Below are 71,504 nucleotides of genomic sequence, written 5' to 3' on the forward strand. Positions count from 1 at the left end.
ATTAAGTTGTAAAATTTAGATACAAATTTGTCATTATATTAAATTGCTTGTTTGATTAATTTTTTGCACATTTTTTACATTCAATGACTATTTTTTTTTATTATTATATAAAGATTAATTTATCGGCGTCTCACGCTTTTAAGGATAAATTTAGGAAGATTTTGTTTCATACTCTTTTTGCAGGGTTGGTATTTTGTTCTAACTTTTGCTTCAGTTTTCTTTTCTTATGATGAATGATGAATTGATGATTGTAATGTTGTAATTTCGTAATTTGTTGTTCAAGTGATTTAATTAAATTGTAAGAGTAATTAAATTTATATTTGAGTGTCTATAATTAATTTATGATTTATGTGATGGTGCTTTACTTATATTTGCATGTGTTTAGTGAGATTTTGGTGAGTTTGGGCTCGGAGAAAGATGAACTTATGATGGTTAGTGAAAGGGGTGTGAGTTTAGCATATACTTGGGTGTAGAAAGGAAAAATCTTTTCAGTGCTATATCTCCTTAAAACCTTCATTTGTGTTAACCTCTCTCTCTCTCAACACATTTCTCTTCACAATTCTCTCTTCTCTAAGAACCACCATTAGAGAACTTTGAACCTTGGTGTTATGCAAAAATATAGCTTATTTCTCTTCTCTATAGTGTTTGTTGACTGACCCTAGGTACGATAGTCTCTCATTCTTCCTCTCTTTGAGTTCATTTTCGTTTTCCCTAGAGCAATCATGAAATTTCATGGAAAAGCTATGTTTTAAGGGGTTTTGATTATGTTTTTTGGTTGGCTTTGGGGTTAAGTTAATGCTGGTATGGTGTGGTTGTTGTAGGATTGAAGGAAAGTTCCTCACTAGGACCCAAAGCTCACTCCTTTTTTCTTTCTTCTTCAAAGAGTCATCATGTTGGGTTTATATAGGTAACGAAAGCTTTATCATTTTCTATGCTTAGGTTGCTATGAATTGGTTTCAAGGTTGCTAGAAAATGAATCATGTTGTTAAAAATGAAAGTTTTAAAATTTGGGTTGTTGTTTGTTTGATGAATATTGACTAAAAGTTCATATTTGTGAAGTGTTTTAATGTTGTTTATGTATTTGGAATTGATGGGAGAGAGTTTGAGTTTATTTTGAGATGACTTGGAAGCCATGAGAGGCAATTCTGCAGAAAATTTGAAATTCTGCAGAATTCGTGTTCAATGTCGCTTCCAATGACCATTTTTGTGTTTAGCGTCTAGTGACCATTTTCACGTTCAACATCTAGGTACCATTTTGAGTCCAATGATAAGTTTTGAGTTTAGTGACCATTATGAGTTCGATGATCAATTTTGAATCCAATGATTAATTTTGAGTCCAGTGACCATTTTAAGTGTGATGATCAGTTTTGAGTCTAGTGACCATTTTGTGTCTGGTGAACCATTTTGAGTTCTATGATTTGTTTTGAGTCTAGTGCTCAATTTTTGGTCCAATGACTAGTTTTGATGTGGATGTGATAAATGATTGTTTTCCTTACATAAATGAAATATTTGAGATCTTAATAAATTTATGATGATATGAGATGTGGTTACGATGATATTATTTTATTATTTAGAGTTGACTTTATGTTGAGATCGTGAGATTCACGTTCATATGAGTTTTTAGTGAATTGTTTACAATAATTCAAGGTGTTGCAATGTATTGCTATGCTTATTGAATTATAGGTGGGTTCATGTGATGAACATATGAATGGTGAGTCTATGATGTTACAACCTCTTATGATGTTGGGATTGGTGAATGAATTTGTGATAACATATGATATTGATTTGAATGATCATAACATACATGTATTGATGAATAACATGAAATGTGAGTAGGTACGAAAGTTGGGGGTGCTAAGAAGACCCTCAACCTAGTGTTGGAAGTTATCATAGTAACTGACGTCAAATGGACATATAGAATGGATGCATAGGTAAATCCCTAGATAGGTTAAGGTCTTTACTAGTCTTATCCAGGTAAGCCACTACTCATGCTCATCCATTTTTTATAAAATCACACTTCTTCCACAAGGTTAATTCAAGTATTCCCGAATGGTTAGATCATAGAGTGCGACTCTTGGATTAATCGCTCAAAAGGTGAAATCTTCTGAGTAAATAGTCAACATGATATAACATGACAGTTAAACATGTGCATTGATAATTGTGACTTGAGAATGATGTGTTACTTGAGGAATTGTATTGGTACACGACAATTGGAAAATGGGGGATTTCTATATCTCTTTTAACATATTGATCTTATATTTTTTTTTATATGTTGTTTTCTTTTAAAATGAGCTTACCGTTGCATTTTTTGTTGAACTGTGATGATGGTGTCATTTAATACGAGAGTAGATTATGATGTAACTTTTGAAGAGTATGTCACTTGTGATTGATGTGGATTTGGTGGTGAACTTAGGGACAATATTCGACTCTTTGTCATTTATTTATGTTGTCTTGGTGGGAATCAACTTAAGATTTGTATATCTTCATCGATTTATGTTGTATTTATTTCCTGAATTGAACCCTTGAGTTTTATTTGGAGATTTGCTCATGATGTTTGATGATATAGTGTCTTGGAAAATATATACCTTTATGTTTTAAGACTCGAGAACCTTTTATGGATAAAATTTATAGGACACATTTGTATTTATGAAATAAAAAGTTACATGTATTTTCATTAATTAAATTGATTTAAGAGTTTTAAAGGGACTAAAAATGAATCTTTCTACATTAGAGACTTAGTGTTTCATACAATGACATTTGAGGTTGTTACAATGATCATTCATATTTTCTTAAGGGAAAGCTAAATAAAATACTAGTATTTGGTTTGAAGAAAAAAAAATTATAACCAAGCAAAGAAAGGATAAAAATATTTTTCTAAAAAATGGTTTTGCTAAGCTTAATCATTTTAAATAATTAAAAATTGAGAGTTCTTTTTAAATAATACGTATCTCTAGAGTTGATGTTTAAATAATATGGTTTGTAGTAAAAAGCATTGAAAGAAAACCGGGATACAAATGGAATTGCAGGGCGTTTGAATGAATGAAATGAACCCACTATAAACGGTTATCACATGATATGTTGGTTCCTTAATGACAATGTTTGCAACAAATAAATATTGTTTGACAAATAATAGTAAAGGTGCAAATACTTTCAAAGTGAACTTTATTTCACAAAGATTTTTGTTTTGACAAAGATAGTAAGTAATAGTTGCTTTATTGTATTAACTTGTAAAGTTTATTAACATGATATTTTATTTTATTGAGTCTCGCATAAAACGTGAATCTTTATTTTATTTCGTAGTCTTGTTAATTAGTGCTTTGATGACATAGGTTAAAGAGTATTTAATAGATTTTACTAAATATTTTAATAATTTTAGAAATATAATAAATATTCATATTTTTAATATAATAAAATTTATATTTTATTTTATTTTCCTTAATTTTTAATATTGAATTGTCTTTATTTTTAATATAATATCCTTAAACAATTTATTTTTACTTTTTATTTTTCCTTAATTAAATAATAAAATATTTAACTTTTGCTTTGATTTTGGTATCATTTCTCTAACCCACGCATCAAAGAAATAAAAAAAAAACATTTATCATGTAAAAACCAAAAAAAAAAGTCATATAATATTTAGTTCTTAAGTAATTAAAAACATTTATAAGATATACTTAAAGTCTTTGATTTTACTATCAGTATAATAAAAATATATATAAAAAAACTAATAAAAGTGTGTTAATGATTTCACAACTTAGAACATGTTTAATTTTCCGAGGAAGGGGATCAAACGTACGGTAGGAACTCCAAACTCAGTTTGGGTAAATGTTTGGTAACTAAAAAATGTAATTTTTTTTACCCATAAACACACGTTTATTTCAAAAGCAATAGAGGACATGCTTTTCAAAGTTTCATTTCCGTTGATCTTGTATTATGATAATATCTGTAATTTTTACCCTCACTTGTCCCCCTTTGCACGCACAACATCAACACACATTTCTTTTTTTTACTTGTAAAATTTAATTTGAAGGTACAATTTTGAGTGGGAATTATGAAGAATATTAATATTAATCACCATTCTTTACATTTAAATCCACCTACTTACAAGTCTTCAATCTATTTGTGGTACTCTCTCATCTTTCCAAATCCTGGTCCTCTTTCATATCTTAGATTGTAGTTCTCTTGTTGTCATTTCACATTCATTCATATTCTGTTTCAAATTTGTTTTTCCTTGGGATCTTTTTGATTTTTTGGTATGAAAAAATATTAATACTCTAATTTTTACAATTTTTTACTGATTTTGATTTATTGAAAAAAGATATTATCAATTATTTTATTTTACACTTTTATTTGTTAATTTGGTTTTGGCTTATTTGCTTTCCATGAGTAAAGTTGTCATGAACTTTAATGTCTTGGATTGTTGACATTATCATTGATGGACACGTATTCTTCCAATGTCATATCTTATGAAATGTTTTGTCCAGAAGTTATATTTGTATCACTATAATTTTGTGATGTAAAAATTGTATTTTATAATGCTTATTGAAATGTTATCTTATTTAAGTTGAAGAGAATGTTAACTGGTGCTATTTATATTGTCATCATCACCATTAAGAAATAATGACCAACAACAAAACAACATGAAATTCAAGCACAACTGAGTTGTTTATCAAAGCATGCTTGAAGGAGTTCTGCACAATGGTTATACATAACTTTATTAGAAGGAATTCTGCAATTGACCATTTAAGACATAATTATTTTAATTTGAATATTAATGTTGTTTGAATTATATTATTTATTCATAAAATTATTTAATATTGTACTTTTCTAATTTTTTCTGATTTATTTAATGTTTTTAACAATATATTACTACTTCATATTTAATAATAAGACATTAATGAATTTCATACCCTTTTCAGTAATTATACATCTAAAAGTACTTTTCATTATTATTACCAAACAAGTTTCATTTCACAAAACATACTTTTGAACGTAAAAGTATCCAAACACAAATCTGGTTGTATAAACTCTTTTTTTTTTTTTTTATCAAAACTTAAGTTTCAAACATACTTTTAATTTAAACTTAAGTTCACAAACTTTAAACCAAAGATACACTTACTCTTTCTATGGATAAGTCAGTTGATGCACTCCTGTTGTGCTTGAACGATATATCTACCTTGCATGTAGACTTGTATTCACGTTATGTTCGCATTTTTGGTCAATTTGTTTGGGTTGATTATGAACCTGGGCTCACCTCAATTCTGCTAATGGGGAATTGCAATTGCCACCGATGTTTTGCTATTCATGTGTTTTAAACTTTTTCCCCAAAATGCATTTTCAATGAAAATATATTTCTGTTATATAAAATATACATTCCACTGTAGTATATGGTGTGCGAAAAAAAAAAAGAAATAGGTTTTTGTTGTTTCAAAGATGTATTACTGTTTTGATTTGCTTTTCACCTCATATATTATAATGAAAATACATTTTTGTTGTATATTTTATACAACAAAAACATATTTATGTATATGGGGTTTTATTTTTGTCAGTGTCTACAAATCAGATGGTGATTCCCTTCTGTCTCCAATACAATAGAATTATGATTCTGTTGAAATGGAAAGCCAAATGTGAGGGAGGAGAGAAAGGGAACGGAGGAGGGATAATTTTATCCTTTTACTATTTTTTGTAAAACCTTGGGGTGAGAATAGCAACTCCCTTGCTAATGACTCTTGTATTTGGATTTTAATTGAATTGGGTTGAAAAGGAGTCCAATGAATCACATGACAAAAATTTGGTGTTGGTATCCATCACTCCCACTATTGTATCAGGCAAAATGGACTTTTTGTAATGTAATGGGAGGTGCAGAATATAATAACAGAAGTGCAGGATACAATAGCCCAAAAATTTGCATAATTTTTTTACTACTCTTTTTTTACTAGTCTTGAGAATTTATTTCACAATTATCCTTGAATATTGAATCATCATAAATTCTGATTGAATTCTATCAAGTATAGGACAAATCCTCTTTCTATGAAGGGTGTCAACGGTCAATCATAGGAGAAAACATTAAACACTGAACATAAAAAGAAGTGTTAGAAACAAGAGCTTTATTCCACTTAGATGGAACCTTGTGACAACTTTATACATTTTTAAACACAAAAGATAATCAACCAAATAGCAGGACGTGGATTCATAAACTTAGTACTTTGTATTGTTTGGGCATTTTCAGTTTGAAATTTACTAACTATACATGTAAAGTTAGTCCTTCAAATATAAACTTGTATATCCAAGATTTTAACTCAATTCCAAAAAATTAAGCTATTCATATAAATAATATAATATATTATTATTTTGCATACACACAATTATGTATAATACAGATAGGTGGATGTATGTTATGATTTGAGGGAAACAAAGCAGGTCGCAGATCTACTGGGTAAAGCTTAATTGTAGAAACTCTCAAATTCAGGATCTTTTAGTTGCACAAATTTATTGAGAAACGAAGTCATTAGGGTTAAACCGACTTTTCCAATATCACTCATTCATAAACTAGTTTCTAGTATAAATAACATAAAGAAATGTAACTAACATTAATTGGAAAAAGCAACCACAAAGATTTGGGACCAAAAGGATTAGCAGTAACCATTGAATAAATTTCTTCAGCTTGAGTTGGATTAAAAGCACGAAATATATTTGTGCCATCACCATCTTCAAATAAAATATTTTCTACAATCGTAGTGAGCACCCAATACACCAGCAACTCCCATAATATGAAATAGGTTTTAATGTCCAATTATGAAACCTTTGGAAAAAGATAATGAATCTAAATATAGCTGCTACACCAAAACTAGGAGCAAGGAACCATCAGAATGGCCCAATGGATAAATAAAGAATACAATTAGATAAGGAATTTTTATTTTCCTCCTGATTTCTTTTGGTTGAACTTGTTGGCTGATGCTGTTTGTACTTATTTTCCTAGGAGCTTCTAGTTTTTTTTTTCCTTTGGGCTTAGGCCCTTTACTCACAAAAAACATTTTTTTTTATCTCTTTTAGTTTATTGTTTTTATATTTTCTAAATTGATTTTTAATATTTTTTTAAAAGTTCAATAATAAAAAACAATCTTATATCACAGTAAAAAAGTTTATCATAAATCCAAAATATAATTTATATACTAAAAATATTTATTTATTATGAATTTTAGTTATAATATAATTTATATATTAAAAAAATTCATTAATTATAAATTTTAGTTACTAAAATAAACATTTATCTTACACATTATAAAGCTAAAATATGATTCACCTTAAAAATAAACATTTATCTTATAGTATCTATCATGATTTTGGTTAACAGTGTAAATTATTTTACAATGATATAGAAATTAAACTCGTTATAACATTAATACAGTTGATTTGTTTTTCTTATCAATACTGAAAGGCAACGAATTTTATCTACTGGAAGAATAAATGGAAAGAATCAGGTCCACATCAATTTAACTAAACAATTTTGTTGCATATATATATATATATATATATATATATATATATATATATATATATATATATATATATATATATATATATATATATATATATATATATATATATATATATATATATATATATATATATATATATATATATATATATATATATATATATATATATATATATATATATAAAATAGAGAGCGCACAGACACATACTCCCTCACCACACCACAGTGAGTCGCAAGAGAGACAGGCAACCCTACTTTTCCCGCCACGACGCCGCCAAGCGCCGGCGCCCCTTGCCGGAGACCACGGAGGAGGAGAGGCCCACGACGAGGCCGGCGCCGCCGTGCGCGGTGGTCGTGATGGGCCTACCCCAGGACTGCTCCGTCCTCGATCTCAAGTCCCGATTCGAGATCTACGGGGCTATCTCCCGCATCCGCATCGACCGCGACGCCGTCGGCTACATCACCTACCGGACGAAGGACTCCGCCGACGCTTCTATCGCCGCCGACCTCGACCCCTCCTTCGGAATCACCGTTAACTCCAAAAAGGTGCTTCTTTTTCCCCCTTTCTCTCACTTAGGGTTTCGGAACTTTCTTTTTTATAATGAACATTGAACGTTTAGAATTTTTACTAATGTTTTGAATACTACAACGGTGAGGTTTGAAGCTGAACGCAATTGACAGATTTTCAGCTTAGTTGTTTGGAACTAGATAAAATTTGGAACCTTTGAATTTGAAGTAACAATGATAAGTCCTGAAATTTAACAAATTTGACAAATTTTCTACCCAATTGTTTAGAATTTTGGTAAAATTTTAACCTTTGTGTTTGGATGAACGTATTTACTTAAAATTGATTTGGTGGTGGAGTTACCTTTTTAAGCTATTTGAAACTGTTTTGATTCAAAATCAATTTTGAACCAAAAATTAATTTCAGTGTTTCTCAACAATGTAGGTTATTTTTGGATAAAAAGTTTAAATCGTGTTTTTGGGAATTTCATTGTATATTCCCAAATTCTAGAAACATGATGTAAAAGGAAGAATCTGTTGCTTTAGGAGTTAAATAATTTTTTAAGTCCTCCAACTGATGTTCAAACATGCACATGAATTGTTACATGAGTTCCTGATGCGCGGGAATCAGGAGTAATGAGGAACTAACGTGTTCAATCAAGATGATTATTGTTTTAATATATAGTAAATGGATAAATAGATTTGGTAGTGAAGTGAGTTACCTTTACACTTAAGGCAAAAGCTATTTGGAACCAAAATTTTGAACCAAAATTATTTTCATAGTTTCTCAACAATATAAGTTATCTTTGGACAAAAGTTGAAAACATGTTTTTGAGAATTCCAACGTACATTCCCAGATTCCAAAGCACAAAAATGAAGAAAAAGAAGTATTTCTTGCTTTAGAAGTAAATGAATTTTTGAGGTCCTCCAACTGATATCCAAATATGTACATAATTGTTACATGAGTTCCTTCCGGGGTGAGGAGAAATGCGTGAGAAACAGGAGTAACGAGGAACTAACATGTGTTAAAAACACACATAATGGTTACATGAATTCCTACTGGGGTGAGGAGAAATGCGCGGGAAACAAGAGCCACGAGGAACATTTTCGGATCATTGTTTCAATATATAGTAAATAGATTTATAAGGGAAATTTGAAAGAGATTGTTTGTTGTGTTTAACAGGTTCGGGTGTTGTGGGCAACGGACCCTCTAGCCATGTGGAGGGAAGGAGTTGGTAATAGCAGGGACAAAAGCTCTATGTCAAAACTTGTGCGTGCTGAGGTACCCTTGAGCAAGCATGGAAGAGGTAATAGACTCTCTTCAGCCATAGGGAACACCAAACGTAGTGAGGATAGCTCAGGTAGCTCGGTTTTAGAAGTGCCTTTCAAGGGGAGAGAAATTGTTGCTTACGATGATATCCTCTAACTATGAAAATCTGGTATTGTTAGAGGGCAATCTTATTATGTACAATGATTTGAATTTGGCATTTAGATCTTTGTAGTTCTTTTTTTTCCTTTTGTTAAGTATGTGCTCAATGAGATACTAGGAAGTAACTTACGGAATTGGTTGTGATGTTTAATGCCTAGATCGTAAATGTAATGTAAATAGTTGTTGGTTTTACATTGTATTGTCTCGTCAATTCTTTGGGTTTGAAAGTGTAAGATGTTCTCCTATGATTGAAAGTTTAAGATGTTCTCCCATGATTGTTCACTTCAGAAAGCCTTTTTATTTTGAGTATACTCATAAATTAGTTGTTAAGAGTGTGTATGTCGAATATTTTGGTTGCTCAGATAGTCAGATCTTTAAAACTCATTGTTAGTCTCCGATTTTATAAAACGGCATTCATTTTATTCTTTTGATATAAACTTGATGTAAAATGGCTGTAAAAAGAAGAGCAAAATTTAAAGTTAGCAAATGATAGAGGGTTCTTAAAATATCAAAAACTGAAATGCTCCATTTATATAGTTTTGAAGACTGTTTTATAGGTTTGGTTTTTATTTTTCCTCGATTCATTTGACTCCTTGGTTTTGCTTGCCTCATTGCAATTTTGAAGTCATTGGTTCGTGACCAACTCAGACATTGATTACGAGTTTGAAGGTCCGTGCTTTGAACTAAGAATTCAATCTTTTATTATATACGTGGTTTAATATTTATGATTGAAATCAATTAAAATATACTATTTTTTTTATTACAACTATAAAACAAATGAACATGATCAACGACACTGAATGTGTATGGATTAGACTTTTTCCTGTTTTAAACTCTACTAAACTTTCCAGTGGTGTTATGATTTGCCAACAATTTAATTGAACGGTTTGGTTGCTGCGTCCATTGCAAAACTTCAACACATTTTTCTTCATTTCTATATTTGTATAATTTTTTATATTATAAATTGAGAAGCAGAAATTTTTTTGTTCAGAGTGTGCCTAAATTTTATGAAGTGTTTTTTTATTTTATTTGAAGGAATCAAATACAAATATCAAAGGATTTACAATAATTTCCATATCATGCTCAACAAACTGAATTAGATTTATTCGATTTGTGAAATAATTTTTTTATATATTACAATTTAAAATTAACACATTTATTAAATTATCTAAGTTTACGTATTAAATTTTTAATTTGATTAAGATTTGAACATAGGTTGTTTGAACTTACTGATAATGCTATTTTAACTCATTATTTGAATTTAGGATAAATTAGCCTGCAGGTTCCTGGATTTTTAATTAGATTCCTGTACTAGTTTCTTTTAATTGGATATTTGCACCTATAATTGTAGAAAATTATGAAATTTTAACAAAACAATAATTTTGATATTTAAACGTAATTTCTATCATATCTTATAATAATTTGGTTTGTTAGCCCGTGTGCATCAAACATCAGATATGCTTTAAGAGTTTGTTAAAATTTGAAGATTTAATATTATTTTATTTTTGAACTTATTCATTTTTTTTTTCTGAATATTGAACTTATTCGAATACACCTTTCTATTAGAAGGCTTGTATTTTTTTAAAAAGCCAGAAAAAGTTAATTATTTTTAAATTATTAACAATATAAAAAAATTATACTATTATTAATTGTCATAATTGTGATTGATGAAAAGTATAAAAAATTAATTATTAAACTCTCCTCTCTCCAAAAAGTAATCGTTCACTATTAAACAACCACACAACTTATCATATTATAACTGGAAAAGGCAAAAACAAGAGTCTGTTTCGTGGGATAACAGTTAACATTGTCGACACTCGACAGACATATAAAGTAACTGAAGCTCAAAACGGTGATGGAAGAACCGAACAAGACAGAGAACGAAGATGACAGGGACGAATCAGAACAACGAGTGTGGAGTTGGGGTGCTGGAACCGAGGGACAGTTAGGAACAAAGATTCTTCAGGATGAGCACTTCCCTCAACTCCTTCACCAATTCTCTCTCTCCTCCATCTCTTCCCTTGCCTGTGGCGGTGCTCATGTCATAGCCTTAACCTCTGGTATCAACTCCATCTTTCTTTCTCACTCCAAAATTCACTAATACACAACATCTTTTTTTTTCTCCTCTTTTTGTCTTGATTTGCAATTTATTCTGGTCCTAGTATTATTTTAGAGCTTAATGGTAAGACAATCTCACTTTTACATTCTCAACCAATAAACCAATAAGAAATCATCCTTGGTCCGACGTCTTTTAACGTATAGCATGTTTGGATATCTTGGAAAATCACGGTGACTACCTCAAAAATCAAAACCACGGTGTCACCATGATTTTTCAAAAGCAACGTGTTGCTTCATATTCCCTGTGAAATTAAAATTGATTTTGGCTCGCCTCTCTGCCACCCCAAACATGTTAATAGTTATTGAAAAATTTAACAAACTTTCATTACATGGTGGTTTGTGATTGGATGATAATATAAATTTATGCTGTCACTGCAAAGATTATTTTATCTTGTTTTAACATAATGATAAATTGTAGCTGGAAAGGCACTATCATGGGGTAGGGGCAATTCTGGCCAACTGGGCCATGGGGAGGTTGTGAGTAACACTTTGTATCCAAAGGCTGTAACATCATTGGATGGCTATTTCATAACCCATGTCTCTGCTGGGTGGAGCCACTCTGGTTTTGTTTCAGGTTTGCACTCTTCTATCTCTGTCTCCCCTGTTTTTATGAAGTGTATGAACATGTTTGGGAATCCGTTGCAAAATTATGTTTGAGGCAAAACTAATTTTGCTAACGGATCATGACCCTTGCTTTTGCGTTCATTTTGTTTTTAACTGTTGGATTTATCTTGAAACGTGCATCGCAGCGTTTTCAACTGCAAATCAAACATTCATTGTAATGTAGTTGAGGTTTGTTCTAAGTTGAAAGTAATTAGTTTTGTCTTTTGATTAGTTCTTTGGTTGGTTTTCAGATACTGGGTTTGTGTTCACTTGTGGGGATGGCTCCTTTGGTCAACTGGGGCATGGGGATAATGCCTCACACTGCTCTCCTGTCAAAGTGTCATGCTTTGTTGATCTGCATGTGGCACAGGTGGCATGTGGAATGCGCCATTCCCTTGTCTTGTTAAAAGGTATTGGATTGGTTCTGATTGTTTCATAGAATATGTGTGTATCTCTCACTTTTTTAGTACTTTAATTTTGCTCCTTTAATTGACAAAGGTCGTTCATTGTGATGCAGATTGCTCAGGAAATCAAGTTTATGGATTTGGCTCTGGGAAGCGTGGTCAACTGGGTGTCAGCAACGATAGGGTCAAATCTGTTAATGTTCCTAAAGTTGTTAGTGGCTTTGAAGGTGTTGAAATCGTTGGAACTGCTGCCAATGGTGACCATAGTGCTGCAGTATCTGGTAAATCCACCACTTTCCCCTTACAAGATATGTGTGGTTTCTGTTTTTCAGTAAAAATAGTTAGCCTGAAAGTGCCATCATATTCTTCTCTAACTAGTTCTATTATCTTTAGTTGATGGACATGTTTACACATGGGGAAGAGGCTTCAAGGGCTTTGAAGATGCTCATGTTCCTCAGTGCTTAAACTCTTCATTGAATTTTACCAAAGTTGCTCTGGGATGGAACCATGCTTTAGCTATGAGTGGTATTTATTGACACTACATACCCAACAAGTTTTATGATTTCCTTACTTCTGCCATCTCCCTATTTAACAAGCTCATTTTTTGGATAGGTGAAGGGGAGGTTTATATGCTAGGTGGAAACCACCTTGGAGTGCTTAGTGATCTTCAGAATATAGGCCCTGCTAAGCATTTTCCTGGTAATGCATTTGAATAACTTTGAACCATAAAGACATCATAATTTATGTACTGTTCTTCAAAGTACATGAATTTAAACTAGATTTAAACTATCCATTCGTTGAGAATGCCCTTATTGCCATTGAGTTCAGTATTACTAGATTTAAACTGTCCATTCGTTGTCATCATCATACATAACCTTCGCCAATAGTTAAATGCAAATAAAGTCTTGTAAACTGAGTGTATCTTTTGGAAAGTTCTCAATGGATTCGGAGACCAAAAGAGGCATCCAATGTGTAGAACTATTGTAGGTTGCGCACCTCTGTGAAAAATTAGTATTATGACCACTGCATAAATTCATAGGTAATTTAATGGGTTTAGAAAAATGCGTTTTTTTGTATCATGGAAAATGTTTAAATAGCATTACTCACATTTATATTATACCTTGTTAATATATAGTAGATTTAAGAGAATTCAATTTGGAGAAAGTCCCTGGCCTTGATGGGACGAAGATTACTGATATTGCTGCCGGAGCTGAGCATTCTGTCATTGTCACAGGCAAGTTGTAGTCTTCCTTTTGTTCTTAAGCAAGTTTAGAATCACATAAAAGTGCTGACTTATTTCCTTCCTATTTTCAGAGCATGGAGAAATAAAGACATGGGGTTGGGGTGAGCATGGTCAACTTGGTTTAGGGGATACTCGCGACCAAACCAGTCCTGTTACAGTAAGTCTCGATTATGATCTGAATGAAGCTGCATCAATTAGAGTTTTCTGTGGAAGTGGGTTCACGTTTGCTGTAACCATGCCCTAGAGTCTACTCAAACTTGATTAAATGCTAATTTGATATGCATGTCAAAAGAAGTTGCCATCAGCTTGGTTCTGGTTCTGAACTTCCAGTGGCAGTATATAGACTGATACATGCCAAGAAAGTCTTCTGCTTCTCAAATATTATTTTGGAGGCTGCATTGTGCTGGAAAGCCACAGGCTCCATAGGCCTCTCACAAATTTGAGAACTATGAAAGGAGGTGAATATGTATGATCCTCTTCCCAACCATACAAAAAAAAAAAAAAAAAATAGATAGCTATTCATCTCTTTCCAATTTATGGACTATGCTAGAACATGGCAATGACATTCCCAGTATAAGTGGGTAACTGTTCGTCATATATTATTTTCCTTGCAACTATAAGATTCAAATTTTTAGTCCATTTTTTTCCTTGTAACTATAAGAGTCAAATTTTTAGTCCATTTAATACTGTTATTCTCCCAACAGAAAGTGAAAGGAATTATTTCGGTTTCTTATTATATTCGAATTGACTGGAAATTTGGAATGTCAAATACGGTTTCTTCCACCTTCGCGGCTTATCAATTGAAAAAGCATAAAGAAAAGAAAAATATCAAGCTAGATCTCAAAAGCATTAATTTCTAGAACTGTAAAAATATGCTAAACTGAACCATTTCTCACCTTATACAGTAGATCAGAAAGTATGCCAAGAACAACAATCAAAACAGTGAATACGTGGTTATGCAACCTTATTACCAACATTTACTCATCATTTGATACGGTGAGGCACCACTTACACAATTACATGATCATGCTAAAAATGATTGAATGGGATTCGTTCGACATTAATCAAGATATCTACATCTAGAAGTGGTACAAGGACCAAGTAAAAGAATCAATGAACTGCTCACTGAAAATTTTGTACACCGGTGAAAAAATGGAAAAAAAAATGGCTGACTAACCTAGAGCATGTCATCCTCTTCTGTGTTCTACAGACATTATCTCATGCTTACTCTCTTTTACATCAATCATAAATGATGAGAAGATTATTCTCATAGCCATTGCTGGTAACAACAGGGCGCAATGGATCAATTTTCCATTCTCCATCTACAATGAACTTCATCTGCAACAGAAAAACAAATAATTAAAATGCCTGCTATGTGTATCTTATTGAGCACAATGTCAACAGGTTTAAGAAATCATTAGTTGATTAAATTCAACTAACCTCATATCTTCCAGGATACAGCTGCAAGTTCAAAGAAAATATACCACTACTTAACCTCTCCATTTTTCTCTGCAATATACTTACAATCAGTTAATATTTATGTATTTACGTCTAATGTGCTCAAAAGAAGTAATCTGAAAAGCATTAGGGGAATCTATACAAAAAAAAAAGTTATGCTATGTACAGTATGCATTCGATCATATTCCAAATCAGAATTGATTTTGCAAAATACAATGGCAAAATGGAAAGCAGTTTAATTTTATCATTCAACTGCCTAAAATTGACCCATGAATCCTAGACAGATAACACAGGCACACTATCAGGTAAAAAATAGTGGTTATGAATCTTTAACCCATATTATATGCACAAATCCTAAGTGGTGTATCCTTGAACACGACCCATGCAACGCAAGGTGAGAACCGTGAAAAGTTTTAGTACATCTATTTACACAAATGATATTCATTATGAATTGTTTTAGTACATCTACTTACACAAATGACACATCGGAATGCATTATGGTTGAGTTTGGAAAAGCATTTTAAAAATGCACTTTCATGATGTAATTTTTTAATACCTTTTTTTATATCAGAATCTACTCTTTCTAGCTTAAGAGAAAAGCACTAAAACTGTTTTTTTTGTTATATTCATTAAACAGGTTTTATGATTAAAAAAATCTCTTTACTTATAAAAAAATGTACAAACATAAAGGTTCTAATATCTATTATAACAATAAAAAAGTTATCAGAAAGATAATATACCTTGGTGGACCAACCATCAAATGATCCTGTTAAAAGTACTTCTGAAGCACTATTAGGCCAAACTACACAAGTAGTCTTCAGAATTTGCAAAGCTTTTTGCGCATTATTAATCTTCTTCTGCTTTTCTTCAACTACCTTATGTGCATCCCTGGGAAAAAAGGATGTGATATGGTCAAGATTTAGGATATCTATCTATCTATCTATCTATCTATCTATATATATATATATATATATATATACTCCCTCCATCCCTCTAATTATAAGGTCCTTTCAACTAATTTACGTCCCTTAAAAAAAGTAGTTAGTTTACTTAATCACATCAAATATGTCAATTGTTTGTCCTATCATTTTAAAATTATCATTTTCTTATCTCTTTATTCACTTAATTGTTTCTTATTAATGTTTGGACAGAGAATAATTAAGTAAGGGTATGTAGGGAAAAAATAGTTAATGCATCTAGAAACTAGAAAAGGATCATACAAAAGAAGACAAACAAATTTCTGAAAAGAGTCTTATAATTAGGGACAGAAAGAATATATATATATATATATATATATATATATATATATATATATATGACACATTAATTGAATGGTGCCTGGGGGATACATTATTGCCAATGCCATCTTTCCTTCTAACACTGACAACTTAGCCCGTATAGAACGCAATCTGTCCTGAGCATTCATGATCTCATTTTCCTGGAATTCCCAAGCATCGGAAAGCTTTGCTAGATCATCAGAAGAGCTCTTCTGGACCTGTTGAAGAATATACAGGAAGCAAATCAGGACTAGTTTAGGTTCCCAAGGAGAGGCCTTTATATTAACGTTTATAGTAAATGAAAAACTATTCTATTGAAAGAGAATCATTCTTCTAGTTTCTTCGCAGTGTAGAAAACTAAATGTGTAGTAGCTAGTAACTGCTCCTACACCAATTAAATCACACAAAAACTGTTCAGTGTCTTAAATATGCTGAATTGTTCTCAATTTATCAACCCACAGCCTGTGAAACTCCTTGCTAGCACCAGTCAATGCACACAGTCACACACAGCATATCTAAATCCATACTAAGACATGAGAAATAAAGAGATGCCCCAACAAATGAAAGGTTTTGGATAGAAGAGAAGTAACAACTAAGTTTCTTTTATGAACAACATTGGATAGACTTAATGCAGTGTTTTAGTAACATTTAAATTTCTTGGGAGTATATAATTCAATATATGGTATTATAAAGACAAAATTGATAAACATATCATGTTTGTTTCCTTTGTTGGCTCCCTTGGCTTGTATGATTCCCGCAGCCCAAAACAAGTTGCATACAAAAATCCCCATCTGCCCTCCAAAATAAGTGGCAGCAAATTACCTTATTTATCCTCATACAAATTAGTCAGGTCCAAACTTATCGCAAAGAATAAAAAAATGCTATGAATGTGCTATGCAGACTTCACTAGGGCTTAAAAAACATAGAGAACTGCAGCAAAGATCAATTATTGGGTATACTTTACTGTTTTTCATTTCCAATAATTTGTAAATGAAATCCCCCCACCGCCCTCTCTTTCTTTGGAAGAGTGAAGATCATAGGATCATGGGCAAGTGCAACTCTCAGGCGGCAAACAGGTAAATCTTGTGTTGTTTTTTTCTATTCATTGGGGTAATTCACAGACAAGTCTAATTATTATTAGCTTATTAAATAATTGCACTCACCATCTGCATTGTAATTTTATCCGAGCTAGACCTCAACAAGTGAAGTATAGAAGATAGCTCCGATTCCAGATTCTGGATACGGGATTTAATGTCACTGTGATTTGCATTTCCATCAAGAGAATATAGTCCTGTTTCTCTGTTTATATGTTCAGAAGATAACTCCCTTCTGTTGAGGATATCAGGTTGTCTTGAAGCGTCACTCATGCCTCCTTTCTCAGTTTCATTGGGAACAATTTCAGCATCTGTTATGTCATAATTATGAAGATATCAGTTGATCCTGACTACAATAATAAGAAAACCTTAAAATGTAAACTAGATTACCTTCAAAATCTGTATCCAGAAAACCAGTTCTCTGAATAATCCAACTCCTCCACGTCTCTGGCTTAAGCGAGTTTCTTAAATTTTCAGTACCTAATTGAGATCCGTGCGGATCATGTTTGATCTGAGAACCACTGAGATGACTGCTAGTAGAGCTTGATGAGGATGCTCTGCTACCATTTTCTAGGCCAGCGGCCATCTTTAGAACACAGGAGATACCAAAAGAAATATTTTAAAACTTCAACAGAGTAGTGCGGGGCATCAAAAGTAATATTTCAAAAATTGATTCTCTTTCAGCTTCAGGGTGCAACAGCTCATTGCCATGTGCATTGAATAGTAAAACTATAGCTTAATTAGCTTTAACTGATAGGTAGAAATATATAATAGAAGTAACATCGGAAATGTGAATGTTAAATATAAGTTTTCAATATTCAAATGCTCAAGAACTTCAACATAGGTAATATATTTCTTTTCATTTTTTATACTTTTGGCATATGATGTAAATAGTAATGGAAACTAAAGAACAACCCAGAGCATTTGAAGGGGATAATATTTACTTACTGTATCCGTTGTGGTTCTAGGATCCCATTCATCTTTATCTTCATTATTTTCAAAAGAAACATTATCTAAGTCAAGTCCAAAAGATCTATTTCTTTGTTTCTCCAACCGACTCAATATACCCTCAATGCCTGATTTTCCAGCTTCAATTCCCCTGCATACCAGAAAGTAACACCCAGGATACTGCTTGTCACTTGAAGTTACATCTAATTCATCCATTTGATTACAGGACCAATACAACGGCATGAAAAAAAATTGAGGGTACTTATAAATTAGCTCATCTTGCTAGATTAAGCAACAAAAACAAGCCTTCTCCCACTGGGAGGGGCAGTCACATTGATTAATCGACACTATCAGATTCTATCATAACTCATATCTACAGAGAAACTGCTGGCCTCTAAATCTCACATAATGGTTTGACTATAACTTTATTTGGTGTCCCTCTACCACTAGCAATCGGGCTACCCTTTGTCTGATTTGCTTTCCTCACTAGGCACTGGGGATTCCACATGCATTCTCCACACATGCTTAAACTACCTAAGGCAAGCTTCTACCGTCTTTCTTGTAATAGGTTCTAGTGCCACCAGACCTTTCTCTCAAATGCATCCTTATCCTATCTTATCTATGTCAACTCATTTAATGCAACATTCTTATGTATACTATATTTAGTTTATTCTGTTGTTGGTTTTGTATCACCTAACATTCAATTCCATCAACCATTGAAAGTCTTACAACTATAGTACTATCCAGTAAAGTCTCCCCTATATCTTTCTGTCGCAAACAACACTCAAGTCACTCCTCCATTTAACCTACCCTGTAAGAATCTTGCAGCAAGATTAAAGCTACACACAAAATGGGCCCATGTGTGGCCCTCAAACCTTCCTTACACTCAAAATGGGCCCATGTGTGGCCCTCAAACCTTCCCCACACACTTCATGCCACCAAAAAGAGAAAAATTCCAAACATGCACAAGCACGGAAAAGCGGGAAACAGAGTATTAAAAAGCAAAAGTCAAGAAGAGGTGCGTCAATATAACAAGATTCTCACACTGAATTATCTGATTGAGAAGGAGAAGAAGAAGAAACCCCAGAAGCCTGAGCCCCATTACCCTCAATTCCACCGCCACTATTATCTTCAAAACCGAGAATTTCGCTGGACCCACCATTCAAATCCCACCCAAAAGCGAGCCACCCTCCTTCGTTGACAATAGCGTTGACCAAATCCACCCTCCCTGCAGCAACCAACTCTTCCTTGGTCGGAAACACTTCGGGCTTATCGGTATTCTGCATGAAATCCAAAATCTGCGACTCAAGAGAGGAAAACTCTCCGTCCCAATCCTTGCACCGCCGCAAGAACCCGGTGCAGGACAACCACAAACCCTTGTAGCGGTTCACCTTCCAGAGAGAAGAACGGAGAACCGAACCGGTTTCAACCGCAAACCGGCGCACCCGCCCGGTCGAGGCGGGGAAGTGGAGTGGGGGGGCGAGGGAAGGGGTCAAATGGGGCGAGAGCAGCGAAAGGTAGGAGGGTGCGGTGAGGAAGTGCATGGTTGGGGCATTTCGTCGAACAGTTACTCGGCGAGAGAGAAACAGAGAAAGAGTGATGAGCGCGAGCAAGAAAGAATGGAAATGGAAAAAACAAAAAAAAGGGGAAAAGGGTGTGTAGTACGAAGAGTGAGACTGCGAAGGAAGCAACGAACAATGCTTGGAGTAGAAACTAGAAAGAAAAGGGTGTTACTGTTTGTTAGTGTATTGTTTGTTATTATGATCACAATTATGTTATCCACACTTTGTAATTACGCACATTGTTAATTGCTCACTGTGAAGAGGGGGACAAGGAGACACGGGGAGAAAGAGATAGCGTGTTCCTGGCTTTTGTTTTATTTCTCACCATGGACACTTGACACTACGCCAAGAAAGCGAGGGCTCATAATCCTCATATGAATGAATGCACTCACGTTTGATGCGACTATAAAAAATAATGTACAATTTTTACTAGGGATATTCATCCAAATCAAATTGAGTGTTTGGTTTCACTTCCAACATCCAAAGACAATTGTATTTGATGTGGAAAAGAGAAACAACTATTACAAGCTTATGCGTTAAAACTCGGAAATTAATAGATTTGTATCAACATGATACGCACTCTAGCATGCACTAAATTGGTTTGGATTTTTTTATTATTTAGGTTGGACTAAAGCCAAACTAGTTGATTGGGTTTAGGTATTGAATTCACCATTTTCAAATTCGAATCAAATTAACTCATAAACACTCCTAATTTTTAGGATTTTTTTAACTTTATCTTGGTTTTCTTTAGACAAAGAAAAAAATGCTAACACATAACAACACTATGTAACATTTTATTTCAATTTTTTTTAATGATTGGCTGAAATTTGTTTAAAATTACTCATTTTAATGTGTCTTAATTTTTATTTAATGATCAAAATGGATAAACTTTTTAAAAAACTTTATCCAACCATAACATAGAGGTGTAAAAGTGACCTCAAATCCAAACAATTACTCATTTTAATGTGTCTTAATTTTTATTTAATGATCAAAATGGATAATTTTTTTAATAAACTTTATCCAACCATAACATAGAGGTGTAAAAGTGACCTCAAATCCAATGAGTCAATTAATTTGACTTCTACAAATTTCGACTAGATTGGATTAGAAAAATAAAAAAAGTTCATAATATATTGTCGCAACATTAATTACTTTACCCGTAGACTAAACAAGTTAGAGTCAAGTTGGTTCATATAACCTATCTAATTTTCTTTTTTAAAAAATGTTGTACAATGTTTATGTATTTGACATGATATTTTGCATGTCATTTAATTTGAATGGTGTCATTAGACCATTTGTCCACATGAGTTGAACAGCAATATTAAATGCTTAAATAATATCATTTAAAATGCCTTATTTGAATGACTTCTAGGGTAGGTGGTTCATCATGAATCATTTTTTTTAAAAGAAAAAAAATGTTATTGATTATTTTTTTAAAAAAATAATTGTTGAATCAACCCACTTAACCCATCAATCCATGATGGGCCCCACCAAATTGGAGTTTCTATGGCTCGCCAAAAGTATACATATAGTGAATAAAGAAGAGCACTAAATTTGTAGCCTACAAAGACAAGTAGACTGACGTTCTCTAACTTTTAATGTTTCTTAACCTATATTTTTTTAAGGTTTAACTAATTCTTTAATTCATAGGTATTAATTAAAAAATACATTGAATCTCTTATTTATAAATTTCTTAATTATTCCTTTCAAAAAAATTCTTAATCATTTAAATTTAATAAATATTTGATACATGGTTGAAATTATAAATGTGACTTTTATTTAATATTTTTAGTCAATCTTTTTATTTTAATTTCAAGTCAATACTGTTAAGGTATTTCTTCACCAATTCCATATTTTGAACTTAGTCATTTTTTATAAAAAGAGAGCCCAACTCATGTCCCTCCACACCCTTCTAAATGTATTAATGAGGTATTATAATGGATTTAATGAACGTAACTGAGTTAACAACATATGTTAAGTTTGCATGAAAAATTTTGAATTTAATTTCTGATAATACAAATTTAAAAAGGGGAAAAAAACTTTTAAGTGTGTTGAAGTCAGGACTAGTCCAAAATTAAGATTATTACTGCCCAAGCTTAAGGCATTCACCAACAACAAAATACTTAGCATTAATTTTTAACTTTTTATAAAACAAAAATGTAACATTAACAAAAAAAGTCTAACATACAGTTTTCCCCTCTCTCTTTGGTAGAGATAAAAAAAAGCAAGCAATTTTGCCTCAAATATAAAAAAAAATATATATGTTTTTTCTTGGTCTCAAATATAAAAAAATTTAAATTAATTTTATCTTATTTAATTTAATGTTATTATCTCTAAAATATCATTCATTTAATTGAGATGTAATTTCAATAACTCTTTTTTTATCTTTGATATCAAGTTGCAATAAAAGATAAATTGAAAAAAATTATATTTTAATTTAAAATGATATAATCAACTTTCTTAGTTAATTAATGTGTATTTTTTTCATCGTATACTTGAGGCAGACGATAATAATAACTTTACAATAATTCTTACAACTATTCAACTAACTAAGGAAGGCTAAACAATATAATATTTTCTTGTTTACTAATTAGTGGCCAACCTTCCGCCTATTTGTTGAGCTTTATTAAAAAGATTTTAATAGCCTCGAGAAGCATTGAATCCAAGTAATCAGGTAAAATTTTTATCAATCAGGTAAAGCATTGCCCCAACGACTACATAAGCATGACAAATGCATGTAACCGTAGCTAATTAAAAGAGATTAGGCATGTCTACGTACTGCATGCAAACTTGTATTTTCACGTTCAAGTTTACACTTGCAAGAAACATCCTTTATCTTCTTTTTTTTCTTTCTTATCGCTGATTTTCATGCATGCCTTTCCCTAATAGTACTCTTTTGTGCCCACACCGTAACTGCTGTTGGGCATTTTTTTCTTCAGTTTTTTGGTAACCCTTAATTATAAGAAACAATATATCTTTTTTTATTAATTTAACGTCTCTTTGAAAGCTGAGAAAGAAATAATTATTTAATCAAATTATAAGTCTATTTCCAACAAGTACTTATTCGTTTGTTAGGAGGCAAGTCTTATAAGACATACAAAAGATACTTTGGTTAAAACCAGTACTAATGGAGGTGGATAACCAAAGAAAGGACACAAAATCTTTCTGGTCCAGCTGCTGCAGGAGATGGAATTCAAAAAAACCACCACATAATGATTTGGGTTCCTCAAATGCATGAGCAATGGAGAAAAAACCTGGATGGAAGGCCATTCCTTACATCTTAGGTCTCTATCTAAACGTAAAATGTACATGCAAGTATACAATATATTTAATGATGTTCCATTTGTTATCACAAGTTGATCTAATAATTAACTAAGCGATTTGCAGGAAATGAGACAATTGAGAGGACAGCATTCGGCATGACAGCAATTTCATGGTGTATTTGGTGAAATTCTTCAACTTGGGTCAGGTTGGTGCCTCAAATATTATTGGGATATGGAGTGGAGTGAGCAATTGCATACCACTTATTGGTGCAGCTGTTGCTGATTCCTATTTGGGAAAATTCAGAACCATTGCCATATCATCTTTTCGAACACTTGCGGTATGCTTTCATCCATTATTGTCAAAACACATGTAACATATACCAAACCTTACATGCATGTTAATTTAATTTGAAATCTTAGTTGTTAGGATTAAATTTGGTATAAGTCCTGATTTCAGGCAACATCACTTTACACTGATTTCATTCCCTCACCTTACAAATTCATAAAATTAACAAAAGTTACCATTTTGTTCGCATTACTCGTTCAGTCCCTAAAATTGTAGTTGTCACTTAAAGTAGCCACTGAAATTAGTAAATAACAAAATATATAGTCTCTAAAATTATAAATTATTAATTAATTTAGTTCCTAAAATTAAAATATTAATAAAATTGTCACTGAAATAATATATAATCAATCAATTTAATCATTTTATTATCAGTTGATATCATTTAATATCGTTAAAATAATTAAATTAACACATTAAGTGCTTAAGTGATAGCCAAAACTGTACCCACATATGATTGTCAGATCGTAAAAATTAAAATGTCATGAAAATAACTTTTAAAATCAAATTATGTGAAATATGCACAATTAAATAAAAGAACTCAGCTTGTCTTTTTTGTGGATGAGCATGACTTAATCTTTTGCTCTGTTGGCGATTAATTAGGGAATGCTGATACTAACACTAACAGCCTGGGTGCCACAATTTCATCCCCCAAGATGCACATCTGACCCTTCTGGCCAGCAAGTGCGTCTTACCCCAACGACTACTCAGATTGCCATCTTAATTTTAGGGCTGAGTTGGATGGCCGTAGGCACAGGTGGAATCAAACCATGCTCTATTACATTTGCCATTGACCAATTTGACACAACTTCTTCTGAAGGAAAGAAAGGAGTAAGCAACTTCTTTAGCTGGTACTACACTGCACAAACGTTGGTCCAATTGACCAGTTTGACTATAATAGTTTACATCCAAAACAAAAACTGGGTATTGGGGTTTGGCACACTAGGTTTGCTCATGGTATGTGCAGTTATCTTATTTTTCGCAGGAACAAGAGTTTATGCCTACGTTCCACAGAGTGAAGCATATTTTCTAGTATCGCACAAGTGTTAATTTGCTGCAGCTTGTAAGAAGTATCGCCTCCAAAATCCATCGAATGAAGAGAATGCTTACTATGATCCCCCACTAAAAGATGACGAAGACCTGAAGATTCCTTTAACCAAACAACTTAGGTAATGTTGCCAATCTTTCTCTGTTATTGAATATCGTGATATGACTATGCTATATATAAAAAAATAGCTTTCTCTTCTAATTACGATTTACATTACGTAAATATTTAGTTCTCTTCTAATTACAATAATATTTCTTAGGTTATTTTCGATAAAATTAGTGAGAAGCTGAAAAGTTACTTAGTAACTTAAAAGTTAAAAAATTAATTTATTAAATTAAAAATATTTAATAAATAATTACTAAAGTAACTTAAAAAATATAAAATAACTAATAAATATATTTATATTCTATTATTTTATGTTATATTTTTTCATGTGAAGTATTATACTATTAATCTTATATTATTTCTTAAAATATGTTCAGTCAAGTTTAAAATAATATAAAAATATATATATTTAGTAGACATTATACTTTTATTATGTTAATTAGTATAGTAGTTAAAATAAATAATCTAATATAGAATTAAAAAATAGATAAAATATAGTGTTTAAATAATAATTAAATATTATAAGTGGTACAATAGTTAAAATAAATAGTATAACAAAAAAATTATAGTAAGAAAAAAAAACTTATCATCTATCATTATCAATGTCTTGGTTTCTAATGCTATAGCAATAAAATAAATAGTATAATTCTTAAATTAAGAATGTAATATAAAAATATAAAAAACATAATATAAAAAATAAAATAAATTAGAATAAACCTATGATCTATTATTTCATATTAAGTAATAGGAAAATTCTAATTTATTTAAAAAGGATTGTTAACTGATTGGCAAGTACACCAAATGTCCAAGTAATAAAGACTTGGAAGTTCATTGAGGGACTTTGTTTTATATTTATGTCGGATGATTTCCAATTTATAAGATAAAAAGATAAGATGAGATATAAAAGATAAATTTAAAAGAGTAGAGTATAAAATAATAACTATTAATAGAAAACAGAAGAAATAATAGGAAATTCAATGGGATGAGAATTTTAGGACCTAGTATGTCCTATTTGCCTAAGATGTATTATTTGAGATTTTTCTCTATCAATTAGGTGAATTTTTTCTATTCACATCTATTAAAATACTTGTCCCTGATGTCTCATGATAACAAGTCTATCTTACCTATCTATCTCCCAAATGTCTTTGCAAATAATCAACAGATAAGATGCATGAAGTTCTAATTCTAGATGCTTGCTTTGAAGCATGGACATAATGCAATCACTCTATGTCTAGCAATGATTTTATTAAGATACATCTTCCTTTTAGTTCTATAAGAAATTATCCTCTATCGAGCGACTACTTCTTAAAACAGATGCATGCAAAAAATTTCTTGTATTTCTATTAAGGATTATCTTCTGTCGAACACCCAAGCCCCAAAAATTATGCAAAGATGAATGATGCATGAAATTAAAAGCAAGAAAGGATAATAAAAAAGAAAACACAAGTTTGCATTGATAGATATGAAGTATACAATACATCTTTTGGCTTTTTAGGCCTGCCAAATCTTAATTAAGGATTTTGATGGAGGAGAAGAGATGGAAAAAGGGAATAGAAAATGATGAAAGAAAAGAAAGAATTTCCTAAGTGAGAGTTCTCAGGCTTTAAGCGTGTATTAAAGTGTTCTTAGACTCGCTGTGTCTTTCCTCCTTGGCTTGATCCCTATTATAGTTGCTAGAGTGGACTTGAGCTTAATGCAAAAAAATCTTCCTTATTTATATTTTTGATATTTTTCTGGATCTTTTTTATTTTAATCATTATTTTTCATATTTACAAGTCATAAATAAGAAAAATATCAATTCTTATTATTAAAGTAAAAAATAACTATTAAATAAATGTTTTTAAAGATATTTTCAATATATTTTTATTATAAAAAATAAATCATATTTAGTAATTATAAAAAATAAACAAAAAATTTAATAAATATATTAAGGATAAAAATAAAAAAATAAAAAAAATTAGATGTTAGTGTTTTAAAAAACGCTACCTCAAGTAAAGTTTAAAAAATACTAAAAATTATTGAAAAATTATAAAATAAATTTATTTATGAAACAAACAATTGAAAAATTATAAAATAAATTTATTTATGAAACAAACAAATGAATTTTTTAGTTAATAAAAAAAATTAAAAACTAAGTGAAATGTCTTCCCAAATATAATATTACAGAATTACAAAATTAAAAAAAAAATAACTTTTTTGTTTCTTTTCACGAGTAAATAGTTTGTATAAAGGAACGTTGCAGTTTAATAAAAAAAATTATACCATCATCAAACTGTCAAATACAATAAATGTGTTGAGTTTTATTATAAATATCTTTAAAATCATACTTATTATAATTTTTAATTAGTTGTCAATATAAAAAAATTTATTTATGATTACTGTACATAAAATTTAAACTCTTTAGCATATGGGAGTATGGCAAAAAAACTGGGGAAAATGTCATTATTTGTCTAATTAATTAAGGGCAAACTCCTTGCTAATTGTGTAGTCAAGATTTTGATTTTTTGCACAGGTGTTTAAACAAACTGCTCTAATACAAGACAATGAACTTGATTCACAAGGTCAAGTCACAAACTCAAGGAGGCTTTGCATCATTCAGCAAGTTGAAGTCAAATGTTTGATTAAAATTCTTCCAATTTGGGCTTCTGGTATCCTCTGTTTCATACCCAATGCACAACAAAGCACCTTTCCAGTATCCCAAGCCATGAAAATGGACCTTCACATAGGACCCCACTTTGAAATCCCTTCTGCATCATTCAGTGTAGTGTCCTTAATCACCATTGGCATATGGATCCCATGCTATGAACTCTTCATGCAACCATCTCTCGCAAAAATCACCAAAAAGAAGAAGGGCTCACAAGCCTTCAAAAGATCATAATTGGTAACATCTTCTCAGTTCTCACAATGTTGAGTGCAGGGTTTGTGGAAGGGCGAAGAAGGGGTGCACCAATTCGTGTTACTAGGGTTTTGTGAAGTGTTCACCATTGTTGGACACATTGAGTTCTACAACAGCGAATCGCCAGAGAAGATGAAAAGTGTAGGTAACTCATTGCAATATCTTTTGGTTGCATTCTCAAACTATGCTGGCACCTTGGTGAACATTGTGCAGAAAGTGACTCGAAGGCTAGGGAAAACAGATTGGATGAACGATGACATCAACAATGGAAGGTTGGATTACTATTACTTTTACTTCCTTATAGCAGGATTGTAAAGACTAAATTCAGAAATATGGTCACATGCATTCCAATGTAAATCCAACGGATAATAATAAAACAAACGCAAAAGGAAGGATCCTGATTCTTTAGTAAAATTATTTTTGCCTCAATTGTGATTTTACAACAAATTCTCAAACATGCCTATTAGATCAATAAAATGTTAAATACTTGGGGGAAAAAAGCATGTGTCATGAACAGTGCTAGTGTATAAATAATATACGATCACTGCATATATATAATCTACAAAAACTTGTTTATAATGGTCAAGCGTGATTTTGAAACAAGGCATATATGATATGGTTAGTCCGTGCTGATCAGTATATATATATATGGTTACAGAACCAGTGTTAAAGAAAAAGATTATACACATCATGAATAATTTCTCAGCATAATCATGGAATCCACAACAGGTTAGGCAAGTTCCCCGTCCTTGAAAATGTTTTTTACCTTACCTTTTTCTTTTCTTCCTGGAACATATAGTTCAATTTGAACATTGTGGGTTAGAGCTAGCTGATTACTTGTGTGTTTGTTTTAACATCTAGGATCCACATTTATAAGAAAATTCATGTAAAAAAAAATATGAAGCGTGTATTTTAGATAGCATTAGGGATCTATGTCTCACTATATTTAACTATTTTTCTATAGAAGTATATTAATAATATGTACTAATTTATTGTTATTAACTTATACATATTAATATTAATTTATTAATACATATTAATTATGACAATATTATTTAATAAATATATATTAATATTAATAAGTATATACTAGTTTATCATTATTAAATTAAATATATTGATATTAATTCATTAATACATATTAATTATGATAATATTAATTTATATTTCTATAGCTCATTTTAAAATGCAGGCACTCAAATCGCATATGACAAACTTGAGGCCCAAAAATATAAAAATCTTGCTAAAACAACGATAAAAGTTTAAGTATTATTCTCTCTAGATCAATATTCTTGATATTTTAGCTTCTTGTTTTTGTTTCAAAACTTTTGATGTTTTACATATTTGAAGTTTTAACAATTATTTTCTTTCACATATACTTTTATTTAACAATTATGACTTATTTCACAACTACTTTTTTCGTTATAAATATTAAACGAGGGCCTTTTAAATTAAATATGTAGCTAGTGAGTCACATCAAATGGATAAAAGTACAAGGTGCTTTAATGCTCTTTTCTCTAAAATAATTAATTGAATGATTGATTTAATTTAATGTAATAATTTATAAAATATGTGTTATGAAAAAATATAGGTTTAATTATTCCGTGGGTCACCAAACTTTTACCTAATTTTAATTAGATCTTTGAATTTTTTTATTTTAATTTGGGTCCTTGATTTTAAGCACAATTGTATTAATTGTGAGATATTTTTGTAGGATTTTAACTTTTACAAGTCGATTCAAACCAAGTATTTTTTTCATAAGTTTCTTATAATTGTTTGGCTTTATAATTTTCTTTTATAATTGACTCAATTTTACTAACAAACACATTCCAAAAGTATCATTCTACTATTGCACCTCTTATTAGGTATTTTTAGGTATTTGTGGTTAATTTTTATTATGACAACTAGACAAGAGAACCTAATTGAAAAAATATAAAGTTTAAGAATCCAATTAAAAGAAAAAAAAGTTGAGAGACTTAATTAAATTATTTGTAGAAATATAAAGACCAAAAAGAAATAAATATAATTGAAAGAGAGAAAGCTTACCTATAAAAAGATACTTTATTTTTAAGAATATATTTATGATCATACGTGAATTCAAATATTAAGGGGATTTTTACCTTTTATTGTTAAAAAATATTTTCTCTTGCATATTAATTAGTGGTCAACCTTTCCCATTTTTTTAAGAAGAACCTTCCCCATTTGTTGTGCCAAAGAAGCATGATCTGCATGTATCCATAACTAATTAAAGGAGATTAGGCATGCACTCCTTCCGTTTCATGACAATTAGTGTTGTCATAATTTTTTATATATATACCAACAAAAATTAATAAGTTAAAATGATATTTATTTTAATTTTTTTACACGCCACTTATTATAAAATGAAGAGCATGTATTGCATGCAAACTTGTATTTTCAAGTTCAAGTTTAGAATCGCAAGAAATTAACATCCTTTATCTTTTAATTTATTGCTGATTTTAATGCATGCTTTTCCTTAATAGCACTCGTTCGAGCCCACAACGTAAGTGTTGCTGGGCCACTTTAATTATAAGAAATAATCTTTTTTTATTATTATTTAAACGTCTCCTACAAAGATGAGAAAGATATAATTATTTAATAAAAGTAAGTCTATTTCCAGGAAATACTTATTAGTTTGTTAGGAGGCAAGTCTTATAAGAGATACAAAAGGCTACTTTAGTTAAAAACTAGTTTTGATTAAAACTAGTACTAATGGAGGTGGATAACCAAAGTAAGGACACAAAATCTTTCTGGTCCAGCTGCTGCTGGAGATGGAATTCAAAAAAGTCACCACAAGATGATTTGGATTCCTCAAATGCAAGAGCAATAGAGAAAAAACCCAGATGGAAGGCCATTCCTTACGTTTTAGGTCTCTGTCTAAACATAAATTTAAAATGTACATGCAATGATGCAAGTGTATAATACTTAATAATCATGATCCATTTGTTATCACAAGTTGAGCTAATAACTATACTTACGATTTGCAGGAAATGAGACAATTAAGAGGACAGCAACATTTGACATGACAGCAAATTTCATGTGTATTTGGTGAAAGTCTTCAACTTGGGTCAGGTTGGTGCCTCAAATATTACTGGGATATGGAGTGGAGTGAGCAATTGCATGCCCCTTATTGGTGCTGCTGTTGTTGATTCCTATCTGGGAAAAGTCAGAACCATTGCTATGTCATCTTTTGGAACACTTGTGGGATGTTCTCATCGATCAGCTATTGTCAAAACACACATTACATGGCTAATTGATGAATTAAACTTTACCAGTGTTTGGTAGGAAAATTCTTTTATGTTTCTCACTAAGTTTAAAAATTACATTTCCGAAAATTATTTTTTAATTAAGTTTTTCTCTAAAAAAAATTTATGGGAGGGAATTGGAATTGGAATCCAAGATTCCCACGAAGGTAGAATTTCTTTTAACAATTATGTCTCTTATTTCCTAGAATATTTTAAGCATACCAAACATATTTAATTTAGACATTTCTAAGAAATATCAATCTTATGAAATTTAATACCCTTATTAATACAGATCGAAAATTTATATTCGCATTTTTTTCTCCTTCATGATTAATTATCAGTTGCAATTAACTTTTTTTAAAGAATGAAACCAATTAATATCTATGTTGAATTAATGCAATCTCAATTTTGGATGTGCAAGTCAAATTTTATTTGTAGACAATGCTTTTAAACCTAAAATCCTCAATATATCGTAAAAAAAAAAACCTCAATATATAACTGTGTCTTTTTTGAACAAAAGGAAACAATATAAGATATCTAAATATTATAAATTTATGATGAATTTCAATTAATTTTTTATTATTTTATCAGCCAAATAAAGATATGTTTAATAGAAGGTACAAGGATACCCAACTCGTACAAAACAGTCTAATGATCCATTTAAATCCCAATGTAACAATCCGATTAAACTCTCATATGCAGTAACTAGTGAAATTTAATTCAATTGGTTAAATATGTGCATAACTTGTTGTAAGCATTCAATTGGTTAAATATGTCCATCCCCGAATTCTATTAATAAAAAAAACATCTGCAGTGCAAAACCTTACAAATTCAATTATACCACTAAGTGACCATCAGGCCTTCATTACAAGTTACAACACAACAAAAAAATCAGATATATATAGAGTAAATGAGTACTTCTGCGATAGTCCAAATTAACTGGTGCTGCATTTATCAGAAACAGTGCACATGTACATTGCGCTGATTACTTGATGTTGGTGACAGACCTCATGATGCATATAATTTTGGTTCCACTGACCATTAATTCAAATGTTTGGCTCCACTGACCATTAATTCATAGAATGAGCATCAAAATCCTTCTACCTTTGACTTTAACCGCAACTATGATCTCAATTTAATTAACTATGTTACCTGTTCAACCCTCAAACTGTCATTATATATTGAAGATAATATTAATAGCATTCCTTAATTTGTAGCCACGGGGACCAAATAGTTGCTAGCCAAACTACCCACCAATCTCTCCTCTTTTTTTTTTTCCTGCAAGCTTGCCACTATGTTGCGAAAAGTGGGATACACAATGTTTTGGTAATTCCAATTCAACTCGTTTAAAATTGTAAAGTTTACTCCCGTTAGAAATTTTTTATTCCAATAATTAATTTAAACTAATATTATAAAATAATTATATTAACTAATTATTATTAGTAGATTTTATTTTATGTGATCAAATTAAGTGAGTATGCTATACAACTAAATCAAATGATATGAACTTAAATAAGTATGTTAGTATTGACTTATTAGAGGATAATGAGAACTCTATTAGGTTAACACGCTATAAGAAGATTATGATCCCCAATATATATCGAGTCGTCACACACATAGTTTATTTTCTCCCCATTTAAAGAGTTACGAAAGTCCTATTAAAGAATAAAGAGGTTGCGGTTGAGGAATAATCATGAAATCATCGGTTACACTATTAGCCGATTATCCATAGTCTCTACAGCATCCCGTAACAAATCCTAAGAGCGCATAGATCAGAAATCACCTACGGATTCAGATTCTGTTGTGTATGTTTGATCAATCATTATAGATACAGGTATTCCTAAAACTTTTCTTGATAATCTCTCCTAATGTATTCCTAGTGATTATTGATATTTTATAAAGATCCCCTAAAATTTCAACAAATGATATTAGAGCCACCATTAGTGTTAGATTATTGAGACTTGTTGGAATTTTAGGAGATCCTTATAACATGTAATTTCTTATTCTCTTTTTTTTTTCTCTAGAAAAAAAATGCAATATTCTTAATTCTCAAGTGACTCCCCTCAAACTCAATGCAACTTTGGGATTCAAATAATATGAGTAATTTAAATCATAGTAGTAACAACAATAACAATTAAAGAAGAGAACAATAAACATACAATGCACAAATAATCTTTATGGTAAATTTCAAGACCCAAACAAGATACTTATAATTAGTGCACCATTAATCCTCAATTTTTGGATTGAAAAAAACTAACTGCAAGTAATACTCTTAACACATTGATCAAACATAGATAATAAGTCCTGTCAAACAAAGGTTGTCTTTGAACTCTCCATTGCTCACATGAAAAACTTATATGATGATTACTCCAGTCAAATAATGATTATGTTTAAAATTTTCATTATTCACATGAAATATCACACTATTTATAATCATTACATGTTTACCATCGTAACTATGTAATTATTTTATCAAATTGTATCTTCTTTTGGGCCGAACACAACTCGTATGAATAATTTCATATGAAACATTAATGTAAATTCAATCAACTCAACTTACATAATAGATGTTACTTTGATAAGATGTTTCAATCAATTTAACCAAAAATACTAAACAATTTAATATAATACAACTCTCACGTATAATATAATTGAAGTTATATAAAAACCTCTAACTAAAGGTTGATTGATAAAAATATAGAACACTTTCAAATACTAAAATAGAGTTGTTCTATATATAACATATTCTTTATATGATCGAGATTGTTTTACACTTGACTGGTGAACTTACTAGTCAAATTATATAGTTTCATATCATATAGAAAATCAAAGACAGACTAGTAAGTAACTTTGATTTTAACCCCCTACTTGACACAGAACTTGCTATTTTGACTAGCATGTTTCATGTCATGTGATTAGTGTTAAACTCACACTAGTTTGATGCATGCCACATATATTTTCAGAAGAATTAAAAATAGGACTGTCTCTTAAGTGGGTCTTGCAAGTCAAAATATCGAGTCCCATGCATGTTGCAAGTAATGTATTGCTTTTATAGAAAATAATAAAATAATATAATTAAAAACAATTGAAACTTTTACGTACACTTGATATTGGGTATGGCTTGAGCCTTATTAAATGGTTAAATATCAAGTCCAACATGTCTCGAATAGTTGTAAAAGATTCGTTATATAGAACCACTTAATGAGATAAAAGCTTAATTTGATGATTTTTATTATACTATTTAATAATTTCTTATTTCTATAAAATATGAAATTCACTTCACATGTCATATAGAAGTCAGTTTCAATTTTTTTTTTAAAAAAAATATGTGACATCATAGTTGCTAATTAATCAAAATAAAAAGCAAGTTTGACTTTAACCGCACGATATTAAACTAGTTAATGTGACTAGCAAATGGATCTCGACAATGGTTAGAACAACCCATGTCAGTAATATGTTTCGGAATAACTCTATTTTGGTATTTAGTTTTTAAACCTGTTACAGTCTGCTCAATCATGCATATTCATAAATAACATGGATAACACAATGATTACAACATTCAATCGTAACTTCAATTCAGTAAAAATCAAAACAGAAAATACTTTTCTTTTTCTTTGAGTTCAATCCTTACATATATGCAACCTATATAATCTACACATGCAACAAGTGGCCGTTAAAGAAAGATAGTGACACTGGCAACAGGTTTAAACGTAGGTGCATGGTCCCCACAGTCCACTAAGCATAGCAAACTCCGCACTCAATCCATGTACATTTCGCTCGTGCATGATCAGTCGGTATGCTAAACACTAGCACACGCTTAGTCTTTTTTCTTACACAAACTGAATACGTACTACCATGCTACGGTGCATAATCATTATATACGTATGCGATACACCATTCAATCATTGAGCATTATATAAATAAGTGTCTTGGGGTCCTTAGTTCCAACCTACCAAATGCCTAACATATTTATGGAACCATAGAGAGACTGTTAGCTATAGCAAAACAAACAGTGGAGAAATTTTGATTATTGTTGTGAGATAATGTCTGCTTCAGAGGATAATGGAAAAAGATTCTCTCACTCTTCTTGGTCACTTCTATGCTGTAGAAGTGGCATCTCTTCAACTTCAGCAGCAGAAAGAGAAAAAAACAGTGAAGAACTAAGCAGAAATAGTTCAAGATCATCATCCAATAAGAAGCCAGAAGGATGGAAGGCCATGCCTTTTATTTTAGGTCTTATTCTATTTTTATTTCCTTCCGTATAATCATGCCATCATTCTTTCACAAAGGAATGGTCAATTACAAATACTCTATATTATTTCTTTTTCTAGATAACTTACTGTTTTGGAGTTAATGTTACAGGCAATGAAACTTTTGAGAGGTTAGCAGCGTTTGGTTTGTTTGCTAACTTTATGGTGTATTTAACAAGAGAGTTTCATTTGGACCAAGTTTATGCTTCAAACATTCTCAACATATGGAGTGGTATCACCAACTTTTTCCCTTTGATTGGTGCCTTCATTTCTGATGCCTATGTTGGTCGCTTCCGGACTATAGCTTTTGCTTCCTTTTCTTCTCTACTGGTACAGATTTCTTTCAAACTCTCTAGATTTATTTAGACTTGGTAGAATTAATAGTCTGAGTGAACTGGGCCACTATAGCTTCATTATACTGTAACTTTTTTTTTCTTTTTTCTTTTTATTATGGCCACTTAATTTATTTGCTGTGACTTCCGGCTTTGGAGAACACCATTGATAATTTGCTGTAACATAACACCTAGAGTTGTTCATGTTCATGATTTTTACATCCTAAGTTCTATGTTTTTGTTTTGAATAATGATACAGAAACAATCATCAATCACTCCAAACATCACATTAGCATTCATCATTTGATCATCTCTATCTTTCTATCACTTTATACCGCCTTTTATATTCATTTTTTTCTTTCTATTTTTATCTCTTTATCTTATTAGGTTAGGTGTGAAATGGATTTGTGTGCCCCAAATTGATCATTTTTTTGTCTTTTATTACGTTAATCACTAGGAGCGGCTGCCATTTTAATTTAATAAAAAAATAATCACTTTTTTTTCTTTAATGATGACATTAATATGAAATCGTTTAGTTGAAAGTGATGATTAAATTTTGTCACAAACCTTAAGTGCATATAAGATAAGTATTTTTTTAAATATAATTTATTTTAAACTCAAAAATCAATTAAGATTCAAATCTTAAATCAAAGAAATAAGCTACTATCACTCAACCATTTACTTGTAATCATACATTCCTCCCTCATTGCATTACTGTATAACTGTATATATTATATTTAAAGAAATTGTTTTTCTAAATTGCACCAAAATATTACAACAAAGGGAGAGGTACGGAGAAAATATAGAAAGCATCAAATAAAACTTTTAATTTTAATGTGATGAATAGCGATGCACAAAGAAAAAATAACATTAATGTAGAAAAGTGATGTATTGATTTGTTATATAAATAATATATATTTAATTTAATTTTAAATTGTAATAAATTAAAATAAGAATATTTATTTATGCAATAAAACTGAAATTTCAAAATCAGACACTTCGTAGAGTCACTGGAACCGTGGATGGAAACATAAAAAGAGATAAAAGAGACATGACAATGCAATTGCACAACTTATGGATTATATTTTAAGGCTTTACAATAATATAATAGTGAATAGTCATGCACGAGTTGTACGTGTGTGTGTATTTTTTTACCTAAGATTTTTTTTGCGTCATTAACATATATACCAAATGCATATATGATTGAAAAATTGTTTATGAATTATTTAAAAATAGAAATATTCATCATATTTACTGGGATTCATAATAACTTTTAAAAAACTCTAGTTTAATATATGTGTTTATATATTATATTAATCAATGTATTATATTAGCTGGCTTAAACTCAAAAAGTGGTTGACCTTAATAAAGATAAACTTACATTTCTACTTTATTTCTTTACTCTCTGTTAACAAAACCGAATACTATATATAATCATGCATGTCCTGTTTCACGTGGTCTAGTAGTGTCGTCATATTTTATAATTCAACGTGATAATGGACATGCAATTTTCTAATAGAGAGATTAAATTAGAGTCCATGTGGACTTAATTCAATAATAGATATGAAGCAAAGATAGCAATTTCAATATATTTTGAGCAAGGGGAAACTAATTAAGTTGAATTAGTGGGTTGTTCTAAATGGAAAATCAGTGTTTCGTAAAAAAAAAAAATATATATATATATATATATATATATATATATATATATATATATATATATATATATATATATATATATATATATATCAAAGATAATTATAAATAATTGTCTATCATCAAAAAGAATAAAATCCACTCTCGCCTGTAACTCAGACTAATGCAACCACCTTTCTCCTTTCACATACATGATAAATCATTTCATAGATATGATGCGTAACGTCACATCAAAAGAATCTTACTGTCTTTTGTCTTTGACTTTTATTTTTGGGTGGTTATTCGATAAACAATATTCAAAATTCTCCTACTACATCTTTTAATTATTTATTTTTATACGAAAAGAATTAAATATATTTGATATTTTTGAAATAGTAAATATATTTATTTTTTTCGTTCAATACTTTATTACAAGAAAGCAAGAAAATTTAAAGAATGATCAATAGTAAAAAGATATAGCAATATTAGTATATTACTCTTATAGTCTTATTCCATACACATAGGCACATAACTATATAATTGAATTTCCTATTGAAATTTTTTGTGACAGGGTATGGTGATGGTGACTTTAACAGCATGGTTACCAGAGTTGCATCCTCCACCATGCACTCCTCAGCAACAAGCATTGAACCAATGTGTTAAAGCTAGCACACCTCACCAAGGTGCTCTACTTACGGGACTTTGCCTTTTAAGCATAGGCTCTGCTGGCATAAGGCCATGTAGCATCCCATTTGGTGTGGACCAATTTGACCCCACCACAGATGAAGGAAAAAAAGGTATCAATAGCTTCTTTAATTGGTACTACACCACTTTCACGGTGGTGTTGTTGATCACTCAAACAGTGGTTGTGTATATCCAAGACTCCGTTAGCTGGAAGATAGGTTTTGCCATACCAACAGTGTGTATGTTCTGCTCTATCATCATGTTCTTTGTGGGTACAAGGATCTACGTGCATGTGAAGCCAGAAGGAAGCATTTTCACGAGTATTGCACAAGTTCTAGTGGCTGCTTATAGAAAACGGAAAGTTGAGCTACCAAGTGAGAAGCATGTTGATGGGGTTTTCTATGATCCTCCACTTACTGGGACACAAGTTTTTTCAAAGCTACCACTGACCAACCAATTTAGGTTAGTAAGATGGATATCTCTTTCATTTAGGTGGAGTATCCAGTTTGCATTTGCAATAACTTTGTTATATACTACCATTATGGGTGCGTGTGTTATTATCTTATATCATTGACCAATAATTAAGGTTGGTACCAATAATATGCATAGTAGTTGGTTTAAACAGTGCTAAATTCAATTTTTTTTTTAAGTAAAAGGAATATAATTGAGAGAAAAAAATCACTAAAAAAGATTAGTCAAATTTTCCGTCAAAATTAGTTATCAACAAACAAATGATATATGGTGACCTAAAAAAATAATATATTATATATTATTTATGATTTCTTCTAGAACTTGGATTCAACTTTTGGAATTATTTTAGTATTTTATGGGGGGAAATGCTAGAAAGACTATTATATTCAAATGTTTTAACTAACATGGGCTGATTTATATTTTGATAGGTGTTTGAATAAAGCAGCTGTAATAATGGAGGGGGAGCAAAACCCTGATGGGAGTAGAGCAAATAAGTGGAAAGTTGTCAGCATCCAACAAGTGGAAGATGTGAAGTGCTTGGCAAGGATTTTCCCAATTTGGGCTGCAGGGATCCTAGGATTTACTTCCATGGCACAACAAGGAACATTTACTGTGTCACAAGCCTTGAAAATGGACAGACATCTTGGAGCAAAATTCCAAATCCCAGCTGGTTCCCTTGGGGTCATATCATTCATCACCGTAGGTGTGTGGGTTCCATTCTATGACAGAATCATGGTGCCAACACTAAGGAGAATCACTAAGCATGAGGGGGGGATCACACTCCTGCAGAGAATTGGAATTGGCATGGTGTTCTCCATCTTATCCATGGTTGCTGCTGCATTGGTGGAAAAAGTGCGAAGAGATTTGGCAAATGCAAATCCAAGCCCACTTGGAATTGCCCCCATGTCAGTCCTGTGGCTGGTTCCACAACTAGTCCTGATGGGTCTGTGTGAGGCATTCAATGTGATTGGACAAATTGAGTTTTTCAACAGGCAATTCCCTGAGCACATGAGAAGCATTGCCAATGCATTGTTCTTTTGCTCTTATGCTGGGGCTAACTATGTTAGCAGTGCACTAGTCACCACTGTTCATCATGTCACCAGAACACATAGCCATCCAGATTGGTTGACAAATGACATAAATGCTGGAAGGCTTGATTACTTTTACTATCTGGTAGCAGGGATTGGAGTCCTCAACTTGGTTTATTTTCTGATTGTGGCTCAAAGATATCATTACAAGGGAAGTGGTGACCTCCAAGATACAACTCAAGATGTGGAGTTAGCTTCACAAGGAGAGTTAGATTACTATAGTGCTAAGTATGAAAATTCTGCATAAAAATAAGTGGAAGAAAAAAATAAATATATATATATATATATATATATGTCTATCTTCTCTTTTGAAAGTTGTTCAATGCAATTAGTGTGTTTGAAAACATGTTGAGAAGTAAAAATCACGTTTCGGATGTGATAATTTAGCGCATGTTTGGTTTCAATTATTCGACACAATAACTCACGATAAAATAGAAGTAGTTCATGAAAGCTTATCTGTCTTAAAAAAAAAATAGGTGAAAAAACAAAGATATGCATGTCTTGAACGTGAATTATAATTATTAGTAGTTTTTAAAATGATGCTGAAGATGTGAAAAATCTCTTTTGAGATGTTGAACCAAATAAGGTTGAATCGTTGAGTTTTCTACTCTTCTACGGATATATATAATATCATCTCATTTTATTTTCATACATGATAATGCTATTTCTATGTAATTTTTTATATAACAAACTTCACAATTTAGAAAGAAATACAGAGAGAAAACAGAGTAAATGTCAATATATATGCCATACGAAAGAAGATATCAGTAGAAAGATAAAAAGAATTTTTTTATAAAAAATATTATAAATATAACACTGTCGTATCATAAGACAAGAAATCAGCAAGCTTCCACTGAAAGTTCTTGCTGTTGCGATGCCGGCATGCCCTCCTCATTAAATGAAGCAAAATGTACGTGGAAAGCCAATTCTCTCGTTAAATTATCAAATTTGATGCGTATTATTGCAATGTATCGTTCAACAATTGATGATGATTTAGTATAGTATTTTTTAAATTATTAAGTAAACAAGATGCATGCGAGGGTAAGTGCGCAAGGCACATAATAATTAAATGAATGGAGTAATATTATATCTTCTTAGGTTAAGTGCGCCAGGCAAATCATAATTTTCTTAATAATGTTTTTTATTTTATTAAAAAGATATCAAATAAAAAAGTGAATACAATTAATATAAAAGGATTCAATTACATACTTGAAATACAATTAATATAAAATAATAGTTGGAATGTAAAAAAAAATGGTGGTTATCAATATTTTATTTAATAATTAGAACAAAATACAAAATATATAATGATGTTTATTGGAAGATTTATTCAAATTAATTATTTTATTAAACTTTTTAGACGAAATAGTGGTCATCATTATTTTTCTTAGGAAAAACTTCAATTTACTCCCTTCAACTTAGGACAATATGCACATTTATCTCTACATTTTAAAAATATACAATATAATATTATACATTTTTAAAGAATTTAATTTTCATATATGGATAATACAACAAAATTTATATTATCAACTAATTAAAACTTATCATAAATGTGACTTTTAAAAAATTATTAATATCTTATATTTACATACTATAAATTCATTCTAATTATATTCAAATTTAAAATGTAGTTTTAGTATTTTTGTGTAACATTTGTAAAATCACCATACTCAAAGTCTCAACTCTCAAACAATATATGATAATTTTTTGTATCAAGTTTTTTTAAGGCAAATGTTTATCATTGTTTGTATATTGTGTTTGGTAAAGAGAAAAGAAAAAAATGAAAGTGTGAAAAAAAAAATAGAATGAAAAGAAGTGAAATAGAATAAAAAGAGAATTAAAAGTAAAGTTGTTTGATTGAAGTGAAAAACAACAAAAAAAGATAAAATATTTAGTATATAAGAAAAAAAATTAATCATTAACGCAATTCTCATTTTATCCCTTATTTAAAATATATTTATCCAGATTTTTTTTCTCTATGAAAACATTTTTTAAAGAAAGTAAGACATAATTGATTATATGCCTTTGGTGGCATATTAACTTACAATGTTTGTAGTCACTAATCAAAGAGTACTTCTATCATATACGTCAGTAATCAATAATGTCTTTTGGGAGTCACAAGCAAAGGGGAAAAAATTAGGACTAAATTAATAAAATAATACGTTATTGATACTTCTCACACTCAAGCATTATTTATTTCACTCTTTTTTTTTCTCTATTTTGCATGGAAACATTGTAGTGTAGACCTCACCATTTTTTTAAAACTTTCATACCACTTTCATGTCTATTAAGCACCTTCAACTCTCCTCGCTCTTTCCATCCACTTTTACCTTTCGTGCTTTCACTAGCCCCTGCCAAACACAATATTAGAATACTAGTTAAGAAATTGAACATATAATTTATTTTATTAAAAAGTGTTATTAAATTATTTTGCAAAAAAGAAAGTTATATATATATATATATATATATATATATATATATTCAGAATATTTTGTACTTTACAACTGTTTTCCTTCATTTTCTCTGAAAAGATAAAGGAACAGATAAACAGTAGATACCACGATATTGTTAATCTTTCCTTCCCTCTTTTATACTATAAGAACCCAAGGAAAGAATAAAATTGGGATATTTTCTTTCCCTTCCCTCGTAGATCGGCCATTCCACAAACCAAAAATGTGTAAGTGTCCCTGCCCTTATAATAATATATTTAGAATTTTAGAACTCGTTATAAATATTTGCAAAAACAAATTTCTTTGAATAAAGGTAATAGGAGAACGTTAAGGTAAAGGATGATAACAATTATTCAGATGGGGAAATCGAACTGTTCAAAGTTCAGATCCTTTTAACCAATTTTCACAACCCACGTTATGGTACGAACATCACTAAAGGGTCACGTTTGCCACCTTCACTCATTTTTTTGCTTTCGGCCTGAATGGTCAATATCAAAGCTAACAAAATTAAAACATTATTTATTTCAGCAACAGGCAACTTCTGTTCTGGATACAATGTACCAGCTGTCGGCTGTCTGTGTGTAAATTATGGTGACCAGCCAGCGACAACGCAACATTAAAAACTTGGGAAAAAGAACGTGCTTGTCTATGACTCTGTAAAAAAAATACATTGGGAGAACAAGGATTTGGTTTCTATGTTGTTACTTTGTTTTTTTTTTTAAGTCATATAATTTTTAATATTAAATGTCATCATTAAATATTATGTATTATTATTTTAATGGGCCAACATAAAAATAATATGGAAAGTGATAGTAGAGAAACTAAAAAAATCTGAAAAAGACAGATAGAAGAGCTTAATTAATGTGTTTTGGGTTAGCATTTGTAAATTTAATCTTGAATTAACTTGATTTTGTAAAATTCATTTAAGATAAAAATAAAATTCAACAAAATTGATTTGAGAAGAATAATGTTGTTTGGATAATTTTAATTAAAACCTGTCTAGAAAAATAAGTACGTAGAGGCTAAATTTTATATTATTCTACTAAAGAGTTGTTAGAGATATCAATGTGATGAAATATAAATGTGGTTGGTAGACAGACCCCATTATATAAGTGGTTAATCAAATTCTCATGGGTGAAGATTAGTAAACAATATTTTACACTAATATCGTAATAACTAAATTTAAAATGAAAATTGATAGACTCTATAGTAAAAGTAACAAATTCTTTTATTTTTTTATCCGAGCAAATATTTTTTTTTCTATTAATGGGTGTTTGCTTTCCTATTAGAACCACACAAAAGTTGTAAAGGAAAGGGCTTAAAATGATACCAATATCTACTCAAACGCTTATTTGATTGAACAATGCATTAAGTTATTATAAATTTTTTAATATTTATCTTTGATTGATCAATTTTTTTTATATATACTTCATAATGTATATGTAAACATGCAATTACTTAGTATAAAAAAGAAAAGAATTTAATAGAGATGCATAGTGAATATGTAAGAGTTTTTGCTAACACAAATCTTCAATTATCATTTGTATTTGTATGACTTAATTTTAAAATATTTGCAATAAAAGATAACAATTTTGTAATTGTGGGAATCCAAGATGACATAGGAAAATTGCTTGTGACTTCCCTTTTGCAATCATCCGTACCAAATCATTCCATTTTAGATAGGAACATCATATTATTATTCTTGAATCCGAGGAGATCAAACAAAATTAAGATACATATATATAACCACACACGAGCTAGGCATGCAAGAGCCAGCTAGTCAACCCACACTGATCAAATCTTAGAAAGAAGATTATACCTACTTTTCCCTCACGAATATGTCCACTTCACGGGATGGTGAATATTGTATGTAGAACCATGGATCATGCAATTGAAGACTCGCAAACACAGCCATCCTTGTGATAATTGTTATAGATGTGGTGTACTTGAGCACTTCTGTTTCTAAATGTGGGAGACATGGTGGGAAAGGTGTCCAAAATTTCTGCCTTTTCATCACTTATATCAGAACTCCACTAACAACGACGCATAAAGAAAGAAGCTTGCACTGTTGCACACCAACCAAATATATGTTTTTTTTTAATCCACAAATATTAATGTCTTAACCACCAAATCACCTTACTACTCCAACAAATATGTGGTATAGACGTATAGTTGATATGTAACTATTTCCTAGCTTTAAGTATATTGGTTACATATTCAATCATCAAGTTTGTATATAAAAAAAAGAAGAATATTTGATAGAAGAAATCATCTTTTTGAATGAATTTTTGTATTTTGAAGAATTAATTTTTGGCTATCAACAATCGATACCTTGGACAACAAAAATAAAAATAAAAAAGCAGCCGCAGCAGCATTTACTTGAATAGCTAAGTTTGGAGATACCACTATAGGATGAAAGAGAATTTGTTGCGATATGTGCTGATGTCGTCATGGGACTACATCATTGAGTTTGTGAAAGATGATCTTCACAACTTATGATGGGATATAACTCTTTTGGTATGAATAGTTTATCTCTCTGAGTTTTTGTTTGGACTATTGAATTTATGTTCTTAATTTTCAAGAAAGGATATTGGTTGGAATTGATTAAAACTTTAGTATTGACTAAATTTGATTCGATGGAGAGATAAACCAGTGATTTTTTTCATTGTGCAAGCAAGATTGGTAACTTGGTTAAAAATTATAACATGTAATTAAAGGAGAATGAATTTTTTAGTAAGAGGGGTTAATTTTTTATTTTCAAAATTATCAAATGGGATAGATTTTAAACAATTACCTATTTAAGGGCAAGTCGTGAATATCGGAATACGAACTTGTTTCAAAAGTCGTGAGTTCATCGTCGACTGAAATTGTACTTTGCCTCGAAACTTCTGTTACAAAAATTAAAAACAAAATAAAATTAAGAAGCTAGTCATACCTATATTTACGACTTTTGCTTACAAAATTGTATTCTTATATATGACTTACCACTGAACAATAATTATTCAAAATCTACCCATATTTGATAATTTTGAAAGAAAAAAAAAATACTCTCTCTTGGTAAAAACTAAATTTTGACGCATATAATCAGTATAATATTCAGCTATGTGATGATAACTTTTTTGAAGCTAAAATCAACTATCTTTTTTTTTTACGTAAACTAAAATGAACTATCTTTTTCCATAAATATGAACACATGCATGTAATTTTGACGCATAGTTGATGATAATTACAAATTTTCTACATAAGCTAAAATGAACTATCTTTTTTTTCTCAATTATTTCCTTCAACTGAAACTAAAATGAGCTATTAGTTAGTTAACTATTAGCTAATTCGTAGATATTATTTTATTTTTTAAAGAAATTATATGAAAGAATTTCTATAAATTAACTAATAGAAATTAATTTTAGCTAATTAATAAAAAAGTTAATTTCAATTTTTTTTTCTTGAAAGTGTTTCTAAAGAAGCTCTTGCCAAACAGGCCTGAATTACTTATCAGGCCTAACACCATCAAAGAACAATTAACCAAAGTAACAAAAAAAAAAAGAGCCATTAACAACAGTGGTTAACCCGCAGGAAAAAAAAAGGGGGTAAGAATAATGAAACTTTCCTAGATCTCCTTGGATGAATTAGAGGAAATAAATTAAGTCTCGGTCATATTGACTACACATAATCAATTTATGCTTTATTTTTTGGGTACATAATTTATGCTTCTTTAACTCATTTCTATTTCTCCAAATGACAGGTCTTATACTTGACTACAAAGAGCTTTCAGTTATGATGGTAAGAGAAGAGGAGGAAGAGGAATGAAAAAAGAGGAGCATATGGGTCCAGTACTTAAAATTAGCTATTGTTAAGAATATGTTAATTTAATATTTTTTTAAGAAGGAACTATCATTTTTTTAGGGAAAGGAACTATATATTTAATCTTAGATTTTAACAACTATTGGCCATTTTGATCCCTGATTTTAATGTACATCAGTCAAATTTGTCTCTTATTCATGTCCAATATGTAGTCGGTGTGAAGAAATGGATGTTGCTTTTTCGGGGTAGTCAAGTGGTAAATTAGGAGGAAGTATAAGTGAACTTATTTGCAAGTGGCGAAATGATGATTAATCGACACATCTCGAGTCAATCTTTTTTTTTTTTTTTTTCACTTTTCACACATTTCACTCACGTTTTTCTTGGTGTACAATTCATGGGCTGTTGGGTATGATTACTTCATCCAAAAGTATAAAAGGTATTGATACATCAAATTATTTTCAAAAATTATTATTACTAATCAATTATATGATATCTTCAATGCTATAAAAAAATTGGTAAATACTATAAGCATTGCTATTTTTACTGTCATTTAATCATAAACTATAGTATAATAAATTTATTAAATTTTATAATAAATATAGTAAAAATCATATTAATAATAAATTTTTTTGTTAGTTATTACAGACTTCTTGTGCATAAAAATTAACTTCTATAAAAAAAGAAAATTTAGTTAATAACTTTTATGATTGGCATTTAATTGTTCATTTCACATACTTTTTTTAGCACAAAAAACTCATTATTTCATCATGAGTTAGAGGTTGGAAAGGAGATATCATTGCTCACGAATCATGATGGTGCAAATTAATATTGATAAAATTATATGATTTGAGGGGCTCAGTCTTGGAAAGGAGAGGGACTCTATTTGTGCCAAATTCCTTTGCTACTCCACTATGCTGAGGATTCTTATGTGGGATATATTTCATCCTCAAAATGTGGGATATATTTCATCATTTAACATAGCTAAAAGAATTTCAACTACAGCAGATTCTGGCCAGTTTACTCTTCAATGGGTTGGGTCAAGCTCATGTGCAAAATGAAATGAAAAACTAAGCCCAAACACCTTGGTTGTCTCAATTGATCTACTGTGTATTGGATATTTAGGTTCCATTATTATTAGGAGACCTTTGTTATTGACACTACCTTTTTTTCTATTGCACCCCCTTCTTTAGTATTTTTTATTTTAACATAAATACCCTCACAAAAATGCATTTCTGTTTTCTATTGCACAAAATGAAAAAATATTTCCATTTTGTATTGGGGTGTGTGTTCACAGTATGAAATGAAAATGCATTTTTGTTTCGTATTATGGCAAGATAAAAAACAAACGTATTTCTGTTTACATAATATAAAATGGAAACATTTTTCTATTTTGTATTTTGACAAGAGGCAAAATGGAAATACATTTTCATTTTGTATTGAAAATCTAAGGCCCCTAATAGCAATATGTGTCATCCTATACTAAAAAACAATTCTAAAAATATCAAAACAAACAAGATCAATATCTGTTGAATATAAAATTAATAAGTTTGGTAATAATGAGTTTTTGTTAAATAATATTATTACAATTAGTCTTCAGTAATATTAACAGCATTGCCATTTTTTTCTAATTACAAACTAAGTGTTAAAATGTTGTATACGACCTAGGTATGAAATTTCCCATGAGCGAGAGCGAGACTCTTCACTACATTATCTGGTCTTTTACTTATTTGAACTGTTTTTCTATTTATCCAATATTTTTATAAAATGTAATGGAGAAAATATAACTCAATATTTTGAATGACCATTGTGTTTATAATATTGAGAAACATTTACTTTAGAATTTTAATATTTATTCTATGACAGAACCCGAGAAATGATAATATGTATATTAGTTCCTATAAACAATAAAATAGAAAGAGAAACAAATTTAATGTGGTTCAACATGTTTTTCTTACGTCATCAAGTGGAACATGTAAGCAAATAATCACTATCTCAAATAAGCTAACAAATTTTATAGATAAACTTGAAAAAACTCTCCCCATTATAAATTTTCTTGATAAACTTAAAAAACACTATTATCGCATAAGTCTTTAGTTGAATGATACTTTTTCTCTTCACAAGGATCCCATTCTATAATGATGGTGAATAACTTCATTCATAAATGTAATTTAATAGACTTTTATTGTTTCACCTCTCCATTTATCTTTTTATTAGACTAATGGAGTTTCTCGAGAGTTAGATATATTCCATTACATCTTGAAATACATCTCTTAACTCTTTTTTTTTATGTGCTTAATTCTTCGTTCACTTATATTAATATTTAAAAATTTGGATTAATTTTCCAATATTTCATAAATATGAACTAGAGAGATAAGAAACCTATATCAATGTTGTCAATTTTCCTTTAGTATAAAAATTTCATGTTTACTAAATATATATTTTCATTTTATACAATATAATATATATTATAATTTTTCTAATCAACTAAGATTGACCTAATGATAAAGAATTTTATAATTAGCATGAGACTTTAGGTTTAAACCACATTATCACCATTATATAAAAGAAATTACATTTTTTTATGTGATTGTTATGAAATATTTATCGATTTTATTAATAATTAATCTTTGTGGTAAAATTTAAGTGATCATCTTTAGTAAGATATTTTCTCTCAAAATTCAAACTCAATACCTTACTTAAGCTATTTGATCCTAGGTCCACTTTTACTTGAATAAAATGCTTCTTGGTTTATAGTTTTTCCACTTTGAGATTAAAAAAAGAAAATATTGCCACTCCTCGAATCTCATTAATTTAGAAATTCAAGAATTTATTTTCACAAATAATTGAATTGAATTTCTTAAATGAAAATCAAATCAAAACTATGTTGGATAAACTAGTTAGAATCTGAGAAACTATTTAGTAGCTAAAAGTTAAAAAATTAGTTTATTAAATTATAAGTATTTGGTAAAATTAATTGTTGAAGTAATTGAAAAGTATAAAATAATAGAAAATAATAAAATCATGATTTATTTTAAAAAGCTAATAGGAAAAATGAATAAATATATTAAGAATAAAAGTGATTTTTTTTAAATTAAAAGTTAAAAATTAGCATTTTAAAAAATACTACTTCAAACAATATTTAAAAAAATATTAAAAATTACTAAAAAATTATTAAAATAAAATATTTATTAAATTATTAAACAAATTTTTTAATTAATAAAATAAATTAAAAACTAACTAAAATAACATAATCGAAATTGTATTTTTAGCAAGTGAATAATACCCTAGTTCTCTTTGATATCCATAGGATGATGATCCATTCTACCCAGCTGGCACAAACGATGCTGTGTCCATGTCTAATTGGATCAAAAAATCCCACAAGTCCAAGGAAGGAAGCCATTCGAAGCTGTCCACAGAACCGACAAGTTCGGCCCACTCGGTTTCCTCCCCATTTTTCTAAACACACAAAAATCAAAACCTCAAACCGAACACTCTCATTATAAACTCTCCCAAACCCAAACTACACTCTCCACACACACACACACACTCACCGCCGTATCGTTCACACTGAACCAATCCAAACCCCACTCTCTCTCTCTCCGCCGCAAACGACCCTTCTCCGGGGCGGCGCCACCGTACAACCCCCGATTTAACTAAAGGAGCAACAGAAGGAGCTGCTTGGTTACAAATGGCGGCCACCGCAAGCAACAATGACGTCGCCGCCGCCAACGACGGTCCCGTGATGAGCCTTATCAACAAGCGCCTCCGCGCTCTCCGCAAGAAGCTGAACCGCATCCTCGCCATGGAAGAGGCCGTCACCTTGGGCAAGCCCTTGAACAAGGAGCAGGAAGAGGTTCTACGCTCCAAACCCTCCGTCCTCGCCCTCATCGATGAGCTCGATAAGCTCCGGCAACCTCTCGCCACCGCTCTCTCCGAAGAGCTCCAAATCAACGGCACGTCTTCTCAAAACCCTCGCCACGAGACCGAGACCGAAAACGAAACCCTAGCTGAGAGCTCCGGCTCGACTGAGCCGAACTCGAACTCGAGGAACGACGTCGTTGTGGAGGACCTGCTTAATTTGCTCTATTTTGGTTCACTTTTCGATGTGAAGAGTGACTTTGCGTCCACGATGCTTACCAGGACGCACGAGCGTGGCTGCTGCTTGACCTACGACTACGTCACCGACGATGCCACCGATCTGCTTGGCGAGAAGGACTTGGATTCGATCTCCGCACTGAGAGGGTTGCTCGTTTCGCGGCCCGCGGATTCAAGCTTTTCGCACAAGAACGCGCTGCACCGCTGCGTGGAACACGCCAAGCTGTGGCTTGCTAAGTCGGAGCAGCCCATTGGGCCTGATGCTGATGTTACTTGTATGGTTCTGTTGAATTGCTCTTTTTTTCTTTCGTGTTGAGTTGTTTTTTTACTTGTTAACTTTTTATTGAGTGTTTTTTTGTTTTTTTTTGGTTTTTGGTTTCTTTTTTCTGTAGATGCTGCATTAAGGGAGAAGTTGAACAAGATTATGTCTTCGGAGTACTTTACTACGACACCTGAGATGAAGGCTCCGGTTGAAGTTGCTGCGGCAGCTGCTGGGGGAAATTACGTTTCCTTCCATGTGCCGGTGCATGGGTCTGTGGTTCCGGTTGAAGTGGAGCAGCCTGTTTTTCAGTCTCAGGAGAAGGTATAATTTATAGTGCTTGTTGGATTGGTTGTTTTTGAAAAGTTAGTGTTTGGAATGCGTTGCTTGTTTTGAATTGGTAAAATGGGAATTCAGCTGAGTTAAGTTCATGGCTTGAATGCTGTTATGTCTTTGTTGGAATGAAGTTTAAATTTTTTGGACTGCTTTGGGACTGAAGTACCGTAGATGTCAACATTACTTTATTTGGTTGGATAAAATGTTGTTGGGAAGTGATAGAACTTTTGTTGAGAGGTGATTTCTGTTTATGGTTGCACAGGTAAGAGGGGAGGGATGTGAGAAGGATGTTTGCTGATTTGTTTGTTGTAATTCTTCTGCTGATACATGGGGTTAGGGAAAAATTAAATTAGAATCTCATTGTGTTTCTTAGTTTTGAAGAAAATCATTATATTTCTTCTCCGGTGTTACTGCTTTATGCAGTGGACTTGAAGTGTATTTATTAATTTATATAGATGAATAAGCATGGTTAACCTCATTATACTTTCTTTGTTATGCAACCTGGATGAATGTAGTATTGATGAAGTCGTGCTTAAGAATATGCTCTAGATTTACATGTCCCAGTGACTTAATTGAAGTTGGCAAGTTACTCATTTGCTTCGGCTACAGCTGAAATGCTATAGGAGGAGGGTATCTGTAATATACTGTACTACTGTGCTTAAGCTATAAAGGGGCATGAGACCTATAAATAATTTGTTTTCTATCATGAATCATGAGTTATAAAAAATATAGAATTATGCAATATATATTTGTTTAATCATGGTTATCAAACTCGGGAGACTAATTAACTCGTATGAGTTGACGAGTCTACAGGCACGGTCTTGTTTAACTTGGTGGCAAATTACTTTTTGTGTGTATTTGTAGCAGACTCGCAATCTTGAGGCTGAACAAGTTTGTTGGGTCAATTTTTAATCCAAAACACATGTCGTTTTGGTTGTTTTTAGTGCATTTAGGGACATGGTTATGTGACCTTTAGCGTTGCTGGTTATGGCGTTGCAACCTTTGTTGTGGGTAAGGCACTGTGACCTTTGCTGTTGTGGACAGCCTTTGTGACCTCCCACTCCTCTGTGTTCTCTTGTCTGTTTGTGGCAGTGCTAGCTAAAAGCACCTGATGGGTCGGGTCATAGTCAGGGTTTCTTTCTTTATCTCTTGTCTGTTTTGTATTGTTGGGCCTCTGTTTGAGCCCAACAGGTATTTTTTTGTTTTTTTATGAAAACATAGCATATAATATATAATCAACTAAAGAATAATAATAATAGTAATAATAATAAATATAAGGGTATTATAAAAGAGAAAAAAGATTATGCGCTGACAATGTAAAAAGTTTTATGCAGTCATCCAATTACAACTCACCATGTATGATAAGTTTGTTGACTTTTAAAATAATTATGTAAAATGATGAAATGTGATTGGATGACGGTGTTTTACACCGTCAGTGGATAGGCATTAAACTCATTATAAAAAATAAAAAAACTATTTAAAGCATAATATATAACAGTGATATAATAAATTAAATAATAACAGTGATGAAAACTAAATAAAGCATAATATAATAAGTTAAAATAAGTGTTTTATTATATTATTTATATGAAGTTGACTATTACAAGTTTAAAGTTGAGTTTACAGAGCTGCACCAAGTTTATGTAAAATCTGGAGTTTGACAACCTTGTGTGTAATCTTAATGCACAAAGTGCAAGATAGAGTTATCCCCTGCACTTGAAGTGTTAGGAGAAACCTTTTAGTAGCTAAAGTACCCTGTACACAATACACATGCATGTCTTCAAGTAGATTGTTATATTTTGTTCTACACAGTTAATCTGCAATATGTACAAAACATCATGTTGTACATAGTTATCCCACTAGGTTCTGCTTCTAGACGTGTTCTACACATACACGTCTTCCATTATTATTATATTATTATTGTTGTTGTTGTTATTATTAATGTGTGCAAACAATGATAAAATATATGATGTTTAGAACCATTCTTGATATAGAAGAATGTACAAGCAGAGGTTCTGTTTCTTACAGATGGTATTTCATGTGGGCATGTCTAAATATTTCCAATGTTTTTTTATAATTTTTCTCCAATATGCTGGGAACAACCATTTTGGAGTGATTTTTCTAGATTATATTTATTTTTTCTGTTAGGTTGAAATGAAGAGACCCTTCTTCACGACATGTTTTGAGAAATTAAATCTATATCTCTGAAAGTTGAGTCTTTGGTTATAGGATGTGTATGCAAGTTCTATGTCAGAATAGGCCTTGTCTATCTTCTTTAAATAAGAAGGAATGTCATACTCCCTCTGGTCTTGATTATAAGCAAAAAAAGACATACTTCACAGTTATTAAGAAAATTAGTTAATTTCATCAAATGGTGTCATTTCCAATTAAAAAATAAACATTTTCCCTAAATTATCCTTCATTGGAACTTGATATCAATCATAAAAAAAAGTCTTTGGCCTTATTAAATGAAGGGTATTTTGTGGATAGTTTCATTAAATAAGGTATAGGTAATTGGGATTTGTTTATATTTGAGACAAAAAAAAAAGAAGCAATTTTTGTTGCTTATATTTGAGACCGGAGAGAGTATAGTTTATGGGAGAATTGGTAGTGCATTGATAACTCTCCTGACCATGTCTTCTAGAATATTATTGTCATTGTTGACGTTGTATAGTGTGTTGTACTTGTTCTCTTCAATTGAAGTCAAAATGTTTTTTACTGATAAGTCCTTGGTTTCAGGCTTCGAGTTATCAACTGTTGCATTTCCCTATTCTAAGTGGCGAGTTAGTGTTTATATGGTTAAATTTCCTGTTTCTGTGGGGTTAGCGAAATGATATAATATACCAGTGACATGGTCTGTCTTTTTAAGTATGTGGCTGTCTCAAATACCAGATGGAGTGCTACCTGGGTGTGTCCAAAGTGATGATAGAGGGCATGAGAGGGAAATTCTCCATTCCATTGTCTGTGTAGTGGTGTATTGGTGTTCCATCCCCTGGCCAACATAGGTGGCTGATAAACACTTGTAACTTACTAGGAAATAAGTTTTCCTTATCTTTTGAAGTTCTACTTCTACTATGAAATAAGTTTTCCTTATCTTCGAAGGTCTAACAAGTGTGTCGTGTACTATGCATATTAGGCCAAAAATTTTAAGATCACTGTTATTCTGGTGACAAGTGTGCAAATATCTATTTATATTTACTGTTGAACTGTTATTTGAATTGAATCCTGATCCAGTGTAATAGTGGTGCGCAAAATTAAATGTATGCCTATAATTTTCATAAACAGACTAACACTCATACAAGAAAGTTGATTGATCTATGTAGTGGACACCCGATAGTGTAACGAGGTTTTGTCGTCATTGTTTTTATTTTGAATACTTGCACAACATTCTAGAAGCACATATGGTTGCTATGGCGACTGATTGTTTTTTCTCCCATTTTGTCCTCTTTCTATTTACACATACGGATATATCTGTGAAGTATAGCTTGACATTTTTTATAATTAACAATCATTGTTATAAACTATAAGTCTGGTGCTCTTGGTGATGGGAACCCTAAAATATTTTGGAAGAATGAAGAATAACTCTGTTTCAGTCATGAATTTATGATGAGAGCACACAAAGTACTCCTTTCCTTACAAGGGCAACAACATTACAACTAAGAAATCTCAGTTAACAAAATTATTATTCTGATCTGCCCAGTGCTGTAAACTTTTTACCTATTTAAACTGGATAGACTGGTGGAAGGCCTATGTCTTTGAAATTTGTAGTATATGGTAGAAGAAATAAGAAATAGGCTAGTAGTTTTTTGTATCTGTGCTGAACAGTTATATGTGGTTTATCCGACAGTTATTTGTATTAATTGTGGATTGGAAAATTATTGTGTAACAGTTGTTCCCCTTCTAAGTGAACCCTCATGTGCTGAGTGTTTGGACCGAAAAATCTGGTCACTAAACCAGATTGTTTTAGTTGTACAATACTGTTTTGCGTTTCTAATCTCTGAGTCAGCCATAAACTCTATGTCCTCCTAAATTCCCTTACCACTGTTGTAACCACCTTAACTAACTATCTTATGGAATAAACACACCAAATCCTGCATGAACTTTCTACTGAGTCTTTTCCACGTGCCTAACAACCTCTAGATTTTATTCTTTAAACTTTAAAGGAGGTTCCCAACACCTAGGTCTTGCCATTATTTGGAGATCAATTCCAAAGTTATGGTCTCTCTGTTGCAAGTATTCTTAGGAATGATGACAATATTTTCACCTTGGCTTTTGATCAATTCCAAAGTTATGGCTCCTTGACAACTTCACAATATCGATATTTCATAATCAAAGTTCGTGCAAATACTGTAACATTCAATTACCTAGCACTAACTAGTGTGATAACTTTCTTTAAGCTGTGTAAAATGTGGCAATGTAAAACATTATTTGTTTCTATTATCCCGGATTTTTTTAAAGTAGTCTTTTTTTCTTTCCTTTCTTTTTCTTTGGTGTAAGATATCTATGGTGCTTCACTTGTTCTGTGATATGAATTCTACAGATACACTTCAATTCTCACTGCTTGTCGCTTTTGGTAAAGAATATTGTTTTTTTCATCTTTGAATCAAGCCAAAATAAATTTGGATACTTTATACTATTAGCTTATAAGTTCCATATGCTTTTATTAGGATGAAGGAACTGCAATTCAAGGACATGGATCTGAAGAAGATCCCTCTGATCCTGAGGGAGAGCTTCTGAAGGTTTGTATAATTTTGGCTAGATATTGTACTGACATTGAAGTTGATCAGATGCTAAAGGTTTTATTATTTTTTCTGCAGGATGAAGTAGAAGCAGAAGCAGAAAATGCAGGTGAAGTGGTGTCAGTTCAACATGAACAGACGAACCAGCAAGTGGATCTAGAGTATAATGAACGAGATGTAGAGGCAAAGGACCAGCAGTCATACCCCAGGAGGGGTTATCAGAACCATAGAGGTGGTCGTGGTGGAGGTGGTCGCAGGGGTTACTCAAATGGTCGTGGAGGTCGAAGTGGTGGCAGAGGAGGCTACCAAAATGGGCGCAACCAATATTATGATCAACCTGGAAATTATTATCCAAGGAACAACTATTATAACAACAGAGGAAGAGGTGGCAGAGGTGGTGGCTATTACAACAACCATGGTGCTGGTGGTCAAGTTAATCACGTCGCAGGTGATGTGGGGGTGCAATCATGATAAGTTATGAGTTGTTTATAGTGGTTATTACTGTCACTAGTTGGTGGTGAACCATTTTTTATTCGCCTGGCATGAAAACATGTTTTGAACAATTTTGTTTGACACTTGAAAGTTCAAACGTCTAGACTCCTCCACTATTTTGTAGTCCAGTGGCTAGTGTGGACCTTTGTCCGAAATCTCACATGAAGAAACTAAACTGTATGCGAATATCTAATGTTCTGGAGACTGGAATGTTGCTCTTGTTTTCTCTTTCTGCAATAGCCGCCAACCAGTTGGCGCTTTTGTCACCCCTTGTTTAGGAAGGTAGATACTTTCGTAAGGCACAAATTGCAAAAGCAGTGTCTCGTTGGAAAAAATATTACAGTTGCATTCTCTGATTGGTTTTTATTTCTCCTCGAGCCATAACTTTTCACTGCACTAAGGGCACATGACATCAACTTATGCATATTTACAAGCTTTATTACAAAGTATCCTTTAAGTTAACTTTCAGGTGGATATTAAAATAAATAAACTAATGTCAAATAAATAAAGTAGCATTTGATCTAATTTTACTGAGTTTTTCTTTTTTAAGTATTCTTTTTTCTAACTGATTGGCATAATCAAAAGCTCTAATTTTTAAATTTTCATTCATAAGATTTTTTTAATTGTGCCTGATTCAATTTAAAAAAGGTTAATCACAATTTTGAAGAATAGATCGAACTATTCAACCTAAGTCACATCTTCCCCTAACTTTTGTTTCACCCGAATTTGGTATCTGCGGCGTATCAATATCTTGAAAATTTTCTCCAATTTCATAAAAAAAAGATAATAGGTGAGGATTTCTTGTCTTCAATATTATCACTATCATACTAATGACTGGAATTAGGTCCTTTGATACAACAAAAGAACTCCAACAAAAGTACAAATATATATAATCCTTTTTACACGCAGATCTTCGTCACTGATTGACTCGGACTGAACTTTTTTTTTTTTTGTTTTTAAATAATTTTCTTTTTCTTGCGATAAAAAAATTAACTTTTGTAAACAATCTTCTCCGTTTGTGACATTCAAATGACTCGGCTGCATCTTCAATTCCTTCCAACTTTTAAGTCAGATCAAAATATTGGTGTTTGTTAAACAACATTTCATGATAGTGATGCATGCTGATCAACCTATCCGATCAAAATAAATTTGTTGGCAGAAATTTTGTTAAGACTCAGAAAATATACCCAAAACGCTGATTCAATAAACATTGATGCATTAATCAAAACTTTCGTGGTGGTAGTTGTGGGTAATGATAGCTCTATAACCATTCGTGGTAACACTATCTATCATTACTCATTACTTGAGTTATATTTCCACACTATATCATCAAATTAATGCATAACAATATGTTAGATAGCTCTATAAATCTATATATGTTATTGTAGATTTATCACAACTCCAAACTTCAAATTTTACTTGTCCTTAAGCAAAAATTAATCACAACTCGGGGTCAAAGTGTGTTCTATGCCTGAATCTCTCTATCCCAGTTCAACTATTTTTGGTGTTACCTTTTATTTATTTAACAAATGGTTGCACTAAGCCTAATGAGTTCATAGCAAGTCAAGTTAACAAAGAATATTAACTCTATCACACACATACATACATATCACATTCAATCCGCATCCTCCTCTCACTCACCAGGGAATCAAGCGTTTCACTCAACTCATCAAATAGTGAGTGTTATTTACACTTAACATTATAACATGTTACTTTTACCATATGCTTGACAAGAATCTAAAATCATTACCACACAACAAATACACACATATTAAGAGATTTTTTTTTCTGGGTTGTAGTAAACCTAGGGTCATAGATAAAAAAAATATTTGAAACAAGGTTGATGAAGCACCAATAATGCAAATCAACTTTATAATTAATATCATTTCAATTCCATTTCAGAGTAGTGCTGTCTTCCACTACTCCACTACTTCACTCTGCCTGTAGTTTCTTATAATCACCTACAAGATAATATCAGTAGAATTTGTTACTTTTGCTTCGAACACTGACTGATTCTTAGTGTATAATTATCGCCATTTGTAAACACATATAAATAGAATGAATGCAATGAAAAAAGACAAGAATTATAAATTACTTTTTAGTGTAGTTAGCATAGTGTAATCGTCTATAGTGTAGTCGTCTGTTTTTAACAATAGTTTTATCAATTTTTATAATAATTAATTATCTTAAAAGTCACATTAACAATAATTTTAGTTAATTATTTTTTTACATTGGCAATGCATATTGATTAAATTTTAAATAAAAAATGTAGTTTAAAAAAAACATATAATAAGACATTTTAGATTTTTTTAAAATAAGTTTTACATCTTTGATAGAAAATATAAAATCTTAATGTAGGTATTAGAAAAACTTGACAACACATTTATTTCATTTAATTCACGCTTATTTGAAAGTTATAATAAATACGCGCACTTAAGCTATGGGATACCTATTAGATTTTTTAAGGCACTATTTTTTTAATACTACTATAGTACTATGTATTTATTCTCTTTTCTTGTTTTTTCACCTCTACTGCTCTGAAATGGAATTGAAAAGAGGATTGACGGCTCTTGCCCATTCATTCACAAGCTATTCAACTTGTTTATTTAAACAAACAGCTCATGCTGATTTGATTTTTGCGTGCTTATCGTTCTTTACTGTCACCTGGAATTCTTTTTAGTTAATTACTTAATTAACTCAATTTTCTGGGAATCATAAATACCTGTTTTAGTTTGTAGAGTTTGTTATGAAGATCAACACTTTCATCTGAAAGGGATATAATAAACAGAAAAACAACCCGGTACTAAAAATGGAAAATTGATTCTTAACAAAAAAAAATTTCGTGGGCAAAGGCTGAAAATTAAATTAGAGGTGTACAAGTTGAACCAAACTTTAAATTTAACTTGTTAGGGAAAAAATATAAAACTTAAACTAATAAATTTAAATTGTTTAACTCATTTATCACCCAGTTATTGTTTTTAGGCTTAATTACTGTTTTAGACTTAAATTTTAGAGATTAAAAAAAGCACACCTCAAATTCAGATTTAAATTGTAATTAAATCTTGTTTAAAATTACTTTTGATATCAAATATTAATTTTTACTTATTTTAAAAATTGTTGAAACCAGTATGACAAAGAAATTAAATGGATTGATTTTTCAAATTAAAACATAATGCTAATTTATTTTAAATTTGCACTTTAAAACTGTCACAAAATGTTAAAAAATATGATAAAGTACTATAAATCGACACAAAATATTAATTTATTATGTTAGAGACTAAAAATAATAATTTGTCAAAATTCATAAACTAAAAAAAATATTTTTAAATTTCTAGGACTAAAAAAAACACCTCCTAAATTTAGAGACTAAACAATAATTAAGCCTTATTTTTATTTATCAATTTCATTTGACTTCTTTTGAAGTTAGATATTCACTTTAAAGGAATAAAATGGATAATTATCTAATCCACTAGGATGAATTCAGAGGCGAAGAGTTTTGATTTATAAAATTGATTTGGTGATGAAAAGGAAAACAAGAAATAAAATGTTATGGATTTAATTAATTATTTTATTAATATTTTAGCAAACTAACCACTAACATTTCACGGATAAAAAAAAAAAAAAAAGAAGCTTGCAAGACCGTTTACTTTATGTTCCAAAATCAGCTGTAGGCATTCAAGAATCTGGTTGGCTATTTTGTGGGGTGACTCGTTTACTAAGAATTAATGTGATAATAATTAATAATTTAATTCCCCATCATGCACGATACTTGTTACTCTATATAAGGTCGAAATGTTACGTCACCCAAAATTCACTCACAATAACAATTCCTACACAGCCTCAAATCAGTATTGGTTTTTGATCCCCCCAAAGGAATTGAATAGCAGCAATTAACATTATGGGAGCCAAGTTTTCCACTTTTGAGTTTGTTGAAAAATCATCACATTCATCATCCCTGATCCTCACCTTCCATTCCACTGCTAAATGGAAGGCTCACTTTGATGTCTCCAAAGAAACAAACAAGCTGGTAAGTTTGATATATAAATTATAAAATGAGCTATAATTAACATTATCAGCTTCTGAAATTCTGGGTTTAATTTCATGAGGCCATTAGTTAATTGTCTTTTTTTAATTCATTAAAGATGGTTATCGACTTCACCGCTACGTGGTGTGGACCTTGCAAATACATGGACCCAATTATCAAAAATTTTGCTGCAAAATACACAGACGTGGAGTTCATTAAGATTGATGTGGATGAGCTAATGGTAAGATTCGCGTGGTTTCTTTCATAATGATAATATATATACTTTTATTTTTAATTAGTTTTAGAATTTAATTTTCATACACCCATATTTTATACTGCACATGGAGTAGATTTTTATATTATCAAATAATTATAAATTATATTAACGATTGAGGGTATAAGAATTGATCTGGTGTTGTTTAGTTTAATAAATAATCTTAATTTAAGTTTTGATATGCATTGAAAATTTGACTGATCAAGAAAATTGTCTTCATCAAAAGATACTTATATATGTAATTTATACCAAAATATTATACATTTTCTTACATATATTACTCTAAAATTAATTATTAAAAATTTTAATATTTTACAATATATAAAAATTTATGATTGGAAAATATTATAATATATAATAAAAATTACATATTCTAATTAAAATCTTAGCTATATGCCCCATTTTGTTTAACAGAAAAATTTACTTTAATTTGATACAAATGTACATATAAATGGAAACAGGAGGTGGCCCAGGCTTTCCAGGTGCAAGCAATGCCAACATTTATACTAATTAAAAAAGGGAAAGTAGTGGAAAAGGTGGTGGGAGCCAAAAAGGAGGAGCTGCAGAAACTGATTGATAAACACAGGAATTGAGCGATGGCTTTAATTTTTAATATATATATATATATATATATATATATATATAGAGAGAGAGAGAGAGAGAGAGAGAGAGATCAAGTGTGTTAATCCTAAAAAAAACATGTATATTGGTGTAAGGTGTTGTTGTCTGGCAAGAGCATGTATGATCGTGTATAGACATTTTGGGATCTAAGGTAAAAATGTTAAAAATGTTTTTTTTTTACAAGAATTTTAAAGAGATTTAGTATATTATATAAAATATCAATTTTTATATTAATCTTCTAACTTTTTTAGCTGCAAAATCATTTATCAGAGTTTTATAATCAAATAATTCTAACACTTCACTTTCAATAGATAAAATAATTAACCCATTCAATCTATCTTGTAACTCATTCAATATGATTCAATCTATCATGTTTTTCTTCATTTGACATTGTTCGTTGATAACATGATGAATAGAAATATCTATTATTTTCATCTTTTGGATATTGAAAATTGTCATGTTTGATAGGATCCTTTTCTATCACTAAATCTCTAAATTTTCCATCAATATTTTTCTATAGTCTTAGGTCATAAATATTTGTAGGTACTTCACTAGAAGTGTTATTATGCTCAACATTCCCTTCTACTCCTATTTCTAAAATATTGTCTTCTAGTTCTTGATTGAAATTATAATTATTTGTGTTGTGAGTATTATTTATAAGTGGTTGTTCTATCAAATTTTTACCATTGTCAGTATCATCTTTAGGTGGTTGTTCTACACCGTTGTCAGTATTATCCATAGATGGTTGTTCTATAACATTTTCTTCGTTGTTAGTATGATCTATCAGTGGTTGTTCTATCACATTTTCACCTATTGAACTTGCTTCTACGTCATTTTTATGAATAATAACAAATTTATCAAGGGCACCACGTTGAGATTCAATTAGTTTTTCAACTTTTTGTTTTTTTTTCAATTTTTCATAACTAGATTTATACTTTCTATTTGACATTTTCTTTTGTAAATAATCAAAATAAAAAAATTAACTAAATATTAAAGAAATCTAAATAAACTAAACTCTAAAATAAATATAGAAAATGATGATCGATGAACAGAACGATAGAACCTAAAATTGGAAACAGCCAGATATTTTGTTGTTTAGATGTTGTATCAGGCGCAAGGGTATTACATGATACGTGTTGTATTGCTGCATACCCAGAGTCATGTCCGTGAAATGAATCATTCCACCAATCCACCATGATGGAGATGAAAGGCTCCGTACGCGAGACGCCGAGATATATGCGGTTTATAGGCGTTCAGAATCCAGACGATGTCAAATTCAGAGAGGTTGAGCCACGGAGACAAAGTTTGATCAATAGACAATAGGTTTCATTCAAGGGAAAGAGAAGAATAGATTTTTTTTATGAACAAAAGATGAGGAGATGAAAAAATGTGAAGAATGGAGTCTGAAGAGTGAGATACTTAGTTAAGGAATTGTGATGGGTTAAAGGAAAGTTAATAGATATTTACTTTTTTGGGATAAATAAAATACTTTAAATGACATTAATTATGATATTGGTTAATTTTTAAAAAGATGATATTGATTTACTAATTTTTAGGAAAGAGAGAGATTCTAAATTATTTTATTTTAATTAGTTAAAATTTGTTAATAGTTAATAATAAAAAAATTTTAGGAACCTAAAAAATTTTTTTTTGGGCCCTAGGTTGAAGCCTAATTTACCTTGCATCTTAAACGGTCCTTAGAGCATGACATTGTAATGTGTAAATCTAGTTGTACTCTATGTCTAGTATGTATGCATACTTATTGTCAAGGTGAGACTATTATTTTAGTTCCAATAAAGTGTGAGATAACTTCTATAAAAAAATTGTAAGATGGTAATAAATTAATCCTTAAAAAATAAAAAAATTAAATTTAATCTTATAATAGGTAAAAAAAAATGTGATAGATTAAATATGTGAAAGAAACACCCCACCACTTAGTACACTAGAAAATACGGACAAAAAGAAGAAAAGTTTTAATTAGAATGACCAATGGAGTTATAAAGATTTCTTTTATTTTTTTAAGGATTTTTTTTTGTTTATATATAAACTACGACAGAATAATTATTGTTTTAAAAGTTTTATTGAAAGTGATTTTTAATTGGTTAATATTATAAAACAAATTATTTGGTACATCAAAATTAAATCTTTAAAAGAAAACAAAAGAAATAATACATGTTTTAAGAAAAAGAATTCTTGTTAGAACAAGTACGTTTGGTTCGTGGGAATTGAAAGATAAAGAATATTATTTATGATTAACTAGAAAAAATTAACGATTTCAGTTTCAAAGTTTGTTACATGCATTTAGAAAAGAGAGAAGAGATGAGATTTTATCATTAAAAGTTATACCAACTATATATAGAAAATTAACGATATTCGTGGACATTATTTTTTTCACCCGAATCCGTCCAATGTCCACCCCTACAAAAGATGCAGCGTATTAGATATTAGAGTATATAAACTCCAAGTCAAATCCAAATATTATATACTTTCCTAAATACAACTTAGAAATTAAAAAATAGATTATTACATATAATTATCAATTTATCTGAATCTCTCTCTATATAAAGATTTAAACTTTTCCATTTTTAAATATATTTTATAAACCTTTTTAGTCAATAATAAGAATAATAATTTTTTAATATATATATATATATATATATATATATATAAAATTGTATTAAACAACCTTAAGAATGCAAATATATTTGGGCATTTCAGAATTTCATTGGCTTTTTTTATTTGTTGGCATCACATCACCAAATGTGATTTTATCTCTTTTTTATGTTACCGACTTTATATGTTACTGACGAAATTTATTATCGACCAAAAATCTATCAGTAATATCCGTCGGAAAATTTAAAGTTTTCCTCTGTTGATAAATATCCGCCTGTACGGTGATTAATGTTTAACTACATATTCTTGATCCGTCGATAATTAGACTTTTACTTATAATGTACGTAATTAATTCAATTGTTTGCTGTGAAATTGGGGACAAGTGTGTTACTATTCTTTAATTTTTTTTTCTTAAATAAAATATTTTTTATAACGTAACAATTTAAATTGATCATTTTACATTAAAAAGTGAAGTATAAATGTACTTCTTTAACTTATATTTAATTTTTTTAATTAGTACGTATAATATTTTTGTATGAATAATGTTTCAAAAATGAAGTTTGATAATGAAAAAAATAAGCACTAAAAAACTTAATTCTTAAGTTTACAATTTTTTTTCTTTCTAAATGGTCGGGCCAACGAGCCCCAGAACCAGAAAAACTAGATTAACACCCTCCATGAACTCAACAGCAAAGGAGGGGACACAATGAAAAATAACAATATTACAAAAGGTATCAAAGCCAAACTTGACAAAACATAATCAAGTAATACTAGTGATGCAAGAGAGTTATAAAAATATAGTTTTAAGATATGAAAAACATATTAATTTTTTATTATGTTTATAATTTATTTTAAGCAAAACATTATAATCTATGTTAATTATCAACTTTTCTATGAGTGGTTAATTATGATTAAAAAATTGAAATATATAAAATTTTATAACATTTAAAAAAGAGGGAAATAAAAAATAATTAACCTAACTTTATAATCATTGAAATCATTGAAGATACAACTCTAATTTTATAACATATAATCATAATAATATGAGTGATTTTCACATTCACATGATTAATACGAAGAAAAAAAATATAAATATTTATTTTACTTTTTATGCATGAGTGTTCTAATAGAGTTAAAATAAATACTCAAGAAATAATAATTTTAATTTTTTTGGTGCAATTACAAATGACGGCTAGTTTAAAATTAAGGTTAGCCAACTTTTTAATCCCTAAAAACTTTTGAATTTGATTTTTAGTCCTTGATCAAAATTTTAACTAATCAAAGTTTCTCAATTTTGTTTCATAAAGATTTTAAACAAAAGTTTAACTGATCAAATTTTTAAACTTTTTAAATATTTAATTTTTAGTTTTTGAAATCCCATTAAATAAATAAAAATAATAAGATTTAAACTTTTGTTCAAGATCTAAAAATAATGTGTTTAGATCCTTTTAGGTATTTCAAATCTAAAAATATTTTTTTTTATAAAAATGCTAGCGAGACTTTTTTATTCTTTTACACTATTTTTTAATGCTCTATTTTGTTTTATCTTTTTAGTTTGAAAATAATTCACTTTTGATCTTTATTAGGTGGACTAAAATGACCACATAAAAATAATCTTAAGACTAAAAGTGTATAGTTTTTAAAATAAAAGACGAAAATAATCACTTTAAATTAGGTAGAGTGCCTCAAATTTAAAGGGAAAAAGCATTTATGCCTTATCAACTAATAGAAAAATTAAACGTTGTTGGCTAATAAGATATAAGTCACTATCAGTCTATGAAACATATCTAATTTGATAAAAAAGAAAGCATATTCAAAAAAAATTATTCTCTATAATCCAACCGTTTAGAATTTACTAAATAGAGCCTGTGTGTACGTAGGGCATAGCTTTTTTTTAATTTCTTTTTAGTCTCTACATGCCACCCTTTTTTCTGCAAATTTCTCTTCTGCGATGAACCTAGACCGTTGTCATAAAGAAGATGCCTTATGGCTAGCCGCAATTTAATAAGTGAAACAGCACATTGAGTTTGACCTGACAAAAGCTTCGCCATTTCAATTTATGTGGTGCAGAAAAATGGCTTATTGGAAGCTTTTTCCTCTTATATATAAATTTATGGTCTTTTGGGCTTCCATTTTGTTCTGTCATTTGCGGTTCAGATTACATCGTCTTACTTTTTCTTTTTTTGTTGGATTAAAGTATTATGTTTATAATTTGATATGATTTATAGTTGCATACAATGTTGAGTTTTAGATCGTGCTGAGTCTCCACCCTCAGGGATGGGTTGAAGATCGATCCCAAAAGATTCTACGAATATTAATTCATATTTGAATTTGGGTTTACAAACTTAAATTCACGTTAAACTCGTAAATTTATAAAAATTTCTTAAGTCTTGTTTATTTAAACTTATTTTTTAGATTTTCTTTTATCATCAAACATACTTTTAAGAAATAATTAAATCTAATATAAATTGATTTTACTTTTAAACATATTTTTAAAACTTATACCGAAAATTCAATCCAAATATACCCTTAAAGAAAGGGCTTATTGGTGTCTATAAGGAAACCATCACTGTGGTCATTGGTTAAGAGACTCTCTAAGGCATGACTATTTTAGATGAAGAGAGAATCATGGCACTCACCACACTATTTTTGTATTGTTATTTTAAAGTTATATTAGCTTATTTGTAGTATTTTTTAGGGATTCAAATAACATATATAAAGAACGAAAGAGTTGAATGCTTGTCCACTCACAATATAAAATAATTTTATATTATTATTTAGTCATAAATTATTATTTAAATTAATTAAAAATGATTATATGAAAAGTCAGAAAACTTATAATACATGGTGAATTATCATTGAATAAATATATATAAAAATTATATTTGTATAATTCCTAAAATATTAGTGTATAAAATAAAATCACAAAATATGATGCCATCATTCATAAAATAAAATCACAAAACTTATAAATTTTAAATATATAAAAATAACTATTTATCTTGTAGAATGTAGATACTAAAATATTGTTTTATAACTAAGTTTCCTTAAAAAAAAAACTTTATATGTTTCAGTAAATATTAGTATCTATAATATTAATATGCACTTATATTGATATAAATTTACTTATTTTTTTAAAATGTTAGTAAATTATAAATTTATTTTTTTAAAATATTTTCAAATTATAGTTTAAAATTAAAAATATTTTTTAAAATATAAGTATTAAGCAAAAATACTTTTTTCTTTACTACCGGAAGTAAATTAAATGTATCGTCAGGGGAAAAGAGGAATAGAACAATTATATTCAGTAATGAGATTGATGCCAGATGCATTTTAAAAGCAAGTTTTGTTGTTCTGGTGCTTGAAAGTCCGCCTAATTTACCATAAATGGAATAAATGAGCCAAATTAAAATGGCTGTTTAAAATTCAGGCTTTACTTAAATTTTTTAACATTTAAAATGTATGGTCGTTTAAATTGATTGTTTATTTTAATTTTGTGCGTCTTACCATTTTACATAAATTTAAGTATTTTATATAAAAATTTACTCGTTAAAGTTGCTGTTTAATTTAATTTTGTGGATTCTATCATGTTTAAAAAGCCTGTTATTTATGGTATAAATATGATAAAACAAGGTTGCTTGTATAAGTAATTTTATGTCATTTGTTCTAATAAAAAATATATAAGATTGGTTGGATAGTTAAGAAAAAAAATAAAATGATGGAAATGTCAGATTTGATTTTTTCTGATAACAAGAAACTATTAAAATAACAATTAATATTTTTAAAAAAAGATTTAAATACATTTTTCATTTTTGTAATTTGGGAAGTGTATTGGAATAGGATTTTAAAGATTATTTTAGCATAAAAAAATCTTGTGAATTTTAAAGACTATTTTACAAGACTTTTATATTAGTTTGAATTTTAATGTGTTTATATTATAAGAATTTAAAGGATTTAAGAGAACTTTATAGATTTATAAGATTTGAAAGAATTTTATGATTTTTTTTAAAAATAAATTTAAAATTATAAGAATTAGTGAAAAAATAATAAGAAATGATGAAGTTTGGATAAAAAAAGTAAAATCAATATAATTTTTTAATATTTTAATAACTAAATCAATTCTAACTTTATGTCCCCTGTTACTAATTTATCTTGTAATAATATTTTTTCATTTTCACTTTTGAATTTGAATATTAGATTTAAAAGTATACATTGGTTTTCTTATTTTTTCTTAATTAGTGTAATTATTTTATGATAAACCCAATGACATGTTTAAATGAGGGTGCAATAATAAGTATATACTATTAGGGAGTGGTGAGAGAGAAAAATTTAAAGGAGACTTACTTAAGTTATGTGGATGACGAAATTAAAGATAACAATCACATAAACATTGCGTCGGACAAACAATGAACATAGTCAATATAAGAAAAATATGATTAACTTTAACACATAAGACAAATATTAATTTAATTTAGAAAACAAACGAAAAAAATGCTTAGGAGAGAAATATATTTGACATTTTTTTAATTCAAAATAATAAGAGAAACATATATACATCTAAGAATATGAAAAAAAGAAGATAATATGTATGATTATAAAAAAGAAAGTCTGATAACCAATATAAAAAGAAAGAAAAAAGTCTACCATAATTTCAAGAGTTTGAGTGAGATTGTTTGATAGATATTTTATATTAAAAAGTTTAATAAAATTCATCAAAATTATTCTTAAAAATCAATCATTCGAAATTTATATATTTTTAAATGGAGTAAAGTACCAAATTAGTCCCTCACTTTTGGAGGTGCAGTCAATTTGGTCCCTGAGATTTAAAAAATATCAAAATGATCTTTTACTTTACATTTCGTTTGTCACGTTAGTCCCTGCTGTTAGTAGTCTCCTAACACCGTTAGTAAATGTGTGATGTGGCACGTTAAGTGCCACTTGGACGCACACGTGGCAAGCGTAATTGGAAAATAAGCAATGACACGTCATAGGGACTAATGTGACATAATTTTAAATGTTATATTGGAAAATGAAGAGTCAATTTTTGTATATAGTATCAAATTGATCCCTAATAGTTTTCAGTCTAATTGAAAACGTGATGAATTCCCTCTCACCATTTTCTCCCTCCTATGGTTGAAGGATAACATTCCTGTGATAGGTCCACGTCGATCATCGCTCTCCCAGTGATGGTGGTTGTCGTTCTTCGTCACCTTTCACTGTTCATTGACGCAATCAATGTTTTTGTGTGTTCCACGTCGATCATCGTCATCCTCCAGTGTTGATTGACGCAATCGGTGTTTTCCAGTAGAAGTAAGAGTTTTGTTTTTCACTGCATTTGGTCTTCTCGTGTTGAACCAGCGTAGTTGAACCGACACTATATCATTCAAACGCATTGTTATTTGCGTTTAAACCGTTGGAGTAGTTTTTGAGAGTGAAGGGTTTGAGATTTTGGTTTAAGAGGTTATTGAGAATAGCGTAGTGGTGTAGTGTGAGATGTGAAGCTTTTGAGAGAAGAAAGTGTTCTCTGCTTGAGATGCGTGCATTCTAATAATGAATGAGAGGGGCTTTAAGGGTGAATGAGTTGATTTGTTGAGGCGTTATTCTTACTTGCATTCATGAACGGATTGACATGGCATTCTCCCTTGTGCTTGAATTAGCAGACATGATAGACCACAAAATAATAAAAGAAGAACTACAAAGATGAATATAGATGAATAGGAGAAGAATAAAAATTGGATGAGAGTATGAGTAGGAGGAAAAATGGAATGAAAACGTGAATGTTAAAGTAGTTGTTAGGGTTTTAACATTTTGGGGAAATAGATGATCACTTAAATTATGTCATTTTAGTTCCTTTAATGTTAATTTAGTCCCTCCTTACGCGACAAGTATAAGAAACTGATGTGAAAGTTTCACGTGTGCGTCCAGGTGACACTTAACGTACCACATCACACATTTACTAACGGTGTTAAGAGACTACTAACGACAGAGACTAACATGAAAAACGGAATGTAAAGTCGATGATCATTTTAACATTTTTTAAATCTCAGGAACTAAATGAACTAAATTGACAGCGCCTCCAAAAGTGAGAGACTAATTTGGTACTTTACTCTTTTTAAATGCTAAAAGACTTTTTATAAGTTACAAAAAATCTTAATTGAATATCACCAGATTTTATTTTCATCCTTAAAAAATCAGTCTTAATTTAAATAACACAATACTTATTTATATCATTAAAAAATTCTAATTGAATACCACAAAGATTTTTTCTATAAAGAATATAAATCTTTTAAAATCCTATTCTTAATGTTTTTTTTTTATATTTTCATTTGCCATTTTTTTTACCAACAAAATATTTAAGGAGTATGTTGGTAGCATTCATGATTCACAATGCAAATTGCCCAAACATTAAAAATGTGCTCTTTTCCCCCGACTCGTGAACTGTAAGTGTCCATTCGAGTACTTACTAGCATGGCAGTTAGCAAAGAATCCGATACCCTTGAAAAGTGATTACTTCTTTGCACTTTTCTTGTCCTATAAATGAGTCTTTCCTACATAATGCTTTCATCAGCCAGAAGCCCAACCTCTTCTAAGTAGAGAGTTATACAAATAAATTGTGGTTTTCTCAGTCACCGAAAGAAAGGAGCAAGATGGGAGCCAACTTATCCAACATGGAGAATGCTCATAAATCATCAAAGTCATCATCAGACCACATTCTCACCTTCCATTCCACTGCTAAATGGAAGACTCATTTTGATGCTTCCAAAGAAACTAACAAGTTGGTATGTTAATACAGCTACAATTGTTAGTCCTTCATTTTAATTTTTCACTTTTTAGCTTTCATGATGATATTGTGTCCCACATTTTTTTACTTTTTTTTTTTTGTTGCTACAGATGGTAATCGATTTCACGGCTACATGGTGTGGACCTTGCAAATCCATGGACCCAATTATCCAAGAGTATGCTGCAAAGTACACCAACGTGGAATTCATCAAAATTGATGTGGATGAGTTGATGGTATTGCTCATTTTCTTTTCTTTCACTCATATGTCTCTTAATGTTAAGAGCAACACACTATATACATTGAACATGTATTACTATTATTTTGCGCGCTGTATCCACATTTAGATATTTAAAATCGATTATCATCTCAACATTCATATTTAATTAATTGTAAACAGGGGGTCTCTCAAGAATTCCAGGTGCATGCAATGCCAACATTCATATTGATAAAGAAAGGAAAAGTTGTTGATAAGGTGGTGGGTGCAAAAAAGGAAGAGCTGCAAAAGCTTATAGAGAAGCATCTAAACTGAGTAGTACATGTGTGAGCTTTCATGTGCCATGCCTATGCCTATAGACCTCTAAAGGAAAGAGGAATAAGGAGAAATTCTTCAACATCTCCTGCATGCCATACCCCATTATATCAATGGTATGATGTGTGTTTAGCTAATTTACTTGAAACTAAAAAAAAAAACATTGTTGATGTTTAAAGCATGTACGAGTGTAACCAATTGTAACTTACTTTTTAAGAGACATTAATGCCAAACGAGCATTAATTGGTTAATTTCAAAATTATTTGTGTCTGACATAGTTTAAATGAATGATATGATAGCATTTCTTTTTTGGTTATTGATAATCTCTTAAGTGAAGTTTTTGAGACGTAATTTAATCTTAAGTAATATTATTTGGTATGAATTATTTTTAACCAATAAGGAGGCCAGGAATGTATAAATGAAGAGAGAATACATAAAGAATTTGAATAGAGAAAAATATCGCGGGAATAAATTATTTTAATGTGATTTGATAAAAACTACCGTTCTCCATTTTGGCACCATAAACAAGCGATTCTTCCAACGATGGATAGAGGTTTTAGCACAAATTTACGATGCGTGATAATTTTTAATTTATTATAAGAAAAAGTTTGCCAGATATACCATCATTTGATTTTGTTTGGATGCTTCTCAGCTTTGTTTATTTTTAATTTCACTCAAGCATTAAAAATAAATTTCAATCAATATTAATAGAGATGAAAAAGTGGGTTATACCTGGTTCCTTTTAGTCCACCTAGTGACAGCTCCAAGCCAACCTGAATAAGATATAAATTAAATTTTAAGAGAAATATTTTACTTTAAATGAGATAATTATATAATAGATTTTTTTTTTTTATCGACATTCATGTACTTTTTCTAACATATCATATGGGACCTTTTGGTTTTATAAAATCTAACAATTTTATTTATTTATTAATGTATCTAAAACTCTAAATTTTAGTTGTTTATCTTTAGGA

The 71,504-nt window shown here is 30.4% G+C and overlaps 8 protein-coding genes across 11 annotated transcripts; 7 read left to right on the forward strand and 1 right to left on the reverse strand.

Annotated features, from left to right (window-relative positions):
• Positions 1-7,687: 7,687 nt before the first annotated feature.
• On the forward strand, positions 7,688-9,703 carry LOC106797175 (uncharacterized protein At1g27050; the record flags this gene model as incomplete). The annotated part of the gene is made up of 2 exons (XM_014771173.3): positions 7,688-8,044; positions 9,186-9,703. Coding segments are annotated over 2 exons (600 nt in total), but the record flags the coding sequence as incomplete, so codon positions are not given.
• A 1,448-nt stretch (positions 9,704-11,151) lies between these two features.
• LOC100814103 (ultraviolet-B receptor UVR8) lies at positions 11,152-14,478 on the forward strand. Of its 3 annotated transcripts, XM_041010364.1 has the most exons (9): positions 11,177-11,491; positions 11,968-12,123; positions 12,404-12,562; positions 12,670-12,837; positions 12,950-13,081; positions 13,169-13,255; positions 13,692-13,790; positions 13,871-13,956; positions 14,092-14,478. In XM_041010364.1, exons 1-9 carry the CDS (start codon positions 11,287-11,289, stop codon positions 14,119-14,121), a joined length of 1,122 nt encoding a protein of 373 aa, XP_040866298.1. In that variant the 5' UTR covers positions 11,177-11,286; the 3' UTR covers positions 14,122-14,478. The 3 variants fall into 3 exon arrangements, with proteins under 3 accessions (XP_014619880.1, XP_040866298.1, XP_014619882.1); XM_014764394.2 differs by having other exon boundaries at positions 11,152-11,491; positions 13,871-14,478; XM_014764396.2 differs by having other exon boundaries at positions 13,695-13,790; positions 13,871-14,478.
• Positions 14,479-14,742: 264 nt separating this feature from the next.
• LOC100814629 (protein PTST homolog 2, chloroplastic) lies at positions 14,743-20,702 on the reverse strand. Its single transcript, XM_003519729.5, has 8 exons — positions 19,621-20,702; positions 18,577-18,727; positions 18,019-18,214; positions 17,698-17,939; positions 16,607-16,752; positions 15,998-16,145; positions 15,240-15,308; positions 14,743-15,137 (listed from the first exon to the last, which is right to left on the reverse strand). Exons 1-8 carry the CDS (start codon positions 20,118-20,120, stop codon positions 15,039-15,041), a joined length of 1,551 nt encoding a protein of 516 aa, XP_003519777.1. The 5' UTR covers positions 20,121-20,702; the 3' UTR covers positions 14,743-15,038.
• Positions 20,703-23,379: 2,677 nt separating this feature from the next.
• On the forward strand, positions 23,380-28,108 carry LOC102667624 (protein NRT1/ PTR FAMILY 2.13). Its single transcript, XM_006575721.1, has 4 exons — positions 23,380-23,436; positions 23,608-23,739; positions 24,348-24,701; positions 27,815-28,108. Exons 1-4 carry the CDS (start codon positions 23,380-23,382, stop codon positions 28,106-28,108), a joined length of 837 nt encoding a protein of 278 aa, XP_006575784.1.
• Positions 28,109-34,968: 6,860 nt separating this feature from the next.
• LOC100815154 (protein NRT1/ PTR FAMILY 2.13) lies at positions 34,969-39,895 on the forward strand. The gene is made up of 4 exons (XM_003519730.5): positions 34,969-35,289; positions 35,419-35,636; positions 37,842-38,416; positions 38,854-39,895. Exons 1-4 carry the CDS (start codon positions 35,100-35,102, stop codon positions 39,758-39,760), a joined length of 1,890 nt encoding a protein of 629 aa, XP_003519778.1. The 5' UTR covers positions 34,969-35,099; the 3' UTR covers positions 39,761-39,895.
• A 9,257-nt stretch (positions 39,896-49,152) lies between these two features.
• On the forward strand, positions 49,153-55,890 carry LOC100816406 (uncharacterized). Of its 2 annotated transcripts, XM_041010338.1 has the most exons (5): positions 49,240-50,137; positions 50,255-50,445; positions 54,998-55,030; positions 55,125-55,196; positions 55,275-55,890. In XM_041010338.1, the coding sequence occupies exons 1-5, from the start codon at positions 49,456-49,458 to the stop codon at positions 55,665-55,667; spliced, it is 1,371 nt and encodes a 456-aa protein (XP_040866272.1). In that variant the 5' UTR covers positions 49,240-49,455; the 3' UTR covers positions 55,668-55,890. The 2 variants fall into 2 exon arrangements, with proteins under 2 accessions (XP_003519125.1, XP_040866272.1); XM_003519077.5 differs by lacking the exon at positions 54,998-55,030 and having other exon boundaries at positions 49,153-50,137.
• A 3,242-nt stretch (positions 55,891-59,132) lies between these two features.
• Positions 59,133-60,579, forward strand: LOC100817994 (thioredoxin H2). Its single transcript, XM_003519080.4, has 3 exons — positions 59,133-59,715; positions 59,831-59,953; positions 60,448-60,579. Exons 1-3 carry the CDS (start codon positions 59,587-59,589, stop codon positions 60,577-60,579), a joined length of 384 nt encoding a protein of 127 aa, XP_003519128.1. The 5' UTR covers positions 59,133-59,586.
• Positions 60,580-69,771: 9,192 nt separating this feature from the next.
• Positions 69,772-70,825, forward strand: LOC100820138 (thioredoxin H2). Its single transcript, XM_003519083.5, has 3 exons — positions 69,772-69,999; positions 70,112-70,234; positions 70,399-70,825. The coding sequence occupies exons 1-3, from the start codon at positions 69,868-69,870 to the stop codon at positions 70,528-70,530; spliced, it is 387 nt and encodes a 128-aa protein (XP_003519131.1). The 5' UTR covers positions 69,772-69,867; the 3' UTR covers positions 70,531-70,825.
• The last annotated feature ends 679 nt before the right edge of the window (positions 70,826-71,504 follow it).

This window comes from Glycine max, chromosome 2 (genome assembly GCF_000004515.6).
Source record: "Glycine max cultivar Williams 82 chromosome 2, Glycine_max_v4.0, whole genome shotgun sequence".
Lineage (NCBI taxonomy): Eukaryota > Viridiplantae > Streptophyta > Magnoliopsida > Fabales > Fabaceae > Glycine > Glycine max.

Bases quoted from the DNA above. Each gene is read 5' to 3' on its own strand.
- LOC100814103 (XM_014764394.2), top strand. From the start codon at position 11,287: ATGGAAGAACCGAACAAGACAGAGAACGAAGATGACAGGGACGAATCA. The intron at 12,563-12,669 runs GTATTGGATTGG...ATTGTGATGCAG, and splicing joins TTCCCTTGTCTTGTTAAAAG to ATTGCTCAGGAAATCAAGTT. The intron at 13,256-13,691 runs GTAATGCATTTG...GTTAATATATAG, and splicing joins CCCTGCTAAGCATTTTCCTG to TAGATTTAAGAGAATTCAAT.
- LOC100814629 (XM_003519729.5), bottom strand. From the start codon at position 20,120: ATGCACTTCCTCACCGCACCCTCCTACCTTTCGCTGCTCTCGCCCCAT. The intron at 18,215-18,576 runs GTAAGTAAATAT...TGTGTTCTAAAG, and splicing joins CTAGAACCACAACGGATACA to ATGGCCGCTGGCCTAGAAAA. The intron at 15,309-15,997 runs GTATATTATCTT...AGTATATTGCAG, and splicing joins TTGATGGTTGGTCCACCAAG to AGAAAAATGGAGAGGTTAAG.
- LOC102667624 (XM_006575721.1), top strand. From the start codon at position 23,380: ATGGAGAAAAAACCTGGATGGAAGGCCATTCCTTACATCTTAGGTCTC. The intron at 23,740-24,347 runs GTATGCTTTCAT...GCGATTAATTAG, and splicing joins CATCTTTTCGAACACTTGCG to GGAATGCTGATACTAACACT. The intron at 24,702-27,814 runs GTATGTGCAGTT...TGTTGAGTGCAG, and splicing joins GCACACTAGGTTTGCTCATG to GGTTTGTGGAAGGGCGAAGA.
- LOC100815154 (XM_003519730.5), top strand. From the start codon at position 35,100: ATGTCTGCTTCAGAGGATAATGGAAAAAGATTCTCTCACTCTTCTTGG. The intron at 35,290-35,418 runs GTCTTATTCTAT...TTAATGTTACAG, and splicing joins GGCCATGCCTTTTATTTTAG to GCAATGAAACTTTTGAGAGG. The intron at 38,417-38,853 runs GTTAGTAAGATG...ATATTTTGATAG, and splicing joins CCACTGACCAACCAATTTAG to GTGTTTGAATAAAGCAGCTG.
- LOC100816406 (XM_041010338.1), top strand. From the start codon at position 49,456: ATGGCGGCCACCGCAAGCAACAATGACGTCGCCGCCGCCAACGACGGT. The intron at 50,138-50,254 runs GTATGGTTCTGT...TTTTTTCTGTAG, and splicing joins GCCTGATGCTGATGTTACTT to ATGCTGCATTAAGGGAGAAG. The intron at 50,446-54,997 runs GTATAATTTATA...TGAATTCTACAG, and splicing joins TTTTTCAGTCTCAGGAGAAG to ATACACTTCAATTCTCACTG.
- LOC100817994 (XM_003519080.4), top strand. From the start codon at position 59,587: ATGGGAGCCAAGTTTTCCACTTTTGAGTTTGTTGAAAAATCATCACAT. The intron at 59,716-59,830 runs GTAAGTTTGATA...AATTCATTAAAG, and splicing joins CCAAAGAAACAAACAAGCTG to ATGGTTATCGACTTCACCGC. The intron at 59,954-60,447 runs GTAAGATTCGCG...AAATGGAAACAG, and splicing joins TTGATGTGGATGAGCTAATG to GAGGTGGCCCAGGCTTTCCA.
- LOC100820138 (XM_003519083.5), top strand. From the start codon at position 69,868: ATGGGAGCCAACTTATCCAACATGGAGAATGCTCATAAATCATCAAAG. The intron at 70,000-70,111 runs GTATGTTAATAC...TTGTTGCTACAG, and splicing joins CCAAAGAAACTAACAAGTTG to ATGGTAATCGATTTCACGGC. The intron at 70,235-70,398 runs GTATTGCTCATT...AATTGTAAACAG, and splicing joins TTGATGTGGATGAGTTGATG to GGGGTCTCTCAAGAATTCCA.